Source organism: Pinus tabuliformis, chromosome 2_2 (genome assembly GCF_031772625.1).
Source record: "Pinus tabuliformis cultivar Carrire ecotype Pingquan chromosome 2_2, CPIR1, whole genome shotgun sequence".
Classification (NCBI taxonomy): domain Eukaryota; kingdom Viridiplantae; phylum Streptophyta; class Pinopsida; order Pinales; family Pinaceae; genus Pinus; species Pinus tabuliformis.
Window position 1 is genome coordinate 664,230,922 of NC_142300.1, and position 72,089 is coordinate 664,303,010.

Consider the following 72,089-nt stretch of genomic DNA (forward strand, 5'->3'; position numbering starts at 1 on the left):
ATGTGTTGTAAATATTTTGATTTAGTCAAATAAAATAAAAGCAACTTTAAACTAAGAGAACCCCTTGTTTGTGGGAGAACCAAATTTTCCAAATTTCCCTTTTCATTTTGTCATTATTTGTTCCCTTCTATTTGTTCTTTTCTCACTTTCTTTCTTCATCATGTATTATTTTGCCTTGCAGAGAGACCATAATTTGATGAACGAGATAACCTCCTCTTCTTTAGTAGATATGAGGTTACCTTGTTCATCAATCAATGCATTTAGAATAACGAAGATCATTTCATTATTAGATACCATCTCTCCTCGATCATGCAATTGACCTTTCATTTGAGATTCCTTTGTGATACATGACGTTATCCCTTCATCCTTTGACACCTTCCATTTATGTAGATCAAATATAAGTGATATGATATTTTCTATCGTGCTTTTAGAGAAACGTTCTGCCAGCTTATATATATTTCTTTAGATGTCTCCAACTCGGTTACATAGGAAATGAGTGGATCTTTGATAGACACCTTAAGAATATTTTTAGCCTTGAGATCCCTTTCCATGTATTCAGATAATGCTTGTTATTTGGATGGGTTGGAGACCTTTCCATGGACATGATAAATGACTTCATTTACTTCGATGACAATGTCTATCCTTCTATTTCATACAAGAAAGCTTGATATCTCTACCAGCTTTTGGTTCTCCTTGAAACATGAAATCATTTTTATTATATTAGATCATAATAAAAGGTACTTACTTGTGAAGATCAAATCTTCAACTTGATGATGAAATTTTTGCTTCTTACTTTGAATCTTTAAGAAGATTCTTACTTTGTTGAAGGAGGACTGCCTTTTATGAGATCTTTGCTTCAATAGAGAGAATATTTTCTTTCGATCTAATCTTCCTTATATTTTAATAGCTTCCACTTCCTTGTATGATTTCTGGAGTGCTTCTAGGATTTCAGTCTTTCTTCCTGCTTCCTTCTTGAAGATAATTTCAAGACTCCTGCTTGGAGTATTCTTCGATCTAGGGTTTCAGTTTGATGAAGATCTAGATCTGTTTCTTGGTGTTCTTTGACTTGCTTTGATCCTCTTTGAAGTTTGATTCTCGTGTGTCTACTTACTTTGATTGCCCCTTCTTGTCTTTGTAACGAATAAAATATATAAATAATATAAATATAATGTAAAACATAATAATCAAAAATAATAGTTAGTTAAGCTAGTAATTAGGTTGAAGAGGCATGTCTAATAGGACATGACTCTTCATGAAGAGACACTTGCTTGGGATATAAGCAAGCCTCTCGTTCTCATTTGTAAATTATGATTCTTATTCTTATTCACATATTTAATATAATATTTATATCCTTAATGGATAATTTAATATTCCAAGTCTTTTGGAGTAATTAATCTTAAGAAGGAACTTTGTTCGCTTCATGTGGTATCAGAGCCACGTTTGGTTGATCATCAGGCCTTTGGCTATCAACTTATCATCAACCTTGTTGCTGTCATAATTGAAGCGTTTCGCCACACATTGGGAGATTCTCCATTTTTTAGGTCTTTGGCCATTTGCTACTATTTAGAAAAATAAAAATAAAAATAATAAAGAATAAAGAATAAAGAGGAAAAGAGGAAAGGAAATAATATATTCCGAACAAAAAAAATATATAAGGGTTTTACTTTATATATATATATATATATATATATATATATATATATATATATATATATATATAAGTGTTTTACTTTATTGATAAAAGTGCATAAGAAAGATAAGCGGGAATCTTTTCAAGTATATTTAAAACTTTTTACGTGGAGAAGCCCACAGTTTTAAAAACAACCCATGGTATTTTAAAAAGTTAAAAGGAAGAAAAAAACAAAAACAAAAAACAAAAGGAATACGTTTTACTTTTTACGTGGAGAACATTTTAACAGAGCTTTTAAAAACAACTCATTGTAATAGCCCATGGTATTTTAAAAATTAAATAAAAAACAAGGATACAAAAGCTCTTACTTGAAACGTAAATATTACTATTACTTTTTACATGAGGTTTTAAAAACAACCCATGGTAATAGCCCATGGTATTTTAAAAGTAAAAGATATTTTGATAACATTGGAGAAAAAAGGTGTGATCTAAATAATTTAAATTGTTCAAATCTAAAGATTGTGACTGTACCAAGAGTCACGGCTCATCCAAATTAGTCGCGACTCATCCAAATTTTCAAAAAAAAAAAATATTATTATAATTAAAAAAAATACTATATAAGCCTTATATAGTTACATATAAAAGGAAAAGTGGGTCTCAAAAAAGTATATATAGTTTTATATAATTATAATTTTATAATATATATAAATTAAAATTATATAATATATATAATTTATAATTAGATATATTAAAAGAAATTATTGTTATATAAAATTTTATCAATAGAGTGAACAAAAAAAGAAGAAGAAGAAGAAGAGAATATTTGAAATATATATATATATATATAAGATTTTTATAAGAGAGAAGTGGAAATATATTTTATAGATTAAAAGAATATATCCCAAAAAAAAGAAGAAGAAATTATATAAAAAGAGAGGGAAAAAAAAAAAAGGAGAGAGAATATATCATAATAAAAAAAATAGAAAAAAATAAATAAATAAATTCTTGAAAAAAAATTATTAAAAAAAAGTAATTTAAAAAAAAAAAAATTAATATTCAAGAAGCAAAAATAGAGTCTAAAACAAAAATGAAGGCCATAAGATTCCCAGAAACCGCACCCAGAGATGGTAAAGCGTTATTTAACATTAAAGGAACTCTCGCAGGAAAAGATGTTATTATTTCTATTTCTCCGGCAGAAGATGCAAATTATATAACACCTAAAATCACAAACCAACTAGTGATTCTAGAGTCAAATATAACTGAAAATTTAGAATTAGACCTTTTTCGCAATAAAATATATGACATAGCCAATTTACCGTTAAACATTGAAGATTATACATTTGTATCATAATTCTCAGTTCAGACCCTATGGAACAATCAAGGGGACATTATTTTGGGTTTACCTTGGATGGAAACTTTAGGTTCCTTTATTCTAAATACTAAGAAAAAGTTTTTAACATTTTCTTACAAGAAGAAGAAAATAACGTTCCAGGATTTTACACTAAAACCAAATTCAGTAACACCAGAAGATATCTTAGATATTTCAAAAGTAATGTCTCAAGAAGGTAAAAAGGTATTACAAAATATGAAAAAAGAAATTGACAAAATCAATGTTGACAAAAATGAAGAAGTTTCTCGATTTAAAAACCATAGCGAAAAATTGCTGACACAAATTAAGAAACTTAAGAAGAATAAGAAGTCATTAGAAAGCCAGGTCCAACAACTTATCAAGAAGGAAGCATCAAATGTAGGAATTCAAGTAGATGACAAAAGAAAAAAATATCGATTCAGTGAATGTCACAACTCAGGAATAAGATGAGCAAGTTGAAGAAAAAACGCGCTTGGATGTTGCAGTTCAAACAATGAACATCCCCAGTGAACGTTTCATAACCAACTCAACAACATCTTTGCCAGAAGAAAATATAAAAATTGGCACATGCCCAGCAAGGAAAAATCAAACAAAAAAGGTTCCATATCGGCATCCAAATCATGAGAACAGACAAATCAACTATGCTACATATTTGAACCAATGAGAACCGAAACAACAAACTAATGTTCCAAAAAAGAGTAATGTAACCTCAACCCAGTGCTACGAGGACAAGTCATTACAAAGTTTTAGTGATCAGAATGCTATACAGAAGATTAATCTAGGATGGTCTGATCCCTTCTCAGTGCGACAATTTTGTTTGTCACTAAGAAGATCATATCAGCTTGTATCGACGAAGATGACTGTTCCAAGAGAGAGGGACTTTCGAAGCCGAAAAAGAGATCAAGCCTTTTTCATCGACAAGCTTTGAGGACAAAGCTTTTTGAGGAAGGAGGCAATGTAACGAATAAAATATATAAATAATATAAATATAATGTAAAAGATAATAATCATAAATAATAGTTAGTTAAGCTAGTAATTAGGTTGAAGAGGCATGTCTAATAGGACATGACTCTTCATGAAGAGACACTTGCTTGGTATATAAGCAAGCCTCTCGTTCTCATTTGTAAATTATCATTCTTATTCTTTGTCACATATTTAATATAATATTTATATCCTTAATGGATAATTTAATATTACAAGTCTTTTGGAGTAATTAATCTTAAGAAGGAACTTTGTTCGCTTCAGTCTTCAACACCTAAGCTCTAATACCATGTTGAGAAATCTAGGGAATTTAGAGTTAACAAATTTCTCTGCTTGATAATTGCTTTTGATATACTTTTACTTAGCTTGTAATATTTTCTTTGTTAGCTTATTAATTTTTTCTCTTCATTAAGACAATTACCAATATGCACAATAAAAGACAAGTGACACAGTATGTAGGCCTTTCAGCCAGGGCCAAAAACTCTCACCTATTGAGAGGAAAACCCGATCAACATTCTTCTTCTAGATCTTTAATTGATAAGTACCAAGACCATGACATAGACCCTTTACTCTATTATAATCCCAAGAACCTTGTCACTAACCTTGATGCTTTGCCTCTTCCTTTTCTTGTCTTTCTCAAACTGCTCTCGTTAGCTCCTTCTAGAGAAACTTGGTCTCTATCCTTCACACTGCTCCTTCTCAACTTCCTTTAGAGAATCTTGGTCTCTAGGTCGTCATTGGTCTCTTTTAGAGAAACTCAGTCTTTATATTTCTATGTGGACCTCCCAAAAGAACCCTTCTCCTTCACTTGCCCAGAAGAAACTTCGTTCCCCACAAGAAACATATCTTCACATTTCCCAGAAGAAACTTATCTTCGCACTGCCCAGAAGAAGCCTTCTTCACACTTATTTTCGACCTCGCCTTCACACTTCTTTTTACCCGCTATTTTGTACTTTTGTTTAGCGCTTTACTTCACACTTATGCTTGTCTAAGGAAATTCATGTTGCTTGCTTCTAATGGAGGTAGAATTTGGCTATATATTTACCTCCACCCATGTCCTTTAGGTCTCCATGAAAATTGGAGGTTAGGCCGAATTCTTCTAGCATGCTACTTCATCATTGTAGGATGACTTGAAGAGGATAGGTGACAAGTTCTTGGAGGATAGTTTACATAGACAACATTGACCTTTTACAAAGTGTAGCATGACTTCATCACATGATAATGACTCTAAAATTTTATGACTAGATGATAAGTAAATCCTAAGGACTCTCATTGGGAGACTCAAAAACAAAATCCCTTGCTCATGAAACCCATGAAGCAAGTCATTATAATAATTTTGTTTTTCTTATTTACATATCATTACATAAAATCATAATTACATGTCATTATGAACATCGAACCTAGTTACACTTTTCAACATAATTGCACCCGAGATCCGCTGTCGGACGCTCAGAATCTGCTTGCTGGCTCTTCCATTTGGACTCTTGCTAAATAAAATAAAAACTTAATTCAGAAACATGGATTCTGGGAGATTCAAAATGGTCACAAGGCCAATTTCTAAAAGGAAGCATGGATGCAATATCCCAAGTTATCTCAACAAGAAAATATCAGGGACATTAAGAGCTTCACCTCTCAATTTGGGGTGGTGCATGTAAAAGACTTCTGGGTATCTTCCAATCCACCCTCTAAATGGAGAGAATGAAACATGAAATATCACCGGCCGGATTGTGACCCATCCTTGCCTTGAGATGATCTATCTATTATTCTTTAGAAAATCCACATATTGTCTAGTGATAATTGTTGACAAGGTTAATCCTCTCAATGGACAAAGACGATCCCTCTAGCCCAATGAGTGGGTTTAGCAACTGAAGTGACAATCAACTAGACATCTTCCTAGGTTATAATTGAAAAGTAGAACAAAAGAGATGACCTACCTCGTTCTGATGTTATTCTGATTTCCTTTGTTGAGGGCCTCGAACTGCTTGTGTCATGGACTTGTTCCTACTTCTCTCAACATTTATGTACCTGCACAAGTGATCAAGAGACAACAAAGCATGCCAAAACCAATAGAAAATCCAATAACAACCTACTTAAGTGATCAAGGAATGTCAAGCTAAATAATACATGAATATATATATTTTGGGAAGATGAACCAACAATTGTATATTATTAAGAAATAAAGGGAAGCTTACAACCAAAGCCTTGATGTTGAAAGGCTCTCCTTGAGTGGTAATCCAAGTCCAAGCCAAGAACTCTCCAAGCACTCCTTCTCCAAGTCTAATGAATAGCCTCTAGGCACAAGCTTAGCATAAGGGTGCAAATAGACATAGACCAACCATTTGGGAATGGGAGAGGAGGAATTTATAGGTTGGGAGAGGGAGTTAGGACTTCTCCAAAGATAGGATTAGGCCCTCATCTCAAGGAGGTAGCTCATAGGGATAAGACAAAAAGGCCAAGTTGGGAGGATTTGACCTCATCTATGTGAAACAACCTCCAACTTGTTGCTCTAGAATCTTCTATATCACAGGTTTCTCATCCTCTTTGGGAAAATTAGCTTTTTGGGATCATCGCAAGTATGCAAGGGAACAAAGCCATGCCATCGCTGGTGAAACACAGTGCAACAAGTGACCATTGCTGTTTTAAGCCTCATAAGAGTGATGACTCTCATTTTAGGGTTTTAAGAGCTATTTCTTCAGGGAAAGCTCAAGACATTTTCCAAACAAAGTCTTAGGAGGAATCTGAGCTGTATACATGGATGAGTATAATGTATAATGGTCATGTTTCAAGAACTTCGAGGTATGTCATAGGGAAGTGCATGAGGCGTGAAAAAATACTGTGTAATAGATGCCCCTTAAAGCATGAAGGCAGAACGAGGAATGATGGCTGAGATGCTTTATGAGCTCTTGCAAGGACGAGGACACACAATGTTAGGAGACCTGCAAATCAAGGACACATATACATATACATATTTGAGTTCAAGAAATGAATCCATAGCATGGATGCAGCCATCTGGATGATGAAGAATATATGAAAAGATCCATGGTATGGGTGTAGCCATCCAGATAACAAGGATCATCATAAATATAAAGTCTCATGGTATGGTCACAACCATTCGTATAGTAGAAACATGTGTACAATCATGAATGACATAAAACTCCATGTAGCCTGAGTCATAATAGACAAGACTCAGGGTCTTGCACTCCATCCCAACCCGATCAATGTATGAATCCTAACATGCGAATAAATGTGTTGAAGTCGAACATGCTAGAAAACCACCTGATTACCGGCGAATGATGTGGACCGTTAACACGTACGAGAGAAACCACCAATAATGAAAATGGCTCTCAAGGTACAATAGTAAAATCTGTGAATGTGATAATGAAGCTAAAGTCGAACACTCGTGAAATCACCCAATTGAAAGCCAATGATGAAGACCTATTGTTAGATGTGAAGAACTAGCCATTAAGGCATGCCAACTCTAAGGTACTGAAAGGGAGTTTCTAAGTCATCTTCCTGGATAATGAGCTGAAGTTGATCGGAAGTGACTCAGCGAAGGAGCGCAATGATGAATCCCCCATCATTGACACGAAACAAGGAATACAGTGGAATAATATTCAGGACTGTAACAACGACTCAAACAATGTATAAGTAAATAACTATAGAGTGGAATTATCTTGAAAATTGGTGACACGAATCTAGAGTGTGGAAACATCTGACTCGATGGAATATTCAAATGAGAGGCGAAATGGATCACCTAAACCCAGGAGATAGGTGATTGAGTGAGGATATCCCAAACTCGACATGAACGCAGAATAGTGTCATGTTCAAGAGCGACATGCCACTTATACAAAGGATGTCTCATCTTCATTTTCCCCCACTTTTTCTAACGAGTACCCCAATTATTTTTATCACAAGCTTGAAGGGGACATAATATGCTTGTCACATAAGTTCATTCCTTGAATGAATCCATCCTAGTAAGTTTTATGATCCCTAGGAAGGAGAATCTCGGTCTCATCATGGTGACGAGTCTTTCGTCATAAAGTTTTAATGAGTTCGACATAAGAATAACTCGGTATTATTTTCATATTTATAGAGTAAAAATGAGACAAAAAGAAAACTCCATCTTGTCCCTTTTGATAATTTGTCCCTCAAATCCGAAAAGGGAGAAAACAATATCCGAGGGAACCTCTTGACCATGTCGACCAAGATGTACCTATTTCGTAAATAGTCAATCTCAACCTGAAAAAGGGGTGAACATATACTGCGGTGACGTCGATTCATTTAATTTAACGAGTTCAAAATGACAAGTACTCGGAAATATTTTCAGATTTTGAGAGTTAGAAAAGAGCTCAAAGATGACTCCAGGGGAGTTCCTTTTTCGTTTATTTAATGAGTCCAAAAAAGAGATAAAATAAAACTCGCAAGAATAAGCCAATAATAATCATTGTTTAGTCGAAGGTACCTGTAACTGCACAAAGAAACACACCCATCGCTGATATAGAGAAAAACATTAAGATGTTACGAAAATATTGACAAAAATGACTTGCAAAACTGATAAATAGCCACAAGTAATTTTATCTTTTACTATTTTACCACAGTAAGCTCTGAAAGTGCATTTGTGCCCTAATTCTCTCGATTTTCAAGTGGATGTTGCGGGAGATCTAGAGTTTCATTTAATGAACCGTATTCAACAGGTAAGAGGCTCGTCCCTGCTCTTGCATTTTATCATCTTTTTCTGCATTTAAATGGTATTTTTTATGCTATAAGGGAGGATTTTAAATTTTTAGGACACTGACGATCATCGCGGGTATGGTCATTGGACCTTCAATAATCGTGCTCGAGCTCAAAGACTTGTGCGATGCCATCGCTCTGTTTGTAAAAATAGGTGCGATGGCGCCGAGGAAGAGTTTTTGGAAAGAAAATCCTCTTTTAAAGAAAAAATGGATGATTTTAATCCATGAAAAAAGCATGAATTGATGTTAAATGATGTTTTGCTGGAGATCATGGTCTTGGAATGGAAAGAAAGAGGCCATGAGGCTGAAGACTTCCAAGCAGCTCAGGATCTCGAATGCATAAATGCTCTGAGAAATTGCTGTCTGCTAAAGTTCTTCAGGACCACAAGGTTAAGGTATCATATGGAATTGCTACCCTATTTGATCAGTCTCTGGGATGTAGATAGAGAGATCTTCAAACAATGTAAACTTTGAAACGGGAACTATAAACTCAAAACGAGAACTCTGGCCCAAAAACCCCAAAAAAACCACAAAAACAGTGCTCAAAACGAAAAGTGTGTATACTGGAACGATGTTTTTTTTTTTTAGGTGTCAATTTTGCGGTTGTTTTAAAAATGGCAGCGACTACGAAATTTTCTACGAAATTTTCCTGCAAAATATAGCTTCAGAAAAAAAGTGTTGATACTGGAGCAACCCAAAATGGATAGCCATTAGGATCTCCATCTGCTAGCACTGCAATCATGCAACCCTCCTTAATATCCTGTACTGAACCCCTATAAAGGTCTTCCATGGCTTCACGTTGTGCACGAGATCTTCTGGAACCTATATACATCTCTCTTTCCTCTGCCTGTGAAGAATTAATAATACCCTGAGATTGTTGTTGTTCAACAATGTTTACTTCCTCATGTTCATTCGACACATTTTGTGGCCAAATAAATGGATTTTTCAAAGGTATATCTTCATTTATTGTTGTCGAAATGAGATAACTTTGATTATTGAAAAACGACTCCCACCAAACTGAATCAGCAATGTCAAAGTACTCATATGTATATCTAATACATTTTTTAATTTCTTCCAGGCAATCAGAATAATTTATAGCCCTGTTCTGTCTACGTGCATTTTGAACTTCACCAACTGATTGTAATGACAATATTTTTGATGCAAATATTGGATGATCTGGAATGAACTTCAAAAATTGCAATCCTGATGACGGTGCCCACTCTGTAGTAGTTGAATACTTCTTGCCCCATATTAGTGTTTTCCCATCAATTTTTTTGATACGAAATTGATGTTGGAAGCTAATGTCATTAAGTTGTTCAATGCATTTCCCCTCACCATATGATCCCAGAATAAACCTTCGCATGTCAACAGTTTCTTCCAACACTTTAAAAGCAGGCTCTGGCATGTATGATTTCTTAATACATTCAATTAGTGATGGCAAGCTCCCAACTTCCTTCCTCCTCAATGTGACTGAAAAACGACTGAACATCTGATCAATATGGTCATGAGTGTGCCCAACAAGAAGGAAACCAACCTTTACCTTTTGAAAAATTCTCAATTCAACAAGCATGTTCAGATACCCAAAAACAATCTGATTTTTGTTTTCACGGCAAGTGTTGTCCAATTGTAGATACAAAACTTCAGGAAGATTACCAGACCAATGAGAAATGACATCATGAATTATGGTTATGGTCAGATTTGCATCATTATGAATATTTGGAGCTGTGAAGTACACCCTTGGCAACATTTTCCCATTGAAGACCATACAACCGACCAAGTGAAACTGAATAAAATTTTCCTCTTGTAGATTTTTGGGTGTGCGAACAAAATGTGGTAAAAGTGTTTTCTTCTGGTCCATACCATCAATTATCAAACCCAAATATTTATTTGGATTATCATAACACTTCTTTCGATGCTTGTACAACTTCTTCCTTTCATTTGTTTGTTGTTCGCGATGCTCCTGAAGTTCTTTGACAATTAAATCTACACAACATAAAAGAAATTCATTAAGAAATATGTTTTCATAGTTGATGACTATACAATTTTAAAAGTAAAAGTTACATGAACACTTACCTCTTTCTGAGCCTTCACATTTGTCCCTTTTTGATTTAAGAGAAGCACATGTACTGCAAATCCCCATCCTTGTCTTCTTAGGAATACGAACATTATTGAATTCTTTCTTCCATAGCTTCACAAAATATTGATATGTAATAAAGTGGCCCTGTCCCTCAGCACTTTCTGCATATTCTTTGTATAAGTTGTAGATTTCTCGTCTTGAAAAATTATCTGGAATATGTATTATCTCTCTATTTGGCATACACTCTCCATGCTTTGAAAAGAAATCTTTCATCCATGACATTGCAGTATTTGATAATGGCCCAAACTGTCTTTTATAACGTACTTCTGAATAAAATGTGGGATCCTTTTCCAAATTTTCTTGAATTCTCGAGAGACGAAAATTCCCAAGTGAATGAAACATTTTGAAAGCTTTTCTACACAATAAAAAATTCCTAATATGATAATCATAACCTGACAATGTAGATTGCATGCAGCCAACTAAATATGAGTTTTGCATGCTTTTATTCATTGACAAATATCTCTTCCTGCTTTCTAATGCAAATGTGAAATCCATACGTTTCAAGCAATTTTTTTGGCAACATTCACTTGAAATGAGAGCGCTGATAGAACTTCTTCTCGTCAGATATTCTGCTCTACCCCTTGTATAACTAGAATAGCTTGCATTGATACGAAAAGGTCTACTCCTACTCCTTGATACAATATTTCTTGGCAACATCTCCATCATTGGATCTTCATTTTTATAAGGACTTTCATCATTAAGAGGAACGTTATCCACACTATGATCTGCTCTGATTTTCAAATTTTGACTGAGAGGATACCCTTCATCTTCCCCTTCTTCAGTGCTACTATCATAGTCCTTAGAATTCAGACTAAATGGAAAATCTGACTCGATGTTTAATGGATATTATTCCTCATTTACATTGTCAGTGCTGCTCTCATAGTCCATAGAATTAGGACTATGTTGAAAATGTGGCTGTTTACTTATTGAAGATGCTACATCCTGTCCTTTGTCACTGCTACCTTTATACTGATTAGAATTAGGACAAACTGCATCATCCTGTTCTTCATCACTGTTGCTCTCATAGTCCTTAGAATCAGGACTAAGAGGACATTGTGATACTCCAATCTTTTGAAAATCATCATCCCGTGCTTCATCACCGCTGCTCTCATAGTCCTTAGAATTAGGACTAAGAGGACATTGTGATAATCCAATCTTTTGAAAATCATCATCCCGTGCTTCATCACCGCTGCTCTCATAGTCCTTAGAATTAGGACTAAGAGGACATTGTGATACTCCAATCTTTTGAAAATCATCATCCCGCGCTTCATCACCGCTGCTCTCATAGTCCTTAGAATTAGGAGTAAGAGGACATTGTGATACTCCAATCTTTTGAAAATCATCATCCCGCGCTTCATCACCGCTGCTCTCATAGTCCATAGAATTAGGACTAAGAGGACATTGTGATACTCCAATCTTTTGAAAATTATCATCCCGCGCTTCATCACCGCTGCTCTCATAGTCCTTAGAATTAGGAGTAAGAGGACATTGTGATACTCCAATCTTTTGAAAATCATCATCCCGCGCTTCATCACCGCTGCTCTCATAGTCCATGGAATTAGGACTAAGAGGACATTGTGATACTCCAATCTTTTGAAAATTATCATCCCGCGCTTCATCACCGCTGCTCTCATAGTCCTTAGAATCAGGACTAACTGGACACTGTGACAATCCATACTTTTGAAATTCATCATCATGCTCATCATCACTGCTGCTCTCATAGTCCTTAGAATTAGGACTAAGTGGACACTTTGACACTCCATTATTTTGAAATTTTCCATCATGCACCTCAAAACTGCTGCTCTCATAGTCTTCAGAATTAGGACTAAGTGGACATTGTGACCCTCCATTCTTTTGAACTTCACCATCACATTCTTCAAAACTACTACTCTCATAGTCCTCAGAATTAGGACTAAGTGGACATTGTGACACCCCATTCTTTTGAACTTCACCATCATGCTCCTCATCACCGCTTCTTTCATAGTCCTTAGAATTTGGACTAAGTGGAATCTGTGACTCTTTAAATTCTCCATCCCCTCTTTCATCAGTGTTGCTCTCGTAGTCCTTAGAATCGGGACTAAGTGGAAGAATTGACTTTCTATTCATAGTGGAAGGATTCCCACTATATTCATCAATATGAATAGAGTTGTTACGCGATGAAGATGTTGATGGTGTATAAACCGAAACTTCACCATCAGAGCAATCCATCACTTTCAAATAGAAAATGTTGAATGACACAAATGGAGTCTCCTGAGAGTATTATATAGCTTAAAGAATGAAATATTCCCTCCAAAGTTATTCCCTCCAAAAATTTTCGCGAAAATATTTCCCTCCAAAAGTTTGTTAGATTTATTTACCTTTATTATTTTATTCTACAATTGATTGAAAAACATAAACTAATTTATTTTTATGAAATAAATCACTAAAATTCAAATTGTAAATCACAACTTGTACATTAATTATTCTAATAGTTAAAGTATATCATATTTACTTAACAATTTCTTTTTTTTTCTAATTTTTATAATATATTCTCAAACATATTAATCCCACATTCAATCCGTTGTAAAACAACTCTACAATATTCTCTCTATAATAATGTAAAACAAATTATCCCACATTAATCGTATGGAAAAACATCTTCGTAATTTCACTTATATAATAAATTTCGCTATCACTATTACTCGCCTCACATCTAGGTTTTCTGAAATTCCTTGAAAGACTCGTGAATCTGTGGAGCAGCGATATTGCTATCAACAATATATACAACGAAGAATTGTCGCAATTGAAAGGCAAGTACAATTATTTTTTCGAAATTTTCATATTAAATTACGTTAATGAAAAATATATTTTTTTTTAAATTAAAAAATTTTCCAAGCCAATTTTTTTTTTTTATACCACATGGTGAATCGGTAACTGTGAATCAGGCTGGGCGGGGTGGGCAGGCCGGGTGGGCTGGGCGGGCCGGGCGGGCCGGGTGGGCTGGGCGGGCCGGGTGGGCTGGGCGGGCCGGGCGGGCGGGCCGGGTGGGCTGGGCGGGGCGGGCAGGTGGGCGGGTGGGATGGGCGGGGCGAGCGGGTGGGATGGGCAGGGTGGGCGGGTGGGCTGGGCGGGGAGGGCGGGTGGGATGGGCGGGGCGGGCGGGTGGGATGGGCAGGGCGGGCGGGGTGGTCCAGACCACCCCGCCCGCCCCGCCCATCCCACCCGCCCGCCCCGCCCAGCCCACCCGCCCACCCCACCCATCCCACCCGCCCGCCCCGCCCCGCCCACCCGGCCCGCCCACCCCGCCCGCCCCGCCCACCCCGCCCACCCGGCCCGCCCACCCCGCCCATCCCACCCGCCCGCCCACCCCGCCCATCCCGCCCGCCCGCCCACCCGCCCATCCCGCCCGCCCGCCCACCCGGCCCATCCCACCCGCCCACCCGGCCCGCCCACCCCGCCCACCCGCCCGCCCCGCCCACCCGCCCGCCCACCCAGCCCATCCCGCCCACCCGCCCACCCGCCCATCCAACCCGCCCGCCCACCCGGCCCGCCCACCCCGCCCACCCCGCCCATCCCACCCGCCCGCCCGCCCACCCGCCCGCCCGCCCGCCCGCCCCGCCCCGCCCATCCCACCCACCCACCCCGCCCGCCCCGCCCACCCGGCCCAGCCCGCCCCGCCCCGCCCACCCCCCCCCGCCCACCCCGCCCACCCAGCCCGCCCCACCCCGCCCGTCCAGCCCGCCCCGCCCAGCCCACCCGGCCCACCCGCCCCGCCCAGCCCACCCGCCCACCCGCCCGCACAGGGCCACCCCCGGGCCGCCCCGCCCCGCCCGAGGGCGGAGCATCGATTCCGGGAATTGACGCTCCGCCCTCGGGCGGGGCGGGGCGGCCCGGGGGTGGCACTGCGCAGGCGGCGCCGCCGGTGCAGCGCCACCCCCGGGCCGCCCCGCACCGCCCGAGGGCGGAGCATCGATTCCCGGAATCAACGCTCCGCCCTCGGGCGGGGCGGGGCGGCCCGGGGGTGGCCGCCCGCGCAGCGCCACCCCCGGGCCGCCCCGCCCCGCCCGAGGGCGGAGCGGGGCGGCCCGGGGGTGGCCCTGTGCGGGCGGGGTGGGCTGGGCGGGTGGGCTGGGCGGGGCGGGGTGGGCGGGCGGGCGGGGTAGGCTGGGCGGGGCGGGCGGGTGGGCTGGGCGGGGCGGGCGGGGTGGGCGGGTGGGCTGGGCGGGGCGGGCGGGGCGGGTGGGGTGGGATGGGCGGGGCGGGCGGGCCGGGTGGGATGGGCGGGGCGGGCCGGCCGGGTGGGATGGGCGGGTGGGATGGGCGGGGCAGGCGGGTGGGATGGGCGGGTGGGATGGGCGGGGCGGGGCGGGGCGGGTGGGTGGGATGGGCGGGGCGGGGTGGGCGGGCGGGCAGGCGGGTGGGATGGGCGGGGCGGGCGGGGTGGGATGGGCGGGTGGGATGGGCGGGGCGGGCGGGCGGGTGGGCTGGGCGGGGTGGGCGGGTGGGATGGGCGGGGCGGGCGGGGTGGTCTGGACCACCCCGCCCGCCCCGCCCATCCCACCCGCCCACCCCGCCCAGCCCACCCGCCCGCCCGCCCCGCCCATCCCACCCGCCCATCCCACCCCGCCCGCCCCGCCCATCCCACCCGCCTACCCCGCCCAGCCCACTCGCCCGCCCGCCCCGCCCATCCCACCCGCCCATCCCACCGCGCCTGCCCTGCCCCGCCCATCCCACCCGCCCGCCCCGCCCATCCCACCCGCCCGCCCGCCCGCCCACCATACCCCGCCCATCCCACCCGCCCGCCCCACCCACCCCACCCGCCCCGCCCATCCCACCCGCCCGCCCCGCCCACCCCACCCGCCCCGCCCATCCCACCCGCCCGCCCCGCCCACCCCACCCGCCCTGCCCATCCCACCCGCCCGTCCCGCCCCGCCCATCCCACCCGCCCGCCCATCCCACCCGCCCACCCCGCCCCGCCCATCCCACCCGCCCGCCCGCCCCGCCCATCCCACCCGCCCGCCCCGCCCACCCCACCCGCCCGCCCCGCCCGCCCCGCCCGGCCCACTCGGCCCGCCCACCCGGCCCGCCCTGCCCGCCCCGCCCGCCCCGTCCAGCCCACCCGGCCCGCCCGCCCCGCCCAGCCCACCCGGCCCGCCTGCCCCGCCCAGCCCACCCGGCCCACCCCGCCCACCCGCCCCTCCCAGCCCACCCCGCCCAGCCAACCCGCCCACCCCGTCCAGCCACCTCGCCCGCCCGGCCCGCCCCGCCCAGCCACGCCCGCCCCGCCCAGCCCACCCGGCCCGCCCGCCCACCCCGCCCCGCCCACCCGGCCCGCCCCGCCCAGCCCACCCCGCCCAACAATTTATTTATTTACTAATTTATGTGTTTTTTTTTTAGGAAAATGGCATCAAGAAAAATTTCTGTGAATCTTTCTGGAGCAAGGAGTCTTAAAGGTGTATCTTCAAAAAGCGTTGGTGAACGAACTCCACCTGAGCTCATACCTACAAAAAACGTTGGTGAACGAACTCCACCTGAGCTCATACCTACAAATATGTCAACTGTTTTAAGTGATAAGAAGCTAATCTCAGATTGGAAAAGTTCAAAAGAGGTGAAATTTCCATCAAGAGCCTGGTATGTGAAAGAAAGAGAGAGCACAACTGTGAATATATATCTATACATTGATACACGCAATAATACTGAAAATTTGGAGGTGATGGGAAAAGTCATAGATATGTGTTCGGTACCAAACACTGAAGTTGTTTACGTACTTACAAAAACTGCCAAGTCACATGAAAGGATTAAATACTGACTATCATATTCATTATATGATAGGAGAGAGGTATCTACAAAGTTGTGTAAACAAATCGTAAATGATATGACACAAAACACGGTAAGTATTGTTATTTGTATTTTTATTTTGCGTTTTGAAAATGTCTCGCTATATTTTTTAACTTTGATTATATTAACATATGATATTTTGTTTGGCAGAATTTTGTTGAAAGCTGTTCAATTATGGTGGGAGGCATTCATTACATAGAGAATGATATCATGAATGTTGTCAGCCATTTTTACTCAGTGTCAGAGGAAGATATGCAAAACATGGAAAATGTAGTAATTGATGATGCTACAAAACTACATCCAAAGAATCAGAAAAAAAGGCCTCTGGTGGATAAATCTAGCAAGGGTAAACAAGTTACTTTTGAGGACGATGAAGTTGACAATGAAGCATATGTTGCCATTACTGAAGATGACATTGAAATTGTGGAAGGTCGTAAAAGACCAAAAGTAACAATGGCCAAGAATAGATCTCTTCAGAATGTTAAGATGAAAAAAAGTAGAGTTGAAGATCTTGAAGTAGTCATTACCAGCAGTCAAGAACCTAGTGAAACTTCAAAAGAAAGCAGAGAAATCATTACACCAGGAGCTGATTTAGGTGATGGCATTATCAAAACAAAACAAAATGCCATTCGACAGAATTTGACAAAGAGAAACCTAGTTGATGGTGGTCGTACATTTCAGTTAAATGTGACACAAACCTATAAGGCAAGTGAAGGACAATGCCAATATCAAGTCAGAAAGCCGCACCATCTGCATGTTCACAACTTGAAGACATTGATGAGGTACAATCCATATGCTCATGTGGTTAGTTATGTGCTTCTTGTTGATCCACTTCAAGTTCCCAACAAAGAAGCATTTGATAAGTCAAAATGTTTTGAATACAATTATTATGTGCTTGGGGGGAACCATTCTGTTGAAGCTCAAAGACAATTGATGGAGGAATATCCTAATAACCCACGTTTTGAAACGATGAAATGTATCATTTATGCTGGTTTAAATGAAACAGAAGCAAAGCTAGTGGCATGGGATCATAATTCAGATAATGAATATAGGATGTCTATGACTTTGGTCCAAAAGGTTAGATTTATTCATAGTGAATTCCTAGAAAAATGTGGTGGGGATAAGATCAATATTACTACAGATTTCCGAAAGGAATGTTGTATGGAAATAGGCTATCAAATTGAAGATAAAGGCAATTCAAAAAATGGAAAAGACAACAGATCTAACGATTTATTCAGAGGTGTTGATAACATTTTCCAATTGGCATTTAGAACTGGAGATATTTGGAATTTGATTGATGACATTTTTAGCATGTGGGAAGACATTGGCATTAAAAACCAGAAGGTCAGAAAGTCTAAGCCATTGATATGTAGCAACAATAAATCAGTGCCTGAACTGAAGCAACTTCCAGACGATATGACCATCACGCCTTGGAGGGCGATGCAAGGAGTGAAAGATGAAAAAATTGTCAAAACAATATTATCTCGTGTGAAGTCGGGGGAATTATCATTGGAAGAAATGTCTGAAGAATTTCAAAAGTAAGTTTGCTGAATTATTTTTACTTATTTCCAGGATTATAGTTATCTTTTAACTAAAACATGTTGTTATTGGTAGTATTTGTTATACATATCAGTATATTAACTTTTTCTTACTTTATCTATGCAGTCACAAAGTTTACATGAAAATTCAGGAACAAATGGTTAAATTGTTGAATGAAGATAGTTGGGATGATGTTGTACGCAACTATCCAGATTCAAGTTCTACATCAACATTGAAAGCTTTTTATCTTGCATTTAAAAAGGTAACTTGATTTATACATTCAGTTTTAATCATCTGTGTACTATTTTTAATTTAAATTAAAACTTACACATACATTTGTTTGTTTGGTAAAAGATGAAGAAAGAAGATAATGGAGCACCAGACAGTTTCAAGACTTTTATTGAAAAAATAAAGATTGAAAGACTGAGAAAGCAACGTATTAAGAATGTTGAACTTGATCCAACTCTTAATCATTTCATTTGGAATGGGCTAGACACTATTCAATATCAAGTAATACAAGGCGACTGTGAAGACATTGCGAAACTCATACCAAAAAGGGATTATGCCCTCGTTATTGCAGATATTCCCCATGGTTTCAATATTCCAAACATTTGCTATGATAATGACCCTTATACTTATCAAGCTTTTAATAAAGTGGTGGCGGGATTTAAGGAAGTGATGTCATCACCATTATGGAGATTTGTGACATTTCATTCAGACACACAGTTGGCAATGTTATTGTCAAGCTTCAAGGGGAAAAAAAATTCAAGGATGCAGCTTGCATGGTAAGATGTTTAAAGTTATATTTGATTAATGTTGAAAAATTAATTTATGTACAAGTTAATTGAAATTTTACTATTTTATGTTACAGGCAAAAGTCAAATCTTCTTGACAATGAAGATCAACAATTTATAAATGACTGTGAGTTCATTCATATTGATAGTTGGGCAAAAGATGATAGCCATATGTCTATGATTTTTAATCGGGTGGACAAAAAGAGTCATAGCCAAATACTGACTTATGATGCTGTTGTGAGAAAACTAACATATGAAGACAAAGATATGAAAGGAGAGATAGTTAACATTTATCAGAAACCACAATTATTGATTAACTATCTTATAGACATATGTTCAAATGAAGGAGATTGGGTTCTGGATTTATTTTCTGGCTCAGGTACGTTTTGCCACATGGAATTGAATTTCAATATGTTCTTTTTTTTAATTAATATGTCATTGTACTAATTTACTTCATTATTTTTTTGTGCTTGATAATTAGGTACAACACTAGCATGCTGCCTTCAAAAAGGAAAAAATTGCATTGCAATTGAGAAAGATCCATTACAATGCAATTTCATTCAGCAAAGAATTAATGCTCTTCAATTTCTTCCAGATGCAATGCAAGAAATTGGGTTGAAGAAAGGGGACTTTAGTGAATCACGTGTGGCAAAAAAGGCAAAGGAACCCCAACCACCATTACATGGAATGTATGGAAAGACACATATTGGGGGATTTGCAGACATGAAAGACCCATTAGAAGAGGAAAATGAGCAAAATGAGCAAAATGAAACAGAAAATATTGTGGAAGAGGACAATGATGAAACTCTAGAGGACGAAGAGTTTGGATTACGTGACATTCTTGATTAAATTTAAGTTATGCTTGTAACTCAAGCTTTGCAATGTTTTGACTTTGACATTTTATGAGAAGAATAAACACTCAATTAGGGTTGTTATACGTTCAATATTGGTAATATGTGATTTTTGCATTGATTTTTAAGTTAATCATTTTTTTTGAAAAAAAAGTAGTTATTATTATCCTTTTGACATGAAATTCATAAAAAAAACTATTATTTGACCATTTTTAGTTAATATTTTTGTATAAAAATTGTGATTTTGACATGTTAATTCTAGCAAAAAATTATCAAAACGTTTAGTTTTTTTGTTATATTTATGTTAAAAATGGTTATTTTTTATGTCCATTGTTAAAAAATGTTGTTTTTTAGAAACAATTATTTCATGTCGATTGAAAAATTAATTAAGGGGTTTGAAAAGATGTCTAAATATGTAGATTATCTAAAATTCAAACTATCGACTTTATAATTTAAAAACGCAAAACAATAAAAAGCCCACTAAAAAAAAAAAAAATTAAGATAGAGAACAAGAAAATATGAATACAATGACGACTTCAAAAACTATCAAATTTAGAAAATAATTTTTTACATTTCACACACTAGAAAATTTAAAGTCAAAAAATAGGTCTTTTAAAAAAAGGGTGTGATGCAGAATACACACTTTTTAAAATCAGGATGAAAATCACTACCATTCACCGAGCCTCACCCACTTAATGCACATGAAAAAAATTAAAGTTCCAAAAAGCATGTTCTTAAAAAAACATGTGTATTCTGCATCAACACTTTTGAAAATCGGGTCATTTTTTTGCCACCTCTACAAAACGGGTAACAGTATCAGTTCCCGTTTCAAAGTTTACATTGTTTTCATCATAAAAGGTCAGGAACTAGAACTTGAGGAGATAGATATCTACTTGATCACAGGATTGTCTCAGTGAGGGGAAGCAATCCAACTCTTTTGATCTCACCAAGGAGGTGAAAGTACAAGGACTATAGTCCAGAGGCATTGTCCCGATGCCGAAATGACCAATGGAGGGAAGGTGAAGATAGCAATAATCACCAACAACCTCGTCTTGAGAATGATCTTGTTCACTATGTCACATGTATCTGACACGCAGGCCTTCCATAAGGCTTCAAAATCCCAGTTCCAGTATGCTATTGCATGTTTGACCCCCACCATATTCAACTGGTGTGGAGGCCTTTTGTCAAATATGAAACGACAATTGACCAAGGGGAAGCATGGACACCTGAAGAAATTAGGGTTTGGTTCAATATTGGTGACCTTATTTTTAGAGAAAGTGCCCTTATTCTGGCATCAATGGGCAGAGGTACCAGATCCTACCCCCGAGATCTGAGACTCATGCGATGGAGTCAACTCATGCCTCGAGGGGGAACGAGTCAACATATGCATTACCCACCAAAATTTTTCGCTTGGCTAGAATGCCAACTACTCATGGTAGGTGACTACGTTTATGCTGGCATGGATTTTAGGTGGGATCTAGATCTACCATTGCCACCAGGAGAATAGTGGACTAATGCAGGTAAAAACTTGTTTTTTATATTTTTCAAGTTTTATGATTTTTTGTAAAAGTGTAAATTGAGAGTCAACTTGTGATAAATGTGCAGATGTGGGACCAGAGAGACCACCAGGAATGTCGCCAATAGCATAATGAGTTGCACATCAAATAGTGGGCGCAGATTATGAAGAAGGGGAAGACCCCTTAGATGAGATGGAGCGCAACCTGGAGGGGATAACTCGTGGAGTCCCAGAGTATGCCACTATTGATGATGTTCCACTATGTTGGCAGAGACACACAATGGGAGTTTCTGTGAGACTGCGTCGGCTGTTAGGCCAAGTGATCAGAGTAGTCTCGTGCTATCATGAGCACTGTGCACCCTGATAGTCTATCTAGCTCTTTTACACATTTTGTAGGCTTTGAAGGCCAAGTGTCCCAAAACACTTTATTTTTTGATATCTTGATGTTAAAAACTCTGACAGACGTGATATATACATATATATGCATGTTTTATTTTCTGCTTAGGTGTCCATAATATGATCCGTTTTATAAATGACACAAATGCCTATCAAAAACAAAATTTGCTAAAGCATCTATCAATATATTTAAATTATGTGGAATATGTTGATATGTGATGAAATCAAGATTTCTTTCCAGCAATCTAACACGTAGATACATACACAATATTTGTGGATTTATCGTTGAGTAATGATTATGTAAGTGTAACAAAACGGTTTGTGAATCCAACTTGACAACTAAATCCCTAATGCCAAGAGCAACTGCTTCTGACAAGAGTTCAATAACTGCACTGTATTCAACAATATTATTGGTTGTTCAACCAAGGCAGATACCTTGTAAGTTAATCCACTCGCCATTAGGGTCATAGACTACCCATGCGGCGGAAGAAAGGTTTCGTGTGCTACAACAAGCACCATTAGTGAAACCAACACAATTGCATGACGACATCTGCAAACTGAGTGGAACATAGGGTAAGAAGAAAAACACATGTCTGCGAATAAAACAAACACACCAAAAAAAAAAAAAAAAAAACGCATACTAATGAATTACACACTAGTGTACATAAGTCATTACATGAATTTCATGCATAATATTTCTTCAGATACAACCCATTACGGGGCTATGACAATGCATTTCCCTCATAATCACATAGCTCATAAGCACCTTTTTGTAAGACACGCTTAACGATGTAGGGCCCATGCCACATGGGTTCAAATTTTCCTGCTCCCAATTTATCATTGGCCTGATCATAAAGAAGAACCAAGTCACCTTCAAAAAAAGTGTGAGGAGAAAAAGTTTGGTCAAAATGAGCTTTAACACGTTTCTTTTGAGCTTCGATGACCATCGCAGCAATGTAACGAGTCTCGTAAAGCCTCTCCAGGTACATTATCCATTCCTCTTCAGGTGAGGTATCCAGAAGAAGTTCGATAGCTAGTTTGAGCGAAGGGATTTCACATTCAATTGGAAGGGTTACCTCTAGACCATATACCAGCTAGAACATAGTGAATCTAGTGCCCGTCTTAGATGAAGTTCTATATTCCCAAAGAGATGAGAATAAAATCAAATTCCAATCCTTTTTGTGCTTCCCAAAAGTATGTTGAAGCATAGTAATCAAAACTTTATTAAATTCCTCAACTTGGTCATTGGCCTATGGATAATAAGGAGTAGAGCTATCATGACGAAGGCCCAGCTGAGTAGTCAATTCTACCATCATGTGCTGATGAAAATGTGATCCATGGTTAGTCACAATGGCTTGAGGAACACCAAAACATGCTATGACGTGGTTAAAAAGGAATTGAAAAGCAGTAATACCATCAACATTGTATGTAGGTATTTCCTTGACCCATTTAGTAAAATAGTCGAAAACGATGATTATATAACCATGCCCCCCAACCAAGAGAGGGTTACATGTCATGAAATCAATGCCCCATTTACCAAATGGGTCAACGATAATTATTGGGTATAGGGGTGTGGGTGGGGTGCGCTGATTGCGGTTGAAAATCTAGCATTCATGGAATTTTTGGATGGATAGAATGCAATATTTAAAGATAGAAGGTCAGAAATAACCAACGCAGAGGATTTTCTTAGTAGTGGCATACCCAGACATATGACCACCATAGGCACCAGCGTGTAAATCATTTAAGACACGCTTAGCCTCTTCTAGGGTGAGATACTTGCGAAGAACAGAGTCCACACCGACCCGATATAATGTATCACTAAGGATCTGATAGCATTGGGACTAATGCCGAATGCAACGTCGGTCGGATCGAGACAAATCAGATAGGTAGGTTTGGGTTTGAAGATAAATGATAATATCTCCATACCATGGGTCGAGAGTGTTGATCAAAAACATAGTTTCATTGGGAATCTGCTCAGAAAAATCAGTTGAAGTGCTTGCATATGAAAGAGCACAGATAAACTCAATAAAAACAAGCGATTTCTTTGATTTGGAAGTAGTAAATTCCAAATCAAACTCCTGCAAGATAATGATCCATTTGGAGTATTTCCCCCCCAGTAACTGACGAGTTAGTATATAGGTTATGGGGTTACAGTTGAAAATCACTGTGGCTTTCCATAAAAGGATATAGTGTCAAAATATTTGGACGACATGGATTGCCGCCAAGGAAAGCTTCTCGACATGGTCATCTCGAGACTTAGTATCGAGAAGATTTAAACTTAAATAATAAACCACGTGCTCGTTTCCATCATCGTCGTCCTAAACTAACACCATAGCAATAGCAGTGGTGATGTTCCCCATATTACCCTCTGACAAGACTTCATGCATCGGGACAGGTGTTTGAAGTGGAGGCGTGGGACAATGAGAAACAGATGCTTCAAGACAAGAAGGCATCTCATTGAGGCTCGGAAGAAATGAAGAACAATGATGTAGACCGTTCCATGGGGTTTCATCCAGAGACATCACCTCAATGATACTCTCATCAATGGTGAATGTCTTGTACAAAGGATCTGAAGAATCCCAAGAACCAAGCCAAGGAGATGGCACATAAGTGTCTAGGTTCATACTAAAAATAGTATGACTTTCTGAAGCAGTCATCGAAGCCAAGACGATTTCTTGATAATTTAGCTCCAATGGACTTAAAGGCATAGCATCACCAAATGAATCAATTTGATTTAGGGTAGGCATAATCCAAGGATCAGTAAAGACCAATATCATATTGATTGAATTAACATGTGGAGGTGGGAGAGTAAAAGTACCCATTAAAGTAGAGTCTTTGAAGAGACATGCCCCCACACTCTCATAAGGAATTTCAGAATTTCCCATTTAAGGGACGTTTCCGTTCGATGAACCAGAAGAAAAGAAGGACAATTGATCAATAGTGACAAATTTTCCTTCATGAGCAAAACGAAGTATACATAACAAAGAAGACACCACACAAAACATAGTGTGAATCTAGCTCCTCCCGGGAAGAAGGTTGTAGTTGAGATTTTCATCTACAACTTCTACTTCTAATTCAATGGTCTTTCCTTCCAATGTAATCGACAAGTTCGTGAGAATACCATATGGACATGAGCCTCGGTCGTCAAAGGTTTCCAAGGTGTTCGAGGATTGGTTAAGAGTAGGAGAGAAAATGGCCTTCCAACACAAAACATACATGATGCAGGTAGAGGAAACTTCATTAATAAAAGTTTGATGGATTGTCTTACCTTTGATAAGAACCTATATTAGAAAAGAAATCTGATGAGGAAGACGAGGCATTAGGTTTTCAAGATCAAAGCTAATCAGTCTCGAATCAGAAGGATCAATAACACCTATAGTATATAACAACGGCTTCCGTTGTGTTGGACAGGATTGGAGAACCTCCAAAGCAGACATCGCCGAAGGTGCCTGAGTTAAATCTGTTGAAAATAGCAACAAGAAATGATAAAAATAGAATCTAGAAATTCTAATTTTAATTTGTCCTTGAATTAAAATTGTGAATTAAAATCGAATTTAGTCTCACCAGCTGCTTGGAAATAATTAATTTATTCATTATGTATTATTTAGTTGGAGAAATTCAAGTTAGAAGTCTTTCTGAAGTCATGCAACAATTATCCCTTAAATTAAGGACATTATCCATTAATTAAGGAGATAAGATTGAGTTATATTTTAGTTGTAATTAGTTAACTCAGTTTAGTGAGTTAAGTCCAGTTAAATTAGTTCCAAACTATTTGAGGAACTAATAGAGAGTTAATAGTCAGTTGAGGCATGCATGCACTCAACAAGTTTTCTCCAGTTAACTGAAGATTCCCTCATCAGAAACTCATGCATGTCTATTCTGAGAAAGACCAAGTTGAGATTAAATACAAGTACATAGTACTATCAGTTGAACGTGTTTTCCTATAAAGGAAACTAATGCATGCAATCAAGGAAATGTTCCTTGAGGATTGTACAGTTTTGGTAGTGTGTTATAGCAGTGTTCCACTTAGTGAGGTGAGAATCATCCACTAGGAATAATGCAAGGAAATAGGAGCTTGGAGGGCAGAGGAGAAGGCTTGTGGGAAGCCATGATTTCCTGTGAGCATCTGTGAGGATTGTACTGAAAGTTGGCTAGCTGTGAGAGCTAACTCTTTGTATGATTCTTATGTATATCCACCTTGTATGATAATATAGATAGTGGGGTTTTTAGCTGAGGCTTTCCCCTAAGTATTTTCATGTGTATTGTGCATTGATTCTTCTTCTTCTGGTTATATGTGTTCAACTCGATCTTGCTCGATCTTTAAGCTTCCACAAATTGATAGTAGAAGTAGGTTATAGTATTCTGCTTTGGTTATATTGCATTATCGGGTTAATCTACAGTCAGATTTTATACATAGGTCTCAGAGCACGATTTGTAGAGAATTTGCAGAATTTCTACAAAATCCTCAACAATATTGTAGTGTTGCTCAACTCTAGCATTCAGATTAAAAGATGACTTCCGAAGAACACATTTGGGAGGTGGCCGGATGACGGACTCACTATTAGGGCACTCAATGTGGAGTAGATCAGAACTGGACGGAGTAGAAGTAGAAGGAATATCGGTGACTTATTTCTCCATTGTCTGCTTATGTGTGGTTTGATAGTCTTTAGTTCGAGTAGCAATATAGATGGGTGATGAACCTTACATCATGAAAACTTGGGAACTTGAGGAAGTAGAGGATTTCATTGGTCTACCAATTGCATCTGCTGAGATGGAAAAGGTTCTTTTAGGACAACCGAAGTCCCTTTCAACAAGCGATTAACTTCAGAATGTCGAGGACAATCCTTGGTGTAATTATCTTCCTCACAAATGAGGCAAGGCTATAGATTTCTTTTAGAAGCATCATTAGCAGATGATTTAGGAGGGTCCTATTTTGGGGTGTTGACTTTGTATTTACCTTTGCCCTTTTTCTTACCTTTAGAGGCCTTATCTGGTGCGCTAGGCTAAACAACATGTACCTCAGAGGTTTTACCAGGACTAGATGAATTCTTCGAAGGATTATTAGAACCAATATTTGAGATAGATTTCTGCTTCAAAGAAGCTTTCATGGAAGTCTGAGACACATAACCAATCACACCATCAATAGGTGGCATATCAGGAGACTTTGATGCTGTCAAATCCGAAGATGGTCTCGGAGCATCAAGCAACATCTCATACAATGTGCCAGATGGTTAATATACTAAGTCTAGATATTGGGCATAGGTGATAACTTTCTCTTCAGTAACACATCCACCCATAGCTATGTCCTTAGAAATCTTGTTAAAAAATGATTTTGTGAACCATTTTGTCAACAACTCATCAAAAATATCAAATTTGATGAGGTGATGCCTATGTCTCCATTCATGGATATTATTGGAAATGTGGGTCGTGGTGTCTTTCTTAAGGGACGTGAGCAAATGAGTTCCAATTTCATACCAAACCAACAATTGGAAGTGGGTGAGAAGGCCATAGCTAAAGAGTTGTAGTCAGCGTAGATACCTCGAGGAAAATCGATATACCATTTTGCGGAAGCACCTATGAGAGTTCTCTAAAAGAGTTGAAGATGGATAGAATCATTGACATATGAACTGGAGGAGAACCATAAGTTATATGCAATCACATGGGCTTGCAGATCCTCCTCAGAATTTCCCTCAAATTTAGGGTAATCGCTTGGAATTTTTGTTGGAACTGGTAAGGCGAATGAAGAATGGAATCATTCGTGAGCCTTGAGACATCCGTATCTCCAATGTATAAAAGAAAGGAAATTGTGTGTTAAACAACATATAGGGCCTTTGAGGAGACGCAAAATGCAGGTTTCGTCCTTGCTAGTAAGGATTTTGGCCCCACAGTGCAGGATTTTGTCCATACGGGACCTAATTTTGTCCCCATTGAGGGTTACCTTGACCATAAGGTGGATTTGATCCAGGGTAGGCTTGATGTTGTCCTACCATAGGCCACTGATAAGCATTGTACGTGGCATAGAGGTTATAAGGTTGTTGAACCTGTTGACCCTGCAAGAAAGGAGATTGACCTTGCTACTGTAGGGGTTGACCTTGGGCTTGCAAAGGCTGAACTTGTTGATACACATATAAATCTTGCTTCTTCCAAGGTTTACCTTGTTGGTGCAAAGGTTGTCTTTGCTATTGTAAAGGTTGACCTTGCTGCTGCAAACGCTGGCCTTGCAAGGACAAAGGTTGAGTAGACTTCTGAACAAACTGAGTTTGCGGCTGCAAATGCTATTGCGACTACAGAAAAGGTTGCCCCTATTGTTGTAACAATTTCCCTTGCTGCTGAAATGATTTCCCTTGCTGCTGCAATGATTTCCCTTGCTGCTGAAATGATTTCCCTTGCTATTGCAATGATTTCCCTTGCTGCTACAAATATTTTCCTTACTGCTGTAAAGGTTGCCCTTTCTGCTGCAAAGGTTGTCCTTGTTGTTGCAAGGGTACCTGAACAATTCTTTGGGATATAACCTGCGGGTATTGATAATTCCCAAATTGAATTTGACCATACCCACCAGGAATAGTAGATTGACTAGGCTGGACATAAGCGACTGCTTGAGGAATGTAAGATGAATTAACCAAGGCTTGTGAACCATATGGGACATAAGCCTGGTTGAGTGGAATCTGAGCCATATAAGGCTGTTGATATTGGATGTTACGTGACCTGGATGGACCAACAAGGTTAGGAATACTACCATAATAAGGTTGATTAACTCCAACCATGTGAGTTTGTAATCCACTCACATGGGTTTTTCTGGACACAAGAGGAGTATTTGGATCTTGCCCCCCAAGTGGTGGCACATTATGTCCACTTGATGGAGGGGTAGAGGAACTTATCGTAACCTAACCTGAAACAATGGGTTTTACTTAAAGGGCCAATTGAAATGATGAGACAAGTTGTGACAGAATGGTAGCTTGAACAGGAAATGAGGTGACAACAATTTGTACAGAAGTTTGAGAGGTCGTGTTTGGAATGAACAAATCGGATGTAGGCATAGCATTGGAAGACCAAATGGGGTTTTAATATAATGACGAAGCACGAGGAGTACCCAAAACTAACTGAGATAAGGTGGTATAACCATGTGGCAACCTGGGTCCACTATTTTTAGGAAAGGTGAGAGACGAGACTCTTCCTGTATAAGGAAATCCTTATGGAGGAAATTCATATCCTTTCTCATCATCGACATGAGGAGTATGGGTAGCGGAAATTTTTGAATGACCTGAAGAAGAGGTTGGGATTTCACCTTTTGACTCCACAGATGGAAACAACTGGTGACGAGGAACCTAGAATGTACGAGGAGATAACTCTAAAGGAATACCCGACCAATCGTAGGGACTGTAAGGACGCTGAGGAGATATCACAATAAAATCGAATAACGGATTTAAAAAATAGACAACAAGCCTCTACGGACTCTCAGGAGTCTGCAGACTCTCAAGAGTCTGAATAGGATTATCAAAGGCATCTGGATTGCATTATTGAGGTGACCAGGAATCCGATGGAGGTGGACGAGAAGAAAAAGGTTGGATACTTGGAATAATCCCAAGTTAAAAACCTTGATCTTCAAGTGACTGAGGAAGCTCCGGATGTACTCCTTGGGAGGACCCTTCAGTATCAGACAATAACAAGGAACTATGAGATGAACTCAATGGCTCAACCACCATGAATTCCTCTCAAAAGAAAAAAAGGAAAGGAGATTCATTTAGGGCTTTTAACAATCTTGAAATTAACAGGGAATTACTCAATATTGGTCCAAGAAGCAACTTCTTGGGTTTGACATGTTTATCCTGGGCAGTTAGTTTTAGAAACAAAAAATTGGAGATTGACCCTGCAAGAAAGGAGATTGACCCTACTGCTGTAGGGGTTGAACTTGGGCTTGCAAAGGCTGAACTTATTGATACACATATAAATCTTGCTTCTTCCAAGGTTTACCTTGTTGGTACAAAGGTTGTATTTGCTATTGTAAAGGTTGACCTTGCTGCTACAAACGCTGGCCTTGCAAGGACAAAGGTTGAGTAGACTTCTGAACAAACTGAGTTTGCGGCTGAAAATGCTATTGCGACTGCAGAAAAGGTTGCCCATATTGTTGTAACAATTTCCCTTGCTGTTGAAATGATTTCCCTTGCTGCTGCAATGATTTCCCTTGCTGCTGAAATGATTTCCCTTGGTGCTGCAATGATTTCCCTTGCTGCTACAAATATTTTCCTTACTGCTGTAAAGGTTGCCCTTTCTGCTGCAAAGGTTGTCCTTGTTGTTGCAAGGGTACCTGAACAATTCTTTGGGATATAACCTGCGGGTATTGATAATTCCCAAATTGAATTTGACCATACCCACCAGGAATAGTAGATTGACTAGGCTGGACATAAGCGACTGCTTGAGGAATGTAAGATGAATTAACCAAGGCTTGTGAACCATATGGGACATAAGCCTGGTTGAGTGGAATCTGAGCCATATAAGGCTGTTGATATTGGATGTTACGTGACCTGGATGGACCAACAAGGTTAGGAATACTACCATAATAAGGTTGATTAACTCCAACCATGTGAGTTTGTAATCCACTCACATGGGTTTTTCTGGACACAAGAGGAGTATTTGGATCTTGCCCCCCAAGTGGTGGCACATTATGTCCACTTGATGGAGGGGTAGAGGAACTTATCGTAACCTCACCTGAAACAATGGGTTTTACTTAAAGGGCCAATTGAAATGATGAGACAAGTTGTGACAGAATGGTAGCTTGAACAGGAAATGAGGTGACAACAATTTGTACAGAAGTTTGAGAGGTCGTGTTTGGAATGAACAAATCGGATGTAGGCATAGCATTGGAAGACCAAATGGGGTTTTAATATAATGACGAAGCACGAGGAGTACCCAAAACTAACTGAGATAAGGTGGTATAACCATGTGGCAACCTGGGTCCACTATTTTTAGGAAAGGTGAGAGACGAGACTCTTCCTGTATAAGGAAATCCTTATGGAGGAAATTCATATCCTTTCTCATCATCGACATGAGGAGTATGGGTAGCGGAAATTTTTGAATGACCTGAAGAAGAGGTTGGGATTTCACCTTTTGACTCCACAGATGGAAACAACTGGTGACGAGGAACCTAGAATGTACGAGGAGATAACTCTAAAGGAATACCCGACCAATCGTAGGGACTGTAAGGACGCTGAGGAGATATCACAATAAAATCGAATAACGGATTTAAAAAATAGACAACAAGCCTCTACGGACTCTCAGGAGTCTGCAGACTCTCAAGAGTCTGAATAGGATTATCAAAGGCATCTGGATTGCATTATTGAGGTGACCAGGAATCCGATGGAGGTGGACGAGAAGAAAAAGGTTGGATACTTGGAATAATCCCAAGTTAAAAACCTTGATCTTCAAGTGACTGAGGAAGCTCCGGATGTACTCCTTGGGAGGACCCTTCAGTATCAGACAATAACAAGGAACTATGAGATGAACTCAATGGCTCAACCACCATGAATTCCTCTCAAAAGAAAAAAAGGAAAGGAGATTCATTTAGGGCTTTTAACAATCTTGAAATTAACAGGGAATTACTCAATATTGGTCCAAGAAGCAACTTCTTGGGTTTGACATGTTTATCCTGGGCAGTTAGTTTTAGAAACAAAAAATTGGAGATTGACCCTGCAAGAAAGGAGATTGACCCTACTGCTGTAGGGGTTGAACTTGGGCTTGCAAAGGCTGAACTTATTGATACACATATAAATCTTGCTTCTTCCAAGGTTTACCTTGTTGGTACAAAGGTTGTATTTGCTATTGTAAAGGTTGACCTTGCTGCTACAAACGCTGGCCTTGCAAGGACAAAGGTTGAGTAGACTTCTGAACAAACTGAGTTTGCGGCTGAAAATGCTATTGCGACTGCAGAAAAGGTTGCCCCTATTGTTGTAACAATTTCCCTTGCTGTTGAAATGATTTCCCTTGCTGCTGCAATGATTTCCCTTGCTGCTGAAATGATTTCCCTTGGTGCTGCAATGATTTCCCTTGCTGCTACAAATATTTTCCTTACTGCTGTAAAGGTTGCCCTTTCTGCTGCAAAGGTTGTCCTTGTTGTTGCAAGGGTACATGAACTATTCTTTGGGATATACCCTGCGGGTATTGATAATTCCCAAATTGAATTTGACCATACCCACCAGGAATAGTAGATTGACTAGGCTGGACATAAGCGACTGCTTGAGGAATGTAAGATGAATTAACCAAGGCTTGCGAACCATATGGGACATAAGCCTGGTTGAGTGGAATCTGAGCCATATAAGGCTGTTGATATTGGATGTTACCTGACCTGGATGGACCAACAAGGTTAGGAATACTACCATAATAAGGTTGATTAACTCCAACCATGTGAGTTTGTAATCCACTCACATGGGTTTTTCTGGACACAAGAGGAGTATTTGGATCTTGCCCCCCAAGCGGTGGCACATTATGTCCACTTGATGGAGGGGTAGAGGAACTTATCGTAACTTGACCTGAAACAATGGGTTTTACTTAAAGGGCCAATTGAAATGATGAGACAAGTTTTGATAGAATGGTAGCTTGAACAGGAACTGAGGTGACAACCGTTTGTATAGAAGTTTGAGAGTCGTGTTTGGAATGAACAAATCGGATGTAGGCATAGCATTGGAAGACCAAATGGGGTTTTAATATAATGACGAAGCACGAGGAGTACCCAAAACTAACTGAGATAAGGTGGTATAACCATGTGGCAACCTGGGTCCACTATTTTTAGGAAAGGTGAGAGACGAGACTCTTCCTGTATAAGGAAATCCTTATGGAGGAAATTCATATCCTTTCTCATCATCGACATGAGGAGTATGGGTAGCGGAAACTTTTGAATGACCTGAAGAAGAGGTTGGGATTTCACCTTTTGAATCCACAGATGGAAACAACTGGTGACGAGGAACCTAGTATGTACGAGGAGATAACTCTAAAGGAATACCCAACCAATCGTAAGGACTGTAAGGACGCTGAGGAGATATCACAATAAAATCGAATAACGGATTTAACAAATAGACAACAAGCCTCTACGGACTCTCAGGAGTCTGCAGACTCTCAAGAGTCTGAATAGGATTATCAAAGGCATCTGGATTGCATTATTGAGGTGACCAGGAATCCGATGGAGGTGGATGAGAAGAAAAAGGTTGGATACTTGGAATAATCCCAAGTTAAAAACCTTGATCTTCAAGTGACTGAGGAAGCTCCGGATGTACTCCTTGGGAGGACCCTTCAGTATCAGACAATGACAAGTAACTATGAGATGAACTCAATGGCTCAACCACAATGAATTCCTCTCAAAAGAAGAAAAGGAAAGGAGATTCATTTAGGGCTTTTAACAATCTTGAAATTAACAGGGAATTACTCAATATTGGTCCAAGAAGCAACTTCTTGGGTTTGACATGTTTATCCTGGGCAGTTAGTTTTAGAAACAAAAAATTTTACTTTCCATCGTTTAAGAGTCGAGAAAAGGATGAAAAGGTGACTCTAGTCACTTTCGATGGTTTAGTGAGCTTGAAAGGACAAGTTTCTCGATGATATTTTCAAATTTAAAGAGTCAAAAAAGATCGAAATGACTACTAAGGTGAATCTAGGTAAAAGGAGTACCAAGTAACTGTGAACTGCAATATACACCTCAACAAATAAATTTACCAAGGACTTAACGTACATGCAGGAAATATCCTCGAATGTTGTTTTTGGTGTATCACATTTACAGGCTGATAGACTCAGTTTCCTCTGGATAAAAGTTTGCAACCTATGGGGGTCTCCCTCTATATACACGATGATATGGGGAGCACAAGTCTGTTCTAGCGTTATCTAATGCCAAAGCGAATGACAGTTGGTAAGTTTCATAGATGCTAGAACACATCTCTAGCCTAGACCACTAAGTATGAACGTTAATGTTTCAAATTCTCCTTAGATATTGATAGATTTTAAAGTTAATCTTGGAATTATGTTTCGAGGCCTTAATGATGTTACCTGCTCCTAGAATGCAGCGAGATGATGAAATAAAATCCTTCAATTCGATGAAAGATATCTATGTAGGGAAGAAGATCACTCAAATCATGCATCAAACCAAATCCAAAAATGCATCCATGACAATATTCAAACGCTAAATGTAAAATATGAAATCTCATCTTTCATATGATAAGCAAATGAAAAGCCAAAACAAACCTTAAAGAAAAACTACCTTAAGATATAATGATGATTTTTTTCTTTTTCACTTAAATGCAATCAACGTAATCTACTGAAAAAGTAAAAGAGAATGCAAGCAAGCCAACAAATATGAAAATATCTTTCACATTAATGATTTGAATGTAACCTAAAATGCTTCGAAAACTATGAAATGATAAACACTTTCACTTTCACTTTTCGAAACACAAAACTCAAAGCAAACACTCCCTTTCAATTCAAAAGAGACAATCAATTTGTAATCTGTTGTTTGTCAAACATAACTTAAGTGACTTTCGCAGTATCTATAATAATGAGAAAAACTTAAGACACAAGAACCAAAAGTGGTCTGCAAAGGATGTCCAAACACGCAAGAGACTCTTTAACACATGTAATTTATCTTTGATGAGAAGACCAACGAGCGGATGAAGGATGACCTAGAAGACCTAGAAACCCTAAAAGGCTAATCAAAGTTCAAGCATACTCAAACCAAGTTAAAAGGTGATTGCAACCAGAAAATTACAGAGTCAACTGAGATCAAACTGGTAAATCATTAGCAGAATGCAAAAAGAATTGAAAATAAGAAGACAAACCATAAATTTCTTTAACTTCTACAATCATCGCACCTGTTAAGAGAAAAATAACGATCATCGCTACTATAATAAAAAAACACGTGATATCATAGTGACTGTCAGGGCTAAAAACGCGATGGGCGAGAAAAGCAAGGAAAAAACACAAAATCTTTAAGAACAACTCAAATCAACAACCTTTAAGCATCTACTTGGAAGTGAGACTAACTACAGACAAGCAATGAAGTCTAAGAACGAATGGTTGATCAAACTCGTCAAAAGACAAGGTGAAGAAAATGAAGGAAAGGATCATAGGCTCCCCAGCAGAGTCACCATTTCATTGACAAGGTTAATCCTCTCTACAGACAGAGATGATCCCTCTATCCCAGTGAGTGGGTCTAGCAACTGAAGTGACAATCAACTAGACATCTTCCTAGGTTATAATTGAAAAGTAGAAAGAAAGAGATGACCTACCTCGTTTTGATGCTATTTTGATTTCCTTTGTTGAGGGCCTCAAAACGCTTGTGTCACAAACTTGTTCCTCCTTCTCTCAGCGTTTATGTACCTACACAAGTGATCAAGAGATAACAAATCAGGCCAAAACCAATATAAAATCAAATAACAACCTACTTAACTGATCAAGGAATGTCAAGCTAAATAATACATGAACATATATATTTTGGGAAGATGAACTAGCAGTTGTATATTATTAGGAAATAAAGAGAATCTTACAACCAAAGCCTTGATGTTGAAAGGCTCTCCTTGAGTGGTAATCCAATTCCAATCCAAGAACTCTCCAAGCACTCCTTCTCTAAGTCTAATGAATAGCCTCTAGGCACAAGCTTAGCATAAGGGTGCAAATAGACATAGACTGACCATTTGGGAATGGGAGAGGAGGAATTAATAGGCTGGGAGAGGGAGTTAGGACTTATCCAAAGATAGGATTAGGCCCTCATCTCAAGGAGGTAGCTCATAGGGATAAGACAAAGAGGCCAAGTTAGGAGGATTCGACCTCATATATGCGAAACAACCTCCAGCTCATCGCTCTGGAAGCTTCTAGATCATTAAGCTTCTCATCCTATTTGGGAAAATTACCTTTTTGGGATCATCACGAGTATGCAAGGGAACAGAGTGATGACATGGCTGGTCAAACACAGTGCAAGATGCGACTATAGCTGCTTTAAGCCTCATAAAAGCGATGACTCTCATTTTAGGGTTTCAAGAGATATTTCTTCAGGGAAAGCTCAAGACATTTTCCAAACAAAGTCTTAGGAGGAATCTGAGCTGTATAGATGGATGAGTATACTATACAATGGTCATGTTTCGGGAACTTCGAGGTATGTCACATGGAAGTGTAGGAGGCGTGACAAAATACTGTGTAACAATAATCCAAACAAACTTTAGTGGGGGCATCATTCCAACAAAGTGTTTTGGTAAAGGAATCCTACGCAATTATTTCAACCACAGATGATCTGGAGCAATACCCTCTTTGGCATTGAATCCGGTACTTAGTTCTATGGCTCAAAGTAACCTTTCTCCTTGAGCTAATTGGTCAGGGAAAACTCCTTACTTGGGACAAGATTAGGTGAAAAGGTTTTGAAGGACCATCACAGTGTCATGTTTTCATAAAGGAGGAAGAGACAACAAACCATATCCTATACTTTTTCCCAGTGACGGAAGAGATTTGGACTCACTTAGAAAATATTTTTGGATCTCAAGGCTGATCAATGAATATACTGAAAGAAACACTAGATCTATGTTGTTGGAACCTCTTTAATAATCCAATTGTCAATAGAGCTTGGCGCCTTTCTCTTGGATTTACTTTGTGGAACCTTTGGAAAGAAAGGAATAAAGCATTCTTCTAGTCAGAGCCTATAAGGACTAGGTAGGTTTTGGACACAATTAAATGAAATATCAAAGAATATATCTTGATTTAAATATGGGAGGACTAAGATTGGAATGTCGTTGAAAGGGAGTCCTCAATTCTTCAGGACCTGGAGCTTTGTCTAATTGTCTCTTCTTTAGATCCCCCTAGGGCACGATAAGTGAGAATATCATTGGTAGACAAGTTTCTTCACCCCCCACAATATTTTTTGAGCTGAACTATGATGGTGCCTCAAAGGGCACCCTTGATCCAACAAGATTGGATGGTCTAATCTAGGATGATGAGGGAAATGCAAATAAATTATTTGCATCATCGTGTGGTTTTACTACCAACAATGTTGTTGGGTTGTTATCTTTGGAGAAGGGCATTCAAATAACAACAAAGATTGGTATAAATAATCTCTAGGTCTTAGGGGACTCCCATCTGGTAATTTCTATCCTTCAAAAGTTAATAAATGGATATCCTTTAGAAAAGGTGGTTAAGAGATGGAGACTATAATTCACCTATGTAAGAATCCAAGCTCTCTTACCATCCTTGGAGTATGTAGTAGCATACATGCTAGATAATTAGGGGAGTGATCATAACAACCAGGAGCTTCTCCTTGAATGGACGTTCCCCTCCAATTCTGATTTTCTGGATGAGCTATGCCAAATTGTCACCATAGAGGTGGATTTACTGATCGGGGTGGTGAACAACTGTCACTCACTGGTGGTCGACATATGACTCTTGGCATAAGGAAATGATGGTGGAGGTCAGGCATACTACCTTCCCATGACACAATGCATAATGCTTCTGCTTATGCTCATGTGAAATTTCATTCCTCGCCTACATAAGAAGGATTACAGGGATCTATGGTGCCCGTATTCAGGTGGTTATTTAATGTGAGTTATTTAACACTAACATTGCTGTTCAACTTTCAACAAGTTTGGAATTGACCCGTGGCTCTGATTTTCTGGGTAGTGCGGGTATGGGGGTGTGTCTCCATCTAATGCTTCTCCTTCTGTGGGTCTTATAAGGTAACAATTGAAATATTTCCATTTTGGGTGATTTTTTCCTTTTCAAGGTTTTCTCAGCCGATTGGTCAGGTGAAGAATTGGTTGGTTTTGGAATTTTGTGTTTTGGGCTTGGGTAATTATGTATATCGACATTCCAGGTGGTGTTGTGGAAGCCCTTTATGTGTGGTGGATGGTTATGTGGCCAATGGTACTTGGTGTCATGTAGGTAGTAAGTTCACTCGGCTTGAGTATTTGGAGTTGGTCATAATTGAACTCTTTAGCATTGACTTTTCTTGGTTCTCGTGTCTCGGTGCTATTGGTCGCAGAATTATCATTGAGGTAGTTCGGTGGCTCTAGTGCCGCTTTGGCTTCTAGGAGTTGGAGTGTGGTGTTTTTGTAGCATGGTAATAAAATTGGTTTGGGGTGAGGCTACATTGACACCCTTGTACGTACTTTTTGATTAACAAAAAATCTTCGACTTATAATTTATTTATTTTAAATTTTAAATTTTAAATTTAAACTAAATTATTAATTTTTTAAATATATTTTTTATTTTAATAATATTATTAATAATTTTTTATTAATGTACATAACAAATTGAAATTATTTATTATATTTATGCAGTGCTCACTATTGGAATTTTAAATATATTTTTTTTCTACCATTAAATGGTTTTAACTAAATTATTAAAAGCTTATATATTTTAACATTGTTGTTTAATGAAAGTTAAAGCTTATATATTCTAACATTGTTGTTTAATGAAAGTTACATTAAAATATGTTAGCATGTTGAATATTTTTATAGTTAAATGATTTCATGATTAATAGTTTATCTTTCAAATTTTAATTTTAGTGAGTAATTTTTAAGAGAGGTAAGATAAATGTATATAAAAATAATAATTTTAGTTATTTAAATTTAAATGATTGTATTATTTAAATTGATTTTTTTTATTGTGGTCTTTCTTTCTTAGTATGGTAGAGATGTTGTAATGTCTCGTAAATATTTTGATTTAGTCAAAATAAAATAAAAATAATTTTAAAGATGTTGTAATGTGTCGTAAATATTTTGATTTAGTCAAATAAAATAAAAGCAACTTTAAACTAAGAGAACCCCTTGTTTGTGGGAGAAGTCCTACCTTCAGTCACTGCTAAGTCTACAAAGGCATACATTCTAGTATTGAACCTCTGACCTCTCATGAGGAAACACATTCTATTTGGTGGAGAATGGCTTTCAAGAACGAGCACATGCAACAACATATAGTGCCTTATCTCAAGCAAAAAGAGATTTGTTAAGGGACAATAGGAAGAAGGATTCAAAAGTTGTGTTCTATATTTTCCAAGCAATTCACGAAAGTATTTTACAAGGGGTTGGTCCAGCAACAAAGTCCAGGGAAGCATGGGACACCCTCTAGACAACCTACCAAGGCATGGAAAAATTCAAGACAACAAAACTACAAATGTTGAGAAGAGTGTTACACAGCAATTTGTCATCGTTTTTCACCATCCCTGTTATCCCTCACCCGCACACTGGAGGACTCATTTCGGGACCTGTGAGAAGTGACATGACCTAAAACCACTTGCATCATATTCCTCTACGTATGAGCTTCATATGCCCTGAAGACATCTCCTGCAAAATCTCCATGAAAACTGCTCTTTTTGCATTAGCGCGGGTCCACAGTTCACTGCCCGCGCCAATGAGGGAAATCCTCTAAAAAGGGCGCGCCATTGGCGCTCTGTCTCAGAGTCGCACTCACGCCAAGCGAATTGAGTAAAGTTTTCAACCACCAAGCTCCCGAAGGTTCTCTTCAACCCATTCACCAACTGAATCTATGTTGAGCTAGGATGGTTTGGCTTCGAATATCCATAGAAGGGAAAGTGGTTTGCCACCTTTCATGGAAGTTTCCAAGTGATAAAGCCAATCCCATGAATAATGTGGTTGATCCTATCTCTTTCCTCTCTATCTATGAAAGCTTGCCTCTATGCCTTGAGCAAGCTAGTCATAATAGTCAGTAGTTCCAGGAGTTCAAGAGTTTGAAGTTGCAAGAGCCTTCTTTGCACCCATAAGGCCAAATCTAAGTAAGGAGATTCTTGTCACCCAAGAGAGAGAGGCTTGTTCCCATCCCAACAAGTTTTGCAAGACTTGTGTAGCTCACTACCCAGCCAAAGGAGGATTTGATGTCAGAACAATGGTTGTATTCTTCTTTGTTATTTATCAATAATAGATGACTATCATTATGGTTCCACTCTCATTGTCCTATGTTTGATGTTTAGTTATATCTTTTCTGACTAATATATAATTGCATCTACTAGATTTTATGCTTGTATTCGTGTTGTTCTTTGCATGTGCAGGTGTCCAATCACGGAGATCGTGGGGATCGTGACCAGCCGAGGAAAAGGAATGAGAGTGACGTCTCTTCTACGAACATTAGCGTTGGAATCCAAGTAGGTTCTCACCATCCACTTTTATTTGCAATTAGGAACTTGCGTGATAGCATTGTGTGATTGTTGCTAGACCCGGTCTGGGCTAGTAGGGATCGTCTCTATTCACAGAGAGGATTTACCTCCACAACAATTTGGTGACTCCTCTGGGGAGCCTTGTCTCTTTGGTTCTCTCTTTTATTTGCTTAGATAGCTTTCTGGGTTGGATGCTCTGTTGTCTCTTGCTGCCTGGTCTATCTGGATACCGTCGACCAAGCCTTGGACTGCTTGTTTTTATTTTTAAGCTAGCAAACTTGATTGGCACTCATTTTTGCATGATAGTCACGCCAATTGGCGCAACTTGCCAGTGTACAACCCGCGCCAATCCTCAATTGGTGCTAGTTTTCTGCCTGACAGTCGCGCTAGGCCTCTGAACTTTTCCAGTTTGCTTGTTTGCAGCCTTCCAAGCTTGGGTTTTGTGTCTAGCTACACCTTTTTCAATCACTTGAGTGTGTCAGAGTCTTGTTTGACTGGTTTTGAGTTTTTTTTTGGAAAATTATTAATTTGATTTCCTTTGATCATTACTTGGAGGCTTGTCTCAGTATTTTCACAATTTTGTATATTTTTGCTTTTGTTTTTGCAAAATTGTGTATGAGTGTTAATCGCCTTTGAGTGTTTTTATTTTATGATCTTTGGAACTCACACCCGTTTTTCTTGATTTGCACTTGATTGGTTCTTAGATTACATTAGAATCGTCGTTTGTTTGAGAATTCTCTTGCATAGATCACACTTGCATAATTAGAATTCTCATTTTCAGGATATGAATGAAAAGTGTGCATAGATTACATTTGCATACTTTGGGTGTTTTTCATTTTCCACCGATTTCACATTTTAGCCCTAGGGCATCTAGTGGCTTTGTGCATCAAGCCTTCCTTAGGAGTTTTGGTCTTCTGTTGGTCCAGTCAACTTTTTGGTTACTCTCTTGCACTTGTTCAGTGATTGTTAAACTTTTTATTGTGTTATTCGAGTGATTCTCTTCTTTTCGCTTGGCTTCGTTTTGGGCTTAGATTACATGGCCCATTGAGGTCTTTGAGATCTTCTCTCGGTTCTAAAGGACTGCCTTGGTATTTACGGACTTGATTGTATTTTCATTGAGTGAAATTTGTCTTTTTACTCTTTGTTATTGTTTCTCAAAATTTGTTTAGTGCATTTTTCCATCAAAAATGAAACAAACAATCTCTTTTGCTTTGCATTAGTTACTGGAAAATAAAGCTTTTCGTTGTTATTAGCGATTAACAACTTTAGAGAAAAGTTTTGTTAATTGCCATTAGCTGCATTAGAGCTATTGTTGATTGTTTTATGGTCATTTTTGTTTGTGTGAAAGCTCTCAACCCTCTTGTAGTTAGCATTCATCGAACGAAATGATATATTTTGGCATATAGTTTGCATTTAGGAAATTGTGAGAGATTACATACGGTAGGACCTGGAAATCGAAACCTAATCAAAGATCAACCGTAAAATGAACTGAATGAACTTAAAAATGCATTGGAACATAACGCTCACTGTTTAGAGGTCTAGGCTAGAGACGTGCTCCGGTGTCGTTAAACCTAGTCACTGTTGTTTCACATTATGGTTGGGTGATTCCTCCTTTTGTGACTCGATAGTGGTCTAGCACGGACTTGAGCTCCCACGTACCATTGAGTATATAGGGGATACCCCACTAGGTTATCATCCTTTATCCACAGGAAGCCGTGTCTGCCGCCTTACAAGCCGTAACGCACCGAACACAGCATTCGGAAAGATTGACTGCCGTACAGGAAGTCCTTGGTTTTCAAATGACTGCCAAGGTGTATATGCAGTTTTACGGATTTGTTTGGTAAACCCTTTTGCATAGTTCTCCAGAGTAGTCACTTTTGATCCTTTTCGGACTCCTTAAAAGAAAAGGCTCACTTGAGCAGTTTGTCATTACGGGCTCACAAAACATTCGAAGGCGACTAGAGTCATCTTTTTGTCCTTTTCTCGACTCTTAAAATATGAAAAGGTCAAGTTGTGTCCTTGTGTCTTAAAATTTATTTGGCCGCGATTAACATTACCTAGTTAGATCTTGTTTGTGTTAGCTTGAGTAGGCTTCTTTTCGTTCTCGATGGCAACTTTTCTGGGGTTCACCAACCCAAGGACCCCCTCTGACGGGAACCCTGGTCATTTCGCTCCTTTTGGAAATGTTGGTGCTCCTTGTATGGCAACGTTGTCCCTCCCAGGGTTAACTGTTGGGTTGCCGGTTTGGTTGTTCTCAACCTTTTTGGTCCTTGCCGTCTCACCGTCTAGTCAATCTGTCCCTCCACCTGAACAACATCATGTTGATTCTAAGGTGGATATCTCCCCTTCTACGCCCACTTCTACGTCCTCATCTTCTACTTCACCTGGTGAAAGTCTAGATTCGAGTAACCAGGTGGCTAAGAAGAAGAAGAAGAAGACGAAGAAGAAGAAGGCCCCCTCAAGTACACCTGAAGTCGGTCCCCCTTCCGCTCCTCTGCGGAAGGTCAAGTTTCCTTGTCGATTATGCAAGGAGGACCATCTTCTTCGCGATTTTCCTGGCATTCCCAGGGTACTAGAAGAATGGTCTCGCGATCCGGCCCGCCCCTCATCGTCCTCTGAAGCTCACGGTGATGCTACCTTATCAGTTGGGAATGGTAAGGGAAAAGGGAAGATTCGAGTCCCCTATAGACTTTGTGAAGGCAATCATCCCCTTCACCTTTTTCCACTCATGGATAAAGCCTCTGGTGTCTTGGAAAGTCTTACAGCTCCTTCACCCAACTTCCCGTTGGTTATCAACGTCTCTCTGCAGCTGCAGATCGTCCCCCTGCTGACAAAGAGATTGCTTCAAATTCTTCTCTTGTCCAGGCCCCTCTTCCCGAACCCGGCTGTCCCCAGCCTGTTCCAGACCAACCATTGGTCGGAAAGAGTGTCGAATCGAGTCCGCCGCTCGCTCACTCTGTTTCGGAAGAGAATCACGCCCATGTTCTTCTCGTCTATTCAGATTCTCCTGAGTCCCGAAATGACTCTCCTAACCCAGCTGCTCCCGAAGGTTCTCCTTCGGTTCCTCTAGCACATGGGGGCAATCATACGATTCCCCCACCAACTAGTCTGGTCGCTTCCTTTGATTAGAATCGCCTGATCACCGGTCGCCTTCCATCCCATATGCCTTTCCAGATCACAGTACATGCCTGTGCTAAGGCAGTACCTGGCACTTTTTTGGATGAAGGGGCGTCTGTCAGTCTTATGCCGTACACTACTTGGCAAGCTTTAGGTTCCCCGCAGCTTGGGCCAGTCACTCAGAATCTGTTGGCCTTCGACAGAGGAGCCTGTCCATCTCTAGGAGTTCTCTCGAAGTTTCCTATTACTTTGGGAGGCAAAACCGTCTATATAGACGTCTTGGTTACCCAAGGTGTTTTAGACTTTAGTCTTCTCCTTGGTCGCGACTATGTTTACGCCATGGGGGCCCTCGTTTCTTCGCTTTTCCGTGTGGTTTGTTTTCCGCACGATGGAAGAATTGTGACTATCGATCAAGTGTCATTCGTTAGTCCCCCGATGCCTCTTGCGCTGTTGTCGTCCCCTCCTAGTTTTCATCCACCAGTTGCATCTACCCCACCACAGATCAACTACGTGGCCACCTATCCTGTGCCCGGATCCAGTGATGCTGCCATCATGCATAGTGTCCTGGGGACATTGGGCCCTGAATTCCAAGATGTTTCCCTTCCACCGGGAGTGGCAATCTTGGAAGCCCTGACTTTCTATTCATTATGATGAAGTTCGGGCGGAGCATAGTTTGCTTTCCTATGTCAAGCTCCTTATAAAATGAAACTAGGTCTGGTCGGAGCATAGTTCACTTTCCTATGTCAAGCTCCTTATAAAATGAAACTAGGTTTGGTCAGAGCATAGTTCCTGATCTTGTGTCAAGCTCGTTAAAAAAATGAAACAAGGGTTATGAGGATAGTTCTTTTACTGTGTCAACCTCATTAAAAAATGAAACAACTCCCTTTCCCGATCGAGTCTTCTGATTAAGATCTCTTAAAATACCAGTCGAGTCTTTCCAAGATCTTGAAAGTGAAGCTTCATTCCATCCACCTCGTTGAATGCAATGAAGCTTGGGGGGTATGTACCTCGATTTGCGTCATTATGCTGGGGGCATGCGAACTTATAACAAGCATAGTTTTTCATTTCAAGCTTGTGTAAACATGAAACCGAATCCAAGCAAAGTTCTCCATGGTTCAAGCTTGTGTAAAAATGAACCCATACCCAATTTACATCCCGTGATTGCCATTTTTATCCACTGAATTCTGCTAGATGAGCCTTGGTTGTTTTCATTCCATCACCGCCATCTCTTTGGCCGATCATATGCTTTCACTTGGTTGTTTTTCCTTTCCTGAAGAACCACAGCGATGAGTGGTTTTATTAGCCAGCCTATTGACCATTACATGTTTTGAGCAGTTCCACTATTGCCGAAACCAGTTGCTACCCTTTATACCGCTCGTTCCTCTAGGATGAGTCACCTTTAAGCTCTTTTCTGACTCGTAAAATATGAAAAGATTGCCGAGTATTTTTCCCTTTTTTGACTCGTTAAAGAAAATAAAAATGGAGGTCTACTTTCAGCTCTTTTTTGACCATTTAAAGATGAAAAGGTTGCCGAGTTCCCTCTTGACTTGTTAAATGGAAATAAGAGGCGGTCGTCTTTAAACTCTTTTCTGACTGTGTAAAAAACAAAAAGATTGTCGGGTCTTTGTCGTTTCAGGCTCGTTAATGGTTACGAGACGACGTGATATCGATCGCTTTTTTACTTTTTCAGGTCGATGTCACTACATATGAAAAGTACTCCCCGATCGTAATGATCGGGCGGTTCTTTCGAGCATTGTTTTATACTTTTTCGGGCTTGCGAGACATAACTTTACGAAAAAGGACCCCCCTAGAGTTCACTTTTCTGCTGTCTTTTCAGACTCTCTAAACAGGAAAAGACACCGAGTTCTTCCTTTGTCAGGCTCGTTAAAACTTAATGACATCGGATTCCGTCGTAATGACGCCTTACAAGCATATGCTATCCCCGTCAAGCTTCTCATCAAAAAATAATCGGGGTACTCGCCAGAAATGGTGGGGAAAATGGACCCATAATTATTGTCGTGTCGACAGTATGTCGCTCTTGAACATGGCACTTGTCTGCATTCGTGTCTGGGTGGGGACATCTCATCTTGTTTTACACTAGCCTCCGTGGGTTTGGGTTATCCTACTTGACCTCTCATCTGCTCACTCCCTTGTCACCATGACCTCTGCTCATTTGATGTCAAATACTGCCAAATCCACTGTCGTGCCGCCGATATGTTCAAGAGAAGTTGACCTCTGATACCTCACATAATTTTTCATCACCACAACATCTTTCCTCTGTCTCGTGTCAATGATGTGGGAAACACCATGGCCCACCTTTGATCAAGATCACTTCCTGTCGACTTCAGCTCATTATCCAGGAAGCTGATCTAGAGACTCCCTTCGGTGCCTTGGAACCTGCATGCCTCAATGGCGATTTCTTCATGTTCGACGAGAGATTTTCATCATTGGCCTCCGATCGAATGATTCTACGGGTGTTCAACGCCAGCTCATTGATTCACACGCCGTAGATTGTACCTATAGTACCTTGAGGGCCATTGTCATTATTGGTGGTACCTCTCGCGTCTGTTAATAGTTTTCATCATTGACTGGTAATCAGACGATGTTCATGCATGTTCGACTTCAACTCATGCATTCGCATGCTTGAACTTTTACTCTGTTCGGGTCGAGATGGAGCGCAAGACCCTGGATTTTGTCTATTGGAATCCAGGCTGTGATTTGTGGCTTATTATGATTATTACATGACTCATTCACTGGATGGCTGCGACCATACCTGAGTCTATTTATCGATCCTCTCTGGATGGCTGTGCCCATACCCTGGATCTAGATTATTATGTACTCTACTATGGATGGCTGCGCCCATACCACACATATATCATGTACTTGAGATATCAGTTGTACTTCTTTACGCAGGTTCTCTGGCAGCCGTGTTTTCAGTCACGCATGTTCTTGTAAAGCATTTCACCCCTCTCTCTCTCGGGCCTCGTGCTTTAGGGGGCATCTGTTACACAACAATTTGTCACTGTTTGTCACCGTCCCTGTTACCCCTCACCTGTACACTGGAGGACTCATTCCAGGACCTGTGAGAAGTGACATGACCTGAAACCACTTGCATTATATTCCTTTGAGTATGAGCTTCATTTGCCCTAAAGACATCTCCTGCAAAATATCCATGAAAACAGCTCTTTTTGCATTAGCGCGGGTCCACAGTTCACTGCCCGCGCCAATGAGGGAAATCCTCTAAAAAGGGCGCGCCATTGGCGCTCTATCTCAGATTCGCACTCGCGCCAACCGAATTGAGTAAAGTTTTCAACCACCAAGCTCCCAAAGGTTCTCTTCAACCCATTCACCAACTGAATCTATGTTGAGCTAGGATGGTTTGGCTTCGAATCTCCATAGAAGGGAAAGTGGTTTGCCACCTTTCATGGAATTTTCCAAGTGATAAAGCCAATCCCATGAATAATGTGGTTGATCCTATCTCTTTCCTCTCCATCTATAAAATCTTGCCTCTATGCCTTAAGAAAGCTAGTCACAATAGTCAGTAGTTCCAGGAGTTCAAGAGTTTGAAGCTGCAAGAGCCTTCTTTGCACACATAAGGCCAAATCTAAGTAAGGAGGTTCTTGTCACCCAAAGAGAGAGAGGCTTGTTCCTCATCCCAACAAGCTTTGCAAGACTTGTGTAGCTGACTACCCAGCCAAAGGAGGATTTGACGTCAGAACAATGGTTGTATTCTTCTTTGTTATTTATTAATAATAGATGACTATCATTATGGTTCCACTCTCATTGTCTTATGTTTGATGTTGAGTTATATCTTTTCTGACTGATATATAATTGCATCTACTCGATTTTATGCTTGTTTTCGTGTTGTTCTTTGCATGTGCAGGTGTCCAATCACGGAGATCGTGGGGATCGTGACCGACCAAGGCAAAGGAACGAGGGCGATATCTCTTCGACGAACACTAGCATTGGAATCCAAGTAGGTTCTCGCCATCTACTTTTTATTTGCAATTAGGAACTTGCGTGATAGCATTGTGTGATTGTTGCTAGACCCGGTCTGGGCTAGTAGGGATCATCTCTATCCGCAGAGAGGATTTACCTCCCAAGCGGAGTCGCCAAATTGTTGTGGAGGTAAATCCTCTATGTAGACAGAGACGATCCCTACTAGCCCAGACCGGGTCTAGCAACAATCACACAATGCTATCACGCAAGTTCCTAATTGCAAATAAAAAGTAGATGGCGAGAACCTACTTGGATTCCAACCTAGTGTTCATCGAAGAGATATCGCCCTCGTTCCTTTGCCTTGGCCGGTCATGATCCCCATGATCTCCGTGATTGGACACCTGCACATGCAAAGAACAACACGAAAACAAGCATAAAATCTAGTAGATGCAATTATATATCAGTCAAAAAAGATATAACTCAACATCAAACATAAGACAATGAGAGTGGAACCATAATGATAGTAATCTATTATTAATAAATAACAAAGAAGAATACAACCATTGTTATGACGTCAAATCCTCCTTTGGCTGGGTAGTCAGCTACACAAGTCTTGCAAAGCTTGTTGGGATGAGGAACAAGCCTCTCTCTCTTTGGGTGACAAGAATCTCCTTACTTAGATTTGGCCTTATGGGTGCAAAGAAGGCTCTTGCAGCTTCAAACCCTTGAACTCCTGGAACTACTGACTATTGTGACTAGCTTGCTCAAGGCATAGAGGCAAGCTTTTATAGATGGAGAGGAAAGAGATAGGATCAACCACATTATTCATGGGATTGGCTTTATCACTTGAAAACTTCCATGAAAGGTGGAAAACCACTTTCCCTTCTATGGAGATTCGAAGCCAAACTATCCTAGCTCAACATAGATTGAGTTGGTGAATGGGTTGAAGAGAACCTTCGGGAGCTTGGTGGTTGAAAAATTTACTCAATTCGGTTGGCGCGAGTGCGACTCTGAGACAGAGCGCCAATGGCGCACCCTTTTTAGAGGATTTCCCTCATTGGCGCGGGCAGTGAACTGTGGACCCGCGCTAATGCAAAAAGAGTTGTTTTCATGGATATTTTGTAGGAGATGCCTTTAGGGAAAATGAAGCTCATACTCAAAGGAATATAATGCAAGTGGTTTCAGGTCATGTCACTTCTCACTGGTCCCAGAATGAGTCCTCCAATGTACAGGTGAGGGGTAACAGGGACGGTGACAAACGGTGACAAATTGCTGTGTAACAAAGAGATTTTGACACACTTTGTATGAAAGAGGCTGAGAATGCAGACTTGTTTTTTACACATGTAATTGGGTTGGTTAGTCAAATCAGGTGTCATGGTGAGACACTTGAAGAAAGGAGAATAGTTGAGAAAGTTTTGAGAAGTTTTCCAGCAAGATTTGATGCCATTGTTGTGGCCATAGAGGAGACAAATGAACTCTCACAGTTCTCAGTGGATGAGCTTCATGCATCACTTATTTCTCATGAACATAGACTAAATAGAGCAACAAGCTCCTCATTGGAGCATGCCTTCAAGACACAAGTTTCCTTTGGTCAAGGTCAAGGCAGAGCAAGACCGTATGCTAGAGGAAGAGGAAGAAGCAACCCTTCAAGCTCAAGTGGAAGGGGAAACAATCAAATCCAAGTCAATGCCCAAGCCAAAATCAAGCACGAGGTCAGAGGTATGATAAATCTCAAGTCCAATGTCATTACTGTAAGAAATTTGGTCATTATGAAAATGAATGTAGAAAGAAGCAATATGACATTAGTAACAAGACAAGTGTAAATTTCACAAAATAAAATCAGAACCATGATAGCACGATGGCATGTTTTTAGCTTGTAATGTAGCACAAGAAAAACAAAGTGATATATGGTATCTAGATTCAGGATGTAGCAATCACATGTCAAGAAACATATAAATTTTTTCCAATCTAGATGAAAGTGTGAAATCTGAAGTGGTGTTAGGGACTAATAGCAAAGTCTCTATCATGGGAAAAGGAAGAGTTAATATCTTAACAAAGAAGGGATAGAAGAATTACATCTCAAATGTTTACTTTATCCCTGGTCTGAAGCATAACCTCATAAGAATTGGACAACTAATGCAAAAGGGCTACAATGTTTTTCTTAAAAATGATGTGTGTACAATTTTGGATAGGCCTCCAAGCAGATAGCTGATTGCAAAGGTGCAAATGACAAACAATAGAATGTTTCCCCTAAAGATAAGAGTAGATTTGAAAGAAGAAGGTGAACAAGCACAACTACCAATGAAGTCACAAGAGGATGGAAGAAAAGATACAGATGTCACACAAGTGAACTATCAAGAAGAGATGAAAGATGAAAATTGGTTATGTCATTTGAGATTTGGACATCTCAACTTTGGAGGTTTGAATTTGTTGCATAGGAAAGGCATGGTGAATGGGTTACCACTCATAAGAAAATCAAACAGCTTATGTGAAAGATGTATCTTACATAGAGAGACATTTCCAGCAGGAAAGTGAGTAAGGGAAAAGTCACCTTTGGAGATTGTCCACTCATATTTATTTGGACCAATGCAGACACCACCAATTTGTTACAGCCACTATGTATTGACCTTCATAGATGACTACACAAGGAAGACATGGGTATATCTCCTAAAACAGAAAAGTGAAGTGTTTGAGCACTTTCGCCAATACAAAGCTCATGTTGAGAAGCAAAGTGGACACTACATCAAAGTCCTCAGGACTGACAGAGGTGGAGAATGCATCTCAAATGATTTCCTCCGTTTTTGTAAGGAGCATGGAATTCACAATCAATTTACAACAAGATATACACCTCAACAAAATGGTGTGGTGGAAAGGAAGAAAATGACCATTATGGAAAGTCATGGAGTATGTTGAAGGCAAAGAATTTTCCAAATGATTATTGGGCTGAAGTTGTCGCTTGAGCAACATATATCTTGAATAGATGTCCAACCAAAAGTGTCCAGAACATGGTTCCTCAAGAGGCATGGAGTGGAAGAAAGCATATCGTCACTCACATGAGAGTTTTTGGTTGTGTGGCATATGCACATGTCCTAGACGAGTTGAGGAAGAAGTTGTATAGCAAGGGGGAGAAATGTATGTTTGCTGGATATAGTGATGAATACAAGGCATACAAAGACTACAATCCATTAAGAAGGTCATAATCTGTAGAGATGTGCAGTTCATAGAAGAGGAAGCATGGGATAGATGTTTAGAGAAGACAATCAAAGTGAAAGCATGTATACCACATGAGGAAAAAGAGGAGTTAACAACAACAAGTAATTCCTCAACATTGACTCCCTCTAGTCCTACTCAAGCGCAACAAAGTAGGCAGCAGGGAACACCATCAACAAATAATAGGATAGCATCACTCAGTCAAGCAAGTGCTTCTCCAAGCACGCTGCAAAGCGCAACACCAAGCGACATGTCAAGCCCATCTTCAGCAAGCACAAGAAGACCAAAATTCAGAAATTTAAATGAAATTTATGAGCAAGATGAGGTTGATAGCAACAATGGTCTGAATTCCTTATTTCTATTTTTTGTCCTGTAGATGACCCAATTCACTTTGAAGCAGTAAATGATGAAAAATGGCTTGTGGAAATGGAGGAAGAAAAAGGAGCAATAGAAAGGAATGACACATGGGATTTAGTGGAATTTCCATAAGGAAAACAAGTCATTGGAGGGAAGTGGGTCTATAAGACCAAAAGAAACATTGAGGGAAAGATTGAAAGGCACAAATCAAGGCTAATTGTCAAAGGATACAAGCAACAACATGGAAGAGATTATTCGGAGACATTCATGCTAGTCATGAGGATGGAGACAGTGTGTACAGTTGTGGCAATTGTTGCACAACATAAATGGAAAGTGTATCAGATGGACGTAAAATCAATGTTCTTGAAAGGAGTGCTGAAAGAGGAAGTGTATGTTGCGGAGCCACCTGGTAATGAGGTAGAAGGCTAAGAAGACAAAGTGTATAGGTTGAGGAAAGTTCTTTATGGGCTGAAGCAAGCACCACGTGCACAGTACAATAGGATAGATGCCTACTTGTCGGACAATGGTTTCGATAAGTGTGACAGTGAGCCTACACTCTACATCAAAGAGAGCGATGGTAAGACTCTTATTGTCATCCTATATGTAGATGATTTGATTTTTACATGCAGTGATGATTTCCTCATCGCTAGTTTCAAACAAATCATGAATGAAATGACTAACTTGGAGTTGTTAAGATATTTTTTGGGCATAGAAGTGAAGCAAACAAAAATGGAAATTTTATTTCTCAAGCAAGGTATGTAGAAGAAATTTTGGAGAGGTTTAAGATGCAGAACAATAAGCTCAAACCAACTCCAACTGTCATGGGGTTGAAGTTGAGAAAAAAAGATTGCAACAACAACATGGTATAAGACACATTGGAAATCAACAAAAATGATTCTAAGGTATGTCAATGGGACAAAGCAGTATGGTGTTTTGTACACCACAACAATTGATTTCAAGTTGGTTGGTTACACTGAGTGATTTGATGGACGTGTCGATGACAGAAACAACATGTCAAGATATGTTTTTCATTTGGGTTCTGGAGCCATTTCATGGGCATCCAAGAAGCAGATGATAGTTTCATTATCAACAATAAAAGTTGAATATGTCACTGCAACAACAGCATCGTGTGAGGCATTTTGAATGAGAAGGATGTTGAGCGATCTTCCCCACGACCAAGAGGGAATGAAAACTATTTTCTGTGACAACACCTCAGCAATTGCATTGTCAAAGGATTTTGTTTTTCAAAAAAGGACCAAGCCTATTGATTCTAAATATCATTTTTTCAAAGAGTTGATTAACAATTATGAAATTGTGTTGCAGCACTATAAGTCACAGGAACAGTTTGTTGATATTTTCACAAAGCCATTGGCATGCGAAAGTTTTTTTTATCTCAGAGATAGTTTGAGAATTTTCAATGGTGGCAGTTGTGATTAAGTGGAAGTGTTGGAAATAATAACCCCAACCACCACCTTAAACAAACTGACAAAAAACATGTTTGCCCATTTAACCACTGCATGGTTGTGATTTTGTTTGCAGGTGAAAGGACTGAAGTTAGACCAGAAGTATAGTCGCGACCATTTTGAAACACACCAGAGGAGTTCAGGAATTTAGTAAATTTTGGTAAATTTGTATGTTAAGATAAATATGGATGTAAAATTCATTTTTTATGTTGGGCAAGATAGAGAGCGAGAGTCTCTGAGGTAGTGAGGAGAAAATTGTGGAGGAAATATTGGCGGGTGCGTGAAAACCAATTTTACCGAGTTTTAAAGAAGTTTACTGTGGAACCTGAGTAAGTAAATTGTTGTTTTTTTTTCCCTTGGAGGTGCAACCTCCAATTTATCACGCGAATGTAATTTCCTTATGTTTTGACATATAATATAAAGTGTGCTAGTTGGCTTATGGTATTAATCCTTCACAAGTAGATTTATGGAAACCTCCTTTATTTTACTATGTTTTTTGCTATACGTAAAATTTATGTTTTAATTAAGTTCGTGTGTCTATTTTTTAGCTAGTTGACTCTGCCACAACAGATTTCGCGGCGTAGAATTCTCATAAGACTTACCATATTGCACCTATTTCTCACCTCCTTTTCCCTATTAAATTTTTTCTAACAATACACTGTGATCATTGGTATTCTCAAAATTTTATGCCATAAGAAAAAATATGAGTTAGAAAACATCATGTGTTATATTAGATAAGATAATACCATGAATTAGAAAACATCACAAGTTAAGAATACCAGAAGAAAAAAATTGTCATATGGCTTAAATACAATGTCTTCATTTTAATCATGTGAAGTTGAGACTTGTGTTACTAAATTTTTGGAAAAATCTTGATTAATACAAAACAATAGTAAATATGAGAAGATATTCAAATAATTAATATATTAAGATGGTATTCATAAATTAAAACACACATGTCAAACATTGTATTTGATCTGATTAATTCATAACACTTATAGGTATTTCAAGATTTTAAGGTAAGTCTCAGAGATGATATTCATAAAATAAAACACACATGTAAACATTGAATGGGAAATGTTTTTCAAATAATTCTTTTGAGTTGGTGGAGATTTGTCAAAATAATAAATTTGTTACTAGTAGGTACTAATATCCTTCACTGGCCTTCCCCAACTCTGGAGCTTTAAGAAACTTCATGGTTGGAGTTTTGAGATTCTTCATTGCTGAAATGTTGAGATACTTGTAACATCGCCTTCTTCTGAATTAGAGCATATTGGTTATTGTTATTTCCAAAACCCAAATCAATGTGGAATCGAGCATCAATGTAGAATCTACTAGACCATACTCAACAAATACCGTGATTATTTGCCGTGAAAATGTTGTACATCCTCTCATCATATGAAAATATTTTATTTTGAGACCTGAGTACCTCCTTTCTGATTTCAGAACAATTTGAGGCATTCTTGTTGAGCTTTGCAAGGCATTGTCCTGTCACAATGCCACTAATATTGATGTTGTGGGAATCACGAGCTCCCTTACAAACATAAATGATGATATCCTGTGATTTTGTAATGTGAGATCCACAGGAAAAGGTTTGGAAAAATATTTTGTGGTCTTCAACTCTCACTAAAAGCTCTCCTTATAATTACAAACATTAACAGTCCCAACAAATGAACTTGGAAGCTTTATGTAAGTAATGCGCCTACAATGTCGTGCGAATATTTGTTTTCCTTATGCAAAGAGGAATTTGACCGCTAATATCCATTACTTCTAGCCACCCCACCATTCTGTCATAGCCACATAACATAGCTAATTCCATACAACAGGAAAAATTATTTACGAAAAATTCCTTTGCTTTTGGAATAAATCCTAAAAAGTGTGGATTTTCTTTTGACTTTTTGATAGATCACTATTTTAGTATTTCGTGGACTTCCAAATGTAAATTAAGGAAGTATACTTGGATCTAATGTTAAATTTCTATATGGTTGTGCAATTGAAAACATATGATTATACTTTCTATATTCAAAGACTTTGAAGACCCCTTCTCATAGATTAGAAATCATTTGAGATTCATTCAATGGTTTGAGGCAATTTGTCTACTTCCAAACATGCATCTTCTTTGCAACCTGTTTTTCATCCTCGAAATCCTCCAATGACAAATTCTTTCTCACAAAGTGTTGTAGAGGCTCCACAAAAGTTCTAGGTAGATTCTTCCTCACATTTCGCTTCTTCTAATGGATAGGAATTTCGGCAAGCCACAAATTCAACTTGGGAAATTGTTTAGAAAAAGTCCCCCAAGCATATAAATAGTTCAGATTCATCTTCGAATGTGAAAGAGATACCTATTACTAATGTATTTATGATGTATCCCTACAACTTTATTTATGTTTATTTTATCTTTATTCATGTGTTAATAACTTAATACAACTTTAATTGTTAATTTTTTGTAACTGAAATGGTTCAATGGAGACTGATGATTTTTATGGTATTAATCCTTCACAAGAAGATTTATAGCAACCTCCTTTATTTTACTATGTTTTTTGCTGTGTGTAAAATTTATGTTTTAATTAAATCCCTATGTCTATTTTTGAGCTAGTTGACTTTGCCCCAACCTGTGTAGAATTATCATAAGACTTACCTTATTGCCACCTCCTTTTCCCTATTAAACTTTTTCTAACAATAAACTGTGATCATTGGTATTCTCGGAATTTTATGCCATAAGAACAACTATGAGTTAGAAAACATCATGTGTTATATTAGAAGAGATAATACCATGACTTAGAAAACATCACAACTTAAGAATACGGGGAGAAAAGAGATGTTGTATGGTTTTTTTGGAAATTTTGATTAATACAATACAATAGTAAATATGAGAAGATATTCAAATAATTAATATATTAATATGGTATTCATAAATTAAAACACACATGTGAAACAATGTATTGGATCTGATTACTTCATAACGCTTGTTGGTATTTCAAGCTTTTCAAGTAAGTGTGAGAGATGATATTCATAAAATAAAACACACATGGAAACATTGAATAGGAAATGTTTTTCAAATAATTCTTATCATTCGGTGGAGATTTGTCAAAATAATCAATTTGTTACTAGTAGGTACCAATATGGTTCATTGGCCTTCCCCAACTCTGCAGCGTTAAGAAACTTCATGGTTGGAGTTTAAAGATTCTTCACTGCTGAAATGTCGAGACTTGTAACATCGTCTTCTTCTGAATCATAGCATATTGGTTATTGTTATTTCCAAAGCCAAAATCAATGTGGAATCCAACATAAATATAAAATTTGCTAGACCACACTCAACAAATACCCCATAATTTGTCGTGAAAATGTTGTGTCCTCTCATCATATGCAAATATCTTATTTTGAGAGAGGAGTACCTCCTTTCTGATTTCAGAACAATTTGATGCATTCTTGCTACGCTTTGCAAGTCATTGTCATGTCATAATGCTACTAATATTGATGTTGTGGGAATCACAAGCTCTCTTAATAAACGGAAATGATGATATCCTATGATTTTGTAATGTGAGATTCACAGGAAGAGGTTTGGAAAAATATTTTGTTGTTTTCAACTTTCATTAAAATCTCTCCTTTCCAAGTTCATTTGCTCGGACGGTTAATGTTTGGGATGTTAATGTTTGTAATTTGTAAGGAGAGATTCAGTGAGACTTGAAGACCACAGAATATTTTTGGGGACCTTTTCCCATGAATATCACATTACAAAATTACAGGATATCATCATTTATGTTTGTTAGAGAGCTCGTGATTCCCACAACATCAATATTAGCAGTCTTGTGAAAGGAGAATGTCTCGCAAAGCTCAGCAAGAATATTTCAAATTGTTTCGAGATCAGAAAGGAGGTAGTCTGGTCTCAAAATAAAGGATTTGCATATGATGAGAGGAGGCACAACATTTTCACGGTAAATAATCAGTGTGTTCGTTGAGTATGGTTTAATAGATTCTACATTGATAATGGATTCCACACTGATTTTGGTTTTGAAAATAACAATAACCAATATGCTCTGATTCAAAAGAAGACGATGTTACAAGTATCTCAACATTTCAGCAGTGAAGAATCTCAAAACTCGAACTATGAAGTTTATTATAGCTCCTGAGTTGGGAAGGCCAGTGAATGATATTTGTACCTGCTATTAATAAATTGATTATTTTTTACAATCTCCATAAGCTGATAAGAATTATTTGAAAAACGTTTTCATTCAATGTCACGATGTGTGTTTTATTTTAAGAATATCATCTCTCATAATTTACTTCAAAAGGTTGAAATACCTGCAAGTAATCAGATCCAATACATTGTTTCACATGTGTGTTAATTTATGAATACCATCTTAATAGATTAATTATTTGAATATCTTCTCATATTTACTAGTGTATTGTATTAATCAAGAATTTTCCGAAAAATTTACTCACACAAGTCTCAACTTCACATTATTAAAAATAAAGACATTGTATTTTTTCTCCCGATTATTCTTAACTCGTGATGTTTTCTAATGCATGGTGTTACCTCATCTAATAAAACCCATGATGTTTTCTAACTCATAGTTGTTCTTATGGTATAAAATTCCGAGAATACCATAGGAGATAACAGGCCGCTGTGACATTAGAATTCAAGCGATTCTTGCTCGCAGAGCCATCAACTTCCAAGACAAAGATGTAAGTTTGATTCAACTGAACGCAGGCAACGCAACACAAGCCAATTGAATATCTAGGAGGATCAATCAATTTTCCACTTAGGCAGTGCAATCAATTTCCCACTTACGTAGAACCCTAACAAACTAATACTTCAGATATGCTTCAGTAAAGAAAATGTAAAAACATTTCAGTTTCCATTATAACATTAACGATGTCATTATAGAAATACCTCATAATATTGATATGTCATTCCAGAAAAATACCTCATATAAATTTGCATCAGGAAAAAATAATTATTATTGTTGGTGTTTAATTCCAAGGAAAAAAACTCTTAGTCGTTATGCATTGAATTTCCCTTGCGCTCTCAGTTATGATCATACCCTCCATAGTGTGGACAGTTTAACCTTTTCAGGAGCTACAGTTGCTTCGCTCCACTCACTCCCAGCTGGCTTAAGATCTCGTATGAGAGAAATATTTCATATGAGAATAACTCATCCAAGTTATTCTCCATACTTCGGCTCATAAAACATTTAGATTATTTCTGGGGTTTGCATTAATATAAAAAACTTGTATTCTCCATACTTCGCTCATAAAACATTTATATTATTTCTAGGGTTTGGATTAATATAAAAAACTTTTACGGATAGTTCTAGTTGACTGGTTGAAAGAAAGCCGATAACAAGAGAGCTACCTTAAACTTAGAGAATGCTCCGCTGGTGGATATGCCACTGATGTGGCTGGCTCTTCACCGGGTATTGGATATGCTCAAGGTATTGATCAATATATGAAATACCCTGTTTAGATGTTGTTGGAAACCTGCTACAGGCAAGGCATCTCGTTCTGCCGGAGAAAGCGAGAGAGACTAATCCCTTATTTTAAGAAGTAAAACTACATAAAAAAAAATTGTAGTGTAAAAATCAAATGAATATTATTCAGTAGTTTCTACAATATTTGCATAACAATTAGAATAAAAAGAACATAAACATGACACAGTAGAGGAATAAGCATAAGATCAACCTTAGTCATAGTTTCATATGATATAGGCCCACTTGACAGAAGGGATCTCTCCGTCTTTCCCTAATATTTTCTCTCCCAACTTAAAAGAACATAAACATGACACATTAAGGGAATAAGCATAAGATCAACCTTAGTCATAGTTTCATATGATATAGGCCCACTTGACAGAAGGGATCTCTCCATCTTTCCCTAATATTTTCAAGTATGCTTTTTTTACCCTTATATAGATCAAGGGGTGTGTCAGAAAGTGAAACTGGGTGGGGAAGGTTATCCCATCTCTTCTTTCCAAATTCCTATGTCACTCGTCTAGAGTTAGTTTCTAACGCTGAAAAATCACAATTCATTTGGCCTAACTAGGGCTCAGAAGAATAGTAGTGGGTTAGTGAAACTGGGTGGGGAAGGTTATCCCATCTCTTCTTTCCAAATTCCTATGTCACTGGTCTAGAGTTAGTTTCTAAAGCTGAAAAATCACAATTCATTTGGCCTAACTAGGGCTCAGAAGAATAGTAGTGGGTTAGAAAGAAGCTACATGATTGACAACCCAAATATAGGGCATAGAAAGAAAATAAACAAAATTTGTCTGAAACAAAAGAAGATTAGAATATTTTGAAGATTACTAGATTTTTGAAGGCTGTAGCAGGTGGATGGAGGAAGAGTGAACTATCTTCGCCATTAGCATTGACAGTACTTCCCCCTTGTTGAAGAATTTCAGCTTTGACTAGACTGCCCTTGCACACCATTAATTCCAACTTCAAACTCAACCTTGAAGCATAGCCAACCTATGAGTTGCACTCAGAATTTCTCAAACTAACAGGAGATTGGAAATGTCTTCGTGAGATAATGTAAATTACAAGAAGCTTCCAGGCTTTATAACCTAAGGGGGACATTCTAGATTGCACATGGTTAAATTTGGCCTATATTAAATAAGGTAAACCAAGGTAAACCATTATTACATTATTGAATAAATAAAATAACCGATCACATGCTAAATTTGACCATGTTCAATTACAACTTCCATTCTTTCGAAATTTAAACCTTGTGAGGTGTTGTGGTAACAGTAGTAGTTTGGGGGTGTTCATGTGGGTCTCTCTATTTTAATTTTTTAATAATATTTTTTGAAATAATAATAAAAGTGAGTTGGATTTGAGGTATTATTGTTTTTTATATGGTGAATTGCGTGGATGGTCAAAACTGGCCAGAATCTAGGCAATAAAATTATTTTTTCAATAATATTTTTGAAATAATAGTAAGAAGTGAGTTGGATTTGAGGTATTATTGTTTTTTATATGGTGAATTAACTGAGTGGTCAAAAGTGGCTGGAATCTTGGCTCCAGACTTACCTTACTGCCAGCTCCTTTTCCCTATTAAACTTTTTCTAACAATAAACTGTGATCATTGGTATTCTCGGAATTTTATGCCATAAGAACAACTATGAGTTAGAAAACATCATGTGTTATATTAGAAGAGATAATACCATGACTTAGAAAACATCACAAGTTAAGAATAGGGGGAGAAAAGAGATGTTGTATGGCTTTTTTGGAAATTTTGATTAATACAATACAATAGTAAATATGAGAAGATATTCAAATAATTAATATATTAATATGGTATTCATAAATTAAAACACACATGTGAAACAATGTATTGGATCTGATTACTTCATAAAGCTTGTTGGTATTTCAAGCTTTTCAAGTAAGTGTGAGAGATGATATTCATAAAATAAAACACACATGGAAACATTGAATGGGAATTTTTTTTCAAATAATTCTTATGAGTTGGTGGAGATTTGTCAAAATAATCAATTTGCTACTAGTAGTTACCAATATGCTTCACTCGCCTTCCCCAACTGTGCATCTTTAAGAAACTTCATGGTTGGAGTTTAGAGATTCTTCACTACTGAAATGTTGAGACTTGTAACATCGTCTTCTTCTGAATCAGAGCATATTGGTTATTGTTATTTCCAAAGCCAAAATCAATGTGGAATCCAACATAAATATAAAATTTACTAGACCATACTCAAAAAATACCCCATAATTTGTCGTGAAAATGTTGTGTCCTCTCATCGTATGCAAATATCTTATTTTGAGAGACGAGTACCTCCTTTCTGATTTCGAAACAATTTGATGCATTCTTGCTACGCTTTGCAAGTCATTGTCCTGTCATAATGCTACTAATATTGATGTTGTGGGAATCACGAGGTCTCTTCTTAATAAACGGAAATGATGATATTATATGGTGAATTGCGTGGATGGTCAAAACTTGCGAGAATCTCGGCAATAAAATTATTTTTTTAATAATATTTTTGAAATAATAGTAAGAAGTGAGTTGGATTTGAGGTATTATTGTTTTTTATATGGTGAATTAACTGAGTGGTCAAAAGTTGCTGGAATCTTGGCTAGAGACTTGCCTTACTGCCAGCTCCTTTTCCCTATTAAACTTTTTCTAACAATAAAGTGTGATCATTGGTATTCTCGGAATTTTATGCCATAAGAACAACTATGAGTTAGAAAACATCATGTGTTATATTAGAAGAGATAATACCATGACTTAGAAAACATCACAAGTTAAGAATACGGGGAGAAAAGAGATGTTGTATGGCTTTTTTGGAAATTTTGATTAATACAATACAATAGTAAATATGAGAAGATATTCAAATAATTAATATATTAATATGGTATTCATAAATTAAAACACACATGTGAAACAATGTATTGGATTTGATTACTTCATAAAGCTTGTTGGTATTTCAAGCTTTTCAAGTAAGTGTGAGAGATGATATTCATAAAATAAAACACACATGGAAACATTGAATGGGAAATGTTTTTCAAATAATTCTTATGAGTTGGTGGAGATTTGTCAAAATAATCAATTTGTTGCTAGTAGGTACCAATATGCTTCAGTGGCCTTCCCCAACTCTGCAGTGTTAAGAAACTTCATGGTTGGAGTTTAGAGATTCTTCACTACTGAAATGTTGAGACTTGTAACATAGTCTTCTTCTGAATCAGAGCATATTGGTTATTGTTATTTCCAAAGTCAAAATCAATGTGGAATCCAACATAAATATAAAATTTACTAGACCATACTCAAAAAATACCCCATAATTTGTCGTGAAAATGTTGTGTCCTCTCATCATATGCAAATATCTTATTTTGAGAGACGAGAACCTCCTTTCTGATTTCGGAACAATTTGATGCATTCTTGCTACTCTTTGCAAGTCATTGTCCTGTCATAATGCTACTAATATTGATGTTGTGGGAATCACGAGCTCTCTTAATAAACTGAAATGATGATATCCTATGATTTTGTAATGTGAGATTCACAGGAAAAGGTTTGGAAAAATATTTTGTTGTCTTCAACTTTCATTAAAATCTCTCCTTTCTAAGTTCATTTGCTCGGACGGTTAATGTTTGGGATGTTAATGTTTGTAATTTGTAAGGAGAGATTTAGTGAGACTTGAACACCACAAAATATTTTTCCGGACCTTTTCCCATAGATCTCACATTACAAAATTACAGGATATCATCATTTATGTTTGTAAGAGAGCTCGTGATTCCCACAACATCAATATTAGCAGTTTTGTGAAAGGAGAATGTCTCGCAAAGCTCAGCAAGAATATTTCAAATTGTTTCGAGATCAGAAAGGAGGTAGTCTGGTCTCAAAATAAAGGATTTGCATATGATGAGAGGAGGCACAACATTTTCACCGTAAATATAATCAGTGTGTTCGTTGAGTATGGTTTAATAGATTCTACATTGATAACAGATTCCACACTGATTTTGGTTTTGAATCAATATGCTCTCATTCAAAAGAAGACGATGTTACAAGTATCTCAACATTTCAACAGTGAAGAATCTCAAAACTCGAACTATGAAGTTTATTAAAGCTCGGGAGTTGGGAAGGCCAGTGAATGATATTCGTAACTGCTATTAATAAATTGATATAATCTCCATCAACTGATAAAAATTATTTGAAAAATGTTTTCATTCAATATCATCTCGATGTGTGTTTGTTTTATTTTAAGAATATTTACTTGAAAAGCTTGAAATACCTGCAAGTAATCAGATCCAATACATTGTTTCACATGTCTGTTAATTTATGAATACCATTTTAATAGATTAATTATTTGAATATCTTCTCGTATTTACTATTGTATTGTATTAATCAAGAATTTTCCGAAAAATTTAGTCACGCAAGTCTCAACTTCACATTATTAAAAATAAAGACATTGTATTTACGCCATACACCATCTTTTTCTCCCGATTATTCTTAACTCGTGATGTTTTCTAATGCATGGTGTTACCTTATCTAATAAAACCCATGATGTTTTCTAACTCATAGTTGTTTTTATGGTATAAAATTCCGAGAATACCAATGATCACAGACTTAGGAGATAACAGGCCGCTGTGACATTAGAATTCAAGCGATTCTTGCTCGCAGAGCCATCAAGTTCCAAGACAAAGATGTAAGTTTGATTCAACTGAACGCAGGCAACGCAACACAAGCCAAGTGAATATTTAGGAGGATCAATCAATTTTCCACTTACGCAGTACAATCAATTTCCCATTTACGTAGAACCCTAACAAACTAATACTTCATATATGCTTCTGTAAAGAAAATGTAAAAACATTTCAGTTTCCATTATAACATTAATGATGTCATTATAGAAATACCTCATAATATTGATATGTCATTCCAGAAAAAAACATCATATAAATTTGCATCAGGAAAAAATAATTATTATCCTTGGTGTTTAATTCCAAGGAAAAAAACTCTTAGTCGTTATGCATTGAATTTCCCTTGCGCTCTCAGTTATGATCATACCCTCCATAGTGTGGACAGTTTAACCTTTTCAGTAGCTACAGTTGCTTCGCTCCACTCGCTCTCAGCTGGCTTGAGATCTCGTATGAGAGAAATATTTCATATGAGGATAACTCAACCAAGTTATTCTCCATACTTCGGCTCATAAAACATTTAGATTATTTCTGGGGTTTGCATTAATATAAAAAACTTGTATTCTCCATACTTCGCTCATAAAACATTTATATTATTTCTAGGGTTTGGATTAATATAAAAAACTTTTACGGATAGTTCTAGTTGACTGATTGAAAGAAAGCCGATAACAAGAGAGCTACATTAAACTTAGAGAATGCTCCGCTGGTGGATATGCCACTGATGTGGGTGGCTCTTCACCGGGTATTGGATATGCTCAAGGTATTGATCAATATATGAAATACCCTGTTTAGATGTTGTTGGAAACCTGCTACAGGCAAGGCATCTCGTTCTGCCGGAGAAAGCGAGAGAGACTAATCCCTTATTTTAAGAAGTAAAACTACAGAAAAAAAGATTGTAGTGTAAAAATCAAATGAATATTATTCAGTAGTTTCTACAATATTTGCATAACAATTAGAATAAAAGGAACATAAACATGACACAGTAGGGGAATAAGCATAAGGTCAACCTTAGTCATAGTTTCATATGATATAGGCCCACTTAAGAGAAGGGATCTCTCTGTCTTTCCCTAATATTTTCTCTCCCAACTTAAAAAAACATAAACATGACACATTAGGGGAATAAGCATAAGATCAACCTTAGTCATAGTTTCATATGATATAGGCCCACTTGACAGAAGGGATCTCTCCGTCTTTCCCTAATATTTTCAAGCATGCTTTTTTTACCCTTATATAGATCAAGGGGTCTGTGAAAAAGTGAAACTGGGTGGGGAAGGTTATCCCATCTCTTCTTTCCAAATATTTTCAAGCATGCTTTTTTTACCCTTATATAGATCAAGGGGTCTGTGAAAAAGTGAAACTGGGTGGGGAAGGTTATCCCATCTCTTCTTTCCAAATTCCTATGTCACTCGTCTAGAGTTAGTTTCTAACGCTGAAAAATCACAATTCATTTGGCCTAACTAGGGCTGAGAAGAATAGTAGTGGGTTAGTGAAACTTGGTGGGGAAGGTTATCCCATCTCTTCTTTCCAAATTCCTATGTCACTGGTCTAGAGTTAGTTTCTAAAGCTGAAAAATCACAATTCATTTGGCCTAACTACGGCTCACAAGAATAGTAGTGGGTTAGAAAGAAGCTACATGATTGAAAACCCCAATATAGGGTATAGAAAGAAAATAAAAGAAATTTTTGTGAAACAAAAGAAGATTAGAATATTTTGAAGATTACTAGATTTTTGGAGGCTGTAACATTCTCGTGGATGGAGGAAGAGTGAACTATCTTTGCCATTAGCATTGACAGAAATGGATGCACGGATTTGTTGGGTACTTCCCCCTTGTTAAAGAATTTCAGCTTTGACTAGACTGCCCTTGCACACCATTAATTCCAACTTCAAACTCAAACTTGAAGCATAGCCAACGTATGAGTTGCACTCAGAATTTCTCAAACTAACAGGAGCTTGGAAATGTCTTCGTGAGATAACGTAAATTACACGAAGCTTCGATACTTTATAACCTAAGGGGGACATTCTAGATTGCACATGGTTAAATTTGGCCTATATTAAATAAGGTAAACCATTATTACATTATTGAATAAATAAAATAACCGATCACATGCTAAATTTGACCATGTTCAATTACAACTTCCATTCTTTCGAAATTTAAACCTTGTGAGGTGTTGTGGTAACGGTAGTCTGGGGTGTTCATGTGGGTCTCTCTATTTTAATTTTTTAATAATACATTTTGAAATAATAATAAAAGTGAGTTGGATTTGAGGTATTATTGTTTTTTATATGGTGAATTGTGTGGATGGTCAAAACTGGCCAGAATCTCGGCAATAAAATTATTTTTTTAATAATATTTTTGAAATAATAGTAAGAAGTGAGTTGGATTTGAGTTATTATTGTTTTTTGTATGGTGAATTAACTGAGTGGTCAAAAGTCGCTGGAATCTTGGCAATAAAATTATTTTTTTAATAATATTTTTTGAAATAATAATAAAAGTGAGCTGGATTTGAGGTATTATTGTTTTTTATATGGTGAATTGCGTGGGTTGTTAAAAGCCGCGAGAGTCTCCACAATAAAATTATTCTTTTAATAATATTTTTTGAAATAATAATAAAAGTGAGTTGGATTTGAGGTATTTTTGTTTTTTATATGGTGAGAAAGCTTCTAAAGAAGCAGAATAATTTTTGGGGTGGTCAAAAGCGATGAGAATCTCGCAAAAAAAATTTCAAAAAATCTTGTAGAGGTAGTCTTTGAATCGATTTGTTGATGTTGGAAATGGATTGAGAACCATCAACGTGTACGACACCTAAAATTTTAAGTTTAACAACAATAATTTGGATTTACAATGTTGGAAATGGATTTAGAACCATCAAAAACGTGTAGGACACCTAAAATTTTAAGTTTAACAACAATAACTTGGATTTACAAAAAGCCTTGCCGGATTTTCTCTAAATATGACCGGAATTTCCATAACTTTCTCGGTAACTCCTCTGTCTTGTTAGACTACACTTAACTTAGTTGTCAAACCAGCACGAGGACAAGTAATCTCCTCCACACAAACTCATCACCGTTATTCAAGGAAAACGACATAGTGATAAGGTGCGTATGGTTCTTAAGAGCACGTTTGTGAGATGCCTCTAGGTCTTGGGTCATTGAGTGTTTCCCTAAGTTCGAGGAAGATTAACTCTTAGCCAAGAATCCTACTAGAGGCCCATAGAAATTTTAATATTATTTATTTATAAAATATAAAATTTAATATATATATATATATGGAAAATTGGATTGAATTAAAAAATCTAAATCAGTTTAATTATTAAACTTAAAAATATTTAGCGGAGAAAAGATTTGAAATAAAATAAATAAATTAATAAATTTGAGAGTATTTAGTGGAAAATAAGGAATATGGTAATGATGGTGAGTAATGTCTACCAAAAAAGTAAAAGATTAATGGAGATTCTTTAATATTTTATTTTTATGATAGAAAAGAAGGGAGAGAAGGGTTAATATAGCGCTATAGTTTTGTTGATTTAACATGTGCAGAACGCTAGTAATGTGGGAAATATTTTTAAAATTTCAACATATGTGAGTGAGTTTTCCAAAATCCCAAAGAAAATATGCTTTTCATCTTCAACCGTCTTAGTATGGAAAAGCTCACAAACTCTTTTTTCCCAAGGTATTCTCGGAATTTGACCAACACCTTCACTTTGAAGGTCATGAGAATTCTTCTTGCTTAGGAAATGTCTATTTTCTTCTTATCACTAGCCATGACACACTTGTTATCAAGATTGGGATTGATCACTTCTTTACACATTAGTTTATTTTTTCTAAATAACTCTTTATCATCATATAACTTATCTTTAAATTTGGAAATAATAAATCTTGAACAATAAATAAATAATAGTGGTTCCATATAAAATTAGATGGTAATAAAAAAATTAGGTTAAAAATAATTTTAGAAATTAAGAATAAGTTAATTTAGTTTAAGATTTTTTTGGATAATTTTTTGGAAAATTTATGTTATGTAACATTTGGTATCTAGCTTGATTGACCTTAAAAATAAGTATATAAAATTATATGAATAATAACATTTTTTCCAAACTCTTTAAACTTTGGGTATCATCTTCAGACTTAAATAGCTACAAGTAAAAATTTTATTGATAATAAATTGTGGTAAAAAGAAAATTTTTTGAAATTAAATATATATTATATAAACTTAGGAAGTATTTCAATAAATTATAATTAAACTAAATAATAAATTTAGAGATTAGTTTAAAATAATAAATAAAAATATATATATATCTCTCCTAAATTATCTTAAAATAAAACGAATAACGAAAAAGTTACCCATAAATAAAGGGAAATGAATATATAAACTTTTAAAATTAATTAATTTATAATAATATATAATTAACTTTATAGTTGTTAAAAAAATATTTTTTATTTTAAAATAGTAAAAAAATATTATTAAAATAAAAACTAAATAATTTTATAGCTGTGAATTGGAATTATTTTAGATTATTAGGAAAAATAGTTGTTATTTCTATCTAAATTTAATTTTTAATAATATAATAGTAGAAAATATTTTTATGTTGATTTTTACTTAATTGAGAAAAAATATTTTCCCCATTAACAAAAAAACAACTTTAATTTAATACCATGTTAATTTAATATTACAATAATACTATTTTTAAAATATTCATAAAATAAATTTCCATGTGAAAGAAGCTCTATATATTTTATTTATTTTAAATGAATGGACAATAACATCATTATAACCAATCATAATTTAAGAATGATAATTTTCCATATAGTTCAAGGTAATTTTGTTTTGTTTTTTTTTTGTTTTTTAATGTGACTAAACAATTGCTCTCTGTGAAAAAAGCTCATGTATTTTATTTTATTTAAATTAATGGACAATAAAATTATTATAAACTTCCATAATTTAAGAATGATAATTTTCCATATAATTCAACATAATTATGTTTTGTTTTTATTTTAATAATATGACTAAGCTTGACTTATTTTGTTTTATTATTTAAATTTTATGATAAAACATGAATATGGTTAATGTTAGTTTATGGAAATATGTTGTGTGTGTTTTTATTGAGGTATTATCATGTTCGAGTTTTTGATGATGAGTGGTGGAACTATTAAAAAAGTGGGATCTAAATAAATAAGCAAGTAATATATTTTCAAAAACTCACATTATATCTTACGGATCTACCAAATTCTTAGAAAGATCATTTTTTTTTCTATTTTTATTTTCGTATAATTTTATTAATCAAAATGTTTTAACTAATAATTATAAGTATTAATTTTTTTTTATTCTTATTTTTATTTTTATGTAATTTGACTCAGTCAAAGTTCATGAGGTCCTTCATAGATAGTGATTGTGGTTGGGCTATTGAAGGACTCATGGTAAGTCACTATTCAGTTCCCCACCCTATTTGGGTGTTATTTTTGGAAATGAACATGATGTAGCCTCACCAATGTCCAACTTACAAAAAAAATGACCGAGTCAAAATTTTTATAGGATGGGAATTTACGACATCTTTCTACTACATATAGTAATGAAAAAACATATGCATAAGGAAATTAAAATTAAATAATAAATAATAAATCACAATATTCTCAACTAAACCTAATAATTTTAAAGCATATTAATTTATAATGTGAATATGACCAAAAAAATATTTGCCTTTATGAATCTTGGCATGATAAGTATATTTATTTACATCTTATCTCGATCCACATTTTATATAAAGGCTTACCTAAATTGTGGTGGGAAGTAACAAATGGTAAATATGCTATTTACCTAACTATGAGCCCCTTTTAAGAATTTTATCTTTGGATTAAAAATCACTTACACAAATATATAAAAATCATGCTTGAATATTGGAATGATATCCATAAATTATGGAATAAAATATGTGATACAATTATTCACATTCCATTACATTATGCAAAGCCTACAATAAGACCTTCAAATTATGTCCAATCAAATGTTTGAAAATTAGTTTCTTAATACTATTCAAAAATAAATATTTTTTTTCAAAGATGAACATCATAAGTTGCATTGCTCAATGTTAAACAAGTAATGGTCAAACAGAGTCCTACCTTGGCAAGGACTAACAATGATTTTGTAACCATATTTAAATTTAATTAATAAGGACGAAACACTTAATACTTGCAATATAACAAGATTATTAAACATGAATTGTAACCTCTCCTTTACTAGAGAATATCATTGACTTGTAAATAGGCTTTGTTACAATACCATGGCTTTTAGATATCACATGCACAATAACCATAAATAATTTCACAAACCTAATATTTTATAAACATTTTATTTTAATATTATTTTATAACATTTTTAATTAAACATCAGAGAAAAAAAATTATAATTACTCTTGAGATATATATAAAAAAATTATGTTGATTATTATTAAAAATATTATGTGGATATTCCATAGAGATTATATCTAGGTTTTAATAAAATTAAAAATGAGAATACATTTATATAGAGAGATGTGAAATTTATATCATACCATCCTACATCCATATTAATTCCATATATAAGCATAGAGAGAGATCAAATCTCTTTTCATTCCAAAACAAGTTTGCACCACAAGAGTTTTGATCCCTCTTTACCCTTGGTAGATCGAGAGTTAAGGTGGATATAAGTCTATAAATAAACCAACCTAGATCCATCTAACTTTGGATATATCATGCACGGATAGGGACCAAATCCATCTCGGTGCAAACATTTCTTTTGGAGTGTATAATTTAAGACACGCTTGCACCCAAAGGGAATGAATCCCTCTCGGTGCATGATAGATCAAGAGTTAGATGAATCTAGGCTAGTTCGAGTTGAGTGCAACAATGTCACATTTTTAAATTATCATTATTAGGTATATGTTTGAGATAAACTTCATATTTTGAAATTATATTATATTTTCTTTGCTTGACATGAACACATCATTCTCTTATTTAATCTAGTCCGTGTTACTTTCCTTGAATGGTTTGTACATCTGTGTTTAAATGTTTTGAGTGGATTCTGTATTTGTGTTTGGATTTGGATGGTAATTATTGTTTTGAGTGGATTCTGTGTTTATGTGTTTGGATTTGTATGGTAATTATTGTGAATGTTACGATCCTTGTGTTATATTTCTATATGTGTATGCCATTGTTTGTTAGTAATTAGTTGGTGGTGAAGAAGGGAGACAATGTGATCAATAGTTTGTAGGAGGATTGATACTACACATCTATTTCACTTAATTTTGGTTCACAACCTGTGCAACTAATTAATCCTTAATAGTTTCCCTCCAGGTATTACTAAATATATCTTGAAGAGCGGTTTGAATATTCTATTGCGTCAATATTACTCTTGAAATAATATATATTTTTAAAAGCAGTTTTAATAATTTAATATGTAAATATTACTCTTAAAATAATTCGTTCCTTTGCTAATGTTTGAAATAATTTTTTTACTTCAAGAATATTTTGATGATTTTTTTTATCTATAGTCTATTACGAAAAGTCAAGAAATAATGTATTTTTTTATTTTTTTAATGAGTGGGCAGATTTACAAAATATTTACATCACATGTTTCTCCAAAAAAATATCACATCTTCACTTTCTATATATCTTAAAAATGGATCCTGAATAGCATTTTGATGAAAATTTTTGAGAGATGGTTTGTTTTGAATGTTTTTAAATATGTCATTTCCTCTATTAAATATTTTGAATAAATTGTTGTATGCAATTATCTATTAATAATTTTGAATATATGTAGTTTTGGATATATTTAATTGTCTATTAGTAATTAGTTGGTGATAAATAAGGGAGGTGATCTTATCAATAATTAATCTGCACTTTGGAGGAGGATTAATTCTACACATCTAATTTAATTTTAATTCGAGGTATTGCAGCTTTTGAGAGCTAATTAACTGTCAATAATGTCCCTCTAACTCAATAGTTTGGCAACTTTTGACATATTTTAGTAATGACATTATTAGTTTTTCCATATTTTCATATGGATTAACGAAACGAGTAGTTGAAATAGTAAACCATTCAAATCTTTAACTCGAGGTATTATAGTAAACACCATACCTTGTCTCTCTTTCTCTCTAATATGAATAGGTTGAATTACTATAACACAAAAATCAATGCACAATGTGAGTAATTTTTTTGTGATTACACTGGAATTAATGTATATTGTTAATCCAATCACTTTAAAATTATTGTACCATCATACATTCACCTCCATCAGATTAAAAATCAACATCTACACTAAAATCAATTCATCTAATGCAAGCAATCACATAGGATTAAAAAACAACATCCTCATTGAAATTAATGCATCTAATGCAAGTAATAGATTACGATTAGAAATCAAAACCAACACTAAAATCAATGCATATAGTGAAAACAATCAAATAGAATTAGAAATCAACATCTACACTAAAATCATGGAATCTAGTGCCAGAAATCAAAACCTACACTAAAATCAATGCATATAGTGAAAACAATCAAATAGAATTAGAAATCAGCATCTACACTAAAATCAAGGCATCTAGTGAAAGTAATCAAATATAATTATAAAACATCTACATTGAAATAAATGCACCTAGTACAAGCAATCAAATAGGACTAGAATTCAAAATCTACATTGAAATAAATGCATCTAGTTCAATCAATCAAATATATTTAGAAATCAACATCTACACTAAAATCAATGCATCTAGTGCAAGCAATCAAATAGGATTAGAAATCACCATCTACACTAAAATCAATACGTCTAATGCAAGAAATATTCTTCCCTCTCTCCTCCTTATATCTATATCTCCATCCATATATCCTTATTTTTCTCTCTATCTCAACCACCTAAAGACACACACACTCTATCTCCCCATATCTATCTATCACTCCCTCCCCCCTCACTCTATCTATGTCTCTGTTCTTCCTTCTCTTCACCTTCCATCCATATCTCTATCTCCCTTTGTCTCTTCTTTGCCTCTCTAAGTCACCCACAAAACATACACCCTCTTTCTCTATATCTATCTTTCCCTCCCTCTCTCCTCACCTTCTCTCGCTCTTTCCCTACCTTCTATCTCTCTTCCCTCCCGCTCTCCTCTCTCCCTCTATTTTCATATCCCTCATCACTCCACCTATATCTCTCCACATTTCTCTCTCTATGCCTTTCTTCTTAGCTCTCTCTCTCTCCACCTCAAACTCCATATCTCTCGCCATAACTCTCTCCTTCTCTCTTTAATTTACTCTCTCTCTTCCTTCCTTTGTCTCTCTGTCTCTCCCATCTCCCTCGACTCTCTCTCCCCCTCCCTCTCTCTCTATATTTGTCTAACTCTGTATCTCTCTTTCTCTCTCTCTCCAACTTTGTCACTATTTCCCTCCTTATCTCCTTCTCTCTCCTTCTCTCCCCCCTTCTCTCCATCTCTCCTACATCTCTTTATCTCACCCCTAAAAATACATACATTCTCTCCATCTCTCCCTTGGCACTCTCTCTTGCTCTCTCTCTTCAATTTTTTATCTTTATGTCTTTCTTCTTCCCTCCCTCTCTCCCCTTTCAAATCTATCTCTTTGTCCCTCCATATTTCATCCTTTTTGTCCCTCCCTCTATCCTCCTCTCTTTCAAGTCTTCCCTCTCATCCTTCCTCTCTCTCCCTTTGTATCATACCTCCCTCTATCTCTCTCATCACTCTCTCTCTCTCAAACCATGTCACTATCTTCCTTTCTCTCTCCGTCTCTCTCTCCCCCTCTCTCCCCTTTGTCTTTGTGTCTCCCTCTCTCTCTTACCCTTCTCTCACTCTTCTCCTTCTCCCTTTCTTCATTCCTTCTCTCCTATCTCCTTCAATGAAAGCAATAAAATAAGATTAGAAATCACCATCTACACTAAAATCAATACATCTAGTGCAATAAATATTATTTCGTCTCTCCCCCCTCCATCTATATCTATATCTCCCTCCATC